The sequence below is a fragment of the Lucilia sericata genome, unplaced genomic scaffold (assembly GCF_015586225.1).
Source record: "Lucilia sericata isolate MDLA Ls3-8-SP2 unplaced genomic scaffold, ASM1558622v1 Contig000911F_arrow, whole genome shotgun sequence".
In the NCBI taxonomy this organism is placed as follows: Eukaryota; Metazoa; Arthropoda; class Insecta; order Diptera; family Calliphoridae; genus Lucilia; species Lucilia sericata.
The window spans coordinates 83783-155871 of record NW_023994898.1 but is presented as its reverse complement, the minus strand read 5'-3'; the positions used below and the strand labels follow the sequence as shown (position 1 = coordinate 155871).

At 33.6% G+C, this 72089-nt stretch overlaps 8 protein-coding genes across 8 annotated transcripts; 3 read left to right on the top strand and 5 right to left on the bottom strand.

Moving 5' to 3' along the window:
- Nucleotides 1-3134: 3134 nt before the first annotated feature.
- LOC119609008 (dormancy-associated protein 2-like) lies at nucleotides 3135-3500 on the bottom strand. The gene has a single exon (XM_037963668.1). The coding sequence runs from the start codon at nucleotides 3498-3500 to the stop codon at nucleotides 3135-3137; it is 366 nt and encodes a 121-aa protein (XP_037819596.1).
- A 21487-nt stretch (nucleotides 3501-24987) lies between these two features.
- On the top strand, nucleotides 24988-25398 carry LOC119609007 (neuropeptide-like protein 32). Its single transcript, XM_037963666.1, has one exon. The coding sequence runs from the start codon at nucleotides 24988-24990 to the stop codon at nucleotides 25396-25398; it is 411 nt and encodes a 136-aa protein (XP_037819594.1).
- Nucleotides 25399-53556: 28158 nt separating this feature from the next.
- LOC119609006 (neuropeptide-like protein 32) lies at nucleotides 53557-54002 on the top strand. Its single transcript, XM_037963665.1, has one exon. The coding sequence runs from the start codon at nucleotides 53607-53609 to the stop codon at nucleotides 54000-54002; it is 396 nt and encodes a 131-aa protein (XP_037819593.1). The 5' UTR covers nucleotides 53557-53606.
- Nucleotides 54003-55382: 1380 nt separating this feature from the next.
- Nucleotides 55383-55783, top strand: LOC119608995 (neuropeptide-like protein 32). Its single transcript, XM_037963653.1, has one exon. The coding sequence runs from the start codon at nucleotides 55433-55435 to the stop codon at nucleotides 55781-55783; it is 351 nt and encodes a 116-aa protein (XP_037819581.1). The 5' UTR covers nucleotides 55383-55432.
- Nucleotides 55784-58118: 2335 nt separating this feature from the next.
- On the bottom strand, nucleotides 58119-58509 carry LOC119609005 (cold shock protein 2-like). Its single transcript, XM_037963664.1, has one exon. It carries the CDS (start codon nucleotides 58446-58448, stop codon nucleotides 58119-58121), a length of 330 nt encoding a protein of 109 aa, XP_037819592.1. The 5' UTR covers nucleotides 58449-58509.
- Nucleotides 58510-60842: 2333 nt separating this feature from the next.
- LOC119609004 (heterogeneous nuclear ribonucleoprotein A1-like) lies at nucleotides 60843-61213 on the bottom strand. The gene has a single exon (XM_037963663.1). The coding sequence runs from the start codon at nucleotides 61161-61163 to the stop codon at nucleotides 60843-60845; it is 321 nt and encodes a 106-aa protein (XP_037819591.1). The 5' UTR covers nucleotides 61164-61213.
- Nucleotides 61214-63927: 2714 nt separating this feature from the next.
- Nucleotides 63928-64251, bottom strand: LOC119609003 (neuropeptide-like protein 32). The gene has a single exon (XM_037963662.1). The coding sequence runs from the start codon at nucleotides 64249-64251 to the stop codon at nucleotides 63928-63930; it is 324 nt and encodes a 107-aa protein (XP_037819590.1).
- Nucleotides 64252-68688: 4437 nt separating this feature from the next.
- On the bottom strand, nucleotides 68689-69426 carry LOC119609002 (multiple organellar RNA editing factor 8, chloroplastic/mitochondrial). The gene has a single exon (XM_037963661.1). The coding sequence runs from the start codon at nucleotides 69424-69426 to the stop codon at nucleotides 68689-68691; it is 738 nt and encodes a 245-aa protein (XP_037819589.1).
- Between the last annotated feature and the right edge of the window lie 2663 nt (nucleotides 69427-72089).

Sequence of the window (72089 nt, the reverse complement as noted above, 5' to 3'; positions counted from 1 at the left end):
TTCAATATGGGCCGATCTCCATTTGGCAGAGAGATTTAAGTTTACCTAAAACTTCTTTGCGTCGAATTTCGTTGCATTACTATCATTTTGAAGCAAGTTATAAGCGTTATAGTCATTTTCTGTGGGTGACCTTATACTTCGAATATCTGAAAAGTAGGGTTTATGCAAACAAACCAGAAACGCTTGAGCAACTCAAACAAAATATTCGTGATGAAATGAATGAAATACCGCGTGAAATGTAATGAAAAATGTGCTCAAAAGGGCTCGCATTTGTGAGGATGACAGAGGCGGACATTTATCTGATATGGTATTTCATACATAATTGCCAACATTAAATAAATCATTTATCAATATAATATCCATTCTCTTTCATTTAATCAAAAATTATAAGCAAACAAAGTAGTATACCTTCCCGGCGGACACCCTGTATAAGGGGTAGGGTCAATTATGGGCCGATCTCCATTTGGCAGAGAGATTTAAGTTCCCATAAAACTACTTTACACCGCATTTTATTGCATTACTATCATTTTCAAGCAAGTAATAAGCGTTAGAGTAATTTTCTGAAGGGGATCTTATTAGGGAGTCTATTATGGACCGATCAACATAAAATTTGGTAGAGAAATTTTGATTCCTCTAAAACTTGTTTATGTTGACTTACTTTGATATACTGGAATTTTAAAGTAAATTATGAGCTTTAAAGTAATTTTCTGAGAGGAACCGTGTATGGGGGTAGGGTTAATTATGGGCCGATCTTCATAAAATTTCACATTTCGTTGCTTTGCTATCATTTTGAAGCAAGTTATGAGCGTTATAGTCGTTTTCAGAGAAGGACCATAGGGGTAGGGTCAATTATGGACCGATCCTCATAAAATTTGGTAGGGAAGTTATGGGTCATATTAAACTTGTTTATGTGGAATTTCAGTCACATACTGATGTATTTAAACCAGCTATAACTGTTTACATTGTTTTCGATATGGCCCATTTTCAATACCAAAGAGTGCCTATCAATGAATAATATTTATGGGTCTATGATCAATATTTCGATATGTTACAAACGGAAGGACAAAAACAATATACCCCTGTAGTGTTTCACTACATGCTTTTATACCTTTTATAAACTTGTGTTATTTACTTTATATTACTATGCTTTCAAATCAAGTTTTATATTTTTTTATTTTCAAACTTGTCTTTATAATTTTTTCATAAAGAAATAAATTTTGTATAAAGAAGTTATGTTAATGTCGCCCAACCACACTACTATGGCTCTGTTGATTCGGCAACAGCACCTAGAGACGTAACCGGTGGACCGAAGCACGATCCATCAATAAGCCGTAGACATTGTTCTTACTCACAGTGACACGCTGTGGTAATTCTGATATAAACAGAGTATACTCTGAACATATCTGGACAAGGAAGGAAAATTAATCGGTATCACTTGTATATTATACCTTTCATCCATCATCATTCAACCCAACACACAACCCATTTATTCGACACACTCATAAGAGAAAAACATACGACACACTCATTTAGATATACGGGTGGGTGAGGCCCGTATCATATACAATTGACTCCAACCCATTTCCAACGCTTAGTCCCACAGTCACTCTTCTGTGGGGTATCTGTTGTTTTCGGCAACAGCACCGAACTTATCCCGAAATATTGACTATTATCATGCATCAGTCTTTTAACCGCAACTTACTCTTCCCGCGAATTTGGGTTTAAACCACAGCCACTACGTGAATCCCGAAGGAACCTCAACCAACTGACCAGGACATAGTCCTGCGGGCAACTGGCCACCCGTAGTACCAGATTATGCGGTGCTCTGGTCTGACCTCTGGCAATCTATGCAAGGACTAAGCCAGGCAGTAGACTGTAACCAATTTTTCAGTCCCGGTCAGACTGGAGGTATTGGCCACCTCTTTATACCCCGGGATTGCAATAACACCAAGGCGGAGGTCTCGCCAAGGTAACCTGCCCCGGGGGGAGGAGGAGCTAGACAGTTGAAATTTCGCATAAATATTATCTTTTGATAAGGTTTGTTTGGTATTGAAAATAGGCAATATCAGTCCATGTTTTCAGATAGCCACCAAAAAGCAGCTTTAACGTGCATAACTGTTTTAGGAAGTACGAGTATAGCGATGAAATTCGACATAAATAAGTTCATATGAGGCAATATCTCAACCAAATTTTTTGAGGATCGGCCCATAAATGACCCTACCCCCCATATGCCCCCTTCAGAAAACATAGGTTTTACGCGATCCAAAATCTCTTTACCAAATTTAATGAGGATCGGTCCATAATTGAACCTACCGCCCATACAAGGTCCCACTCAGAAAATTACTTAAACGGTCATTGCTAGCTTAAAAATACGAGTTATGAAATACGGTTATGAAATTCGACACAAGAAAAGTTTCTTATACGAACGTTAATCTTGCAATCGAATTTCATGCGGAAGGTTCGGTAACTCACCCTAACCCCCACAAGTTCTATACAAAACAAAGTCTATGTACAAAATTTTATGAGTATCGGTTCATAATTGACGCATATAAGGTCCTCTTCAGAAAATTACTGACATGCTCACGGTTTAAAAATTTAACAAAAATATTTTGTTTTTAAAAATTAATATTTTGTTACTTCAAAAGAGCTCGGTCCATAATTGACTTAAGCCATATTCCAAATATTTATGTTTATAGTGGAGCATTCCTTTTACGGCATAAGGTTTGATGGTGTGTATATGAGATTCGGCACAGCCGAATATAACACTCTCACTTATTGATTTTGGGCTCATTTTTCCTGGGGACATTTTTCGCAGCGCCTGGTTGATCACTTACAAATTCTTCACTATATACATACATATATACTGAAAACGTTTACTTTTTCATTTTATAAATTATGTAATTTGGCAAAATTATCGATTCTTTGTTATCGAAAACTTGAAGTCTCACTTTTGTTCTAAATGAAAAGTCTTGGAAAACCAAAACGGTTCAGTCAACATGAAAACATTTAAGAAACAAAACAAGAGAATTACAAATTCAATTTTTTTCTTGTCGATTTTTTTTATTTAGTTTATTGTTCTAATCAAAGGGAACAAAATTAAATATAAAAATATTATTTATTTCATATTGAATATATTAACCGTATAATGTGTATGTTGTGTATCCATAGCCATTACTAAGTCCACCATAACCTCCATATCCTCCATATCCACCATATCCTCGATATCCACCATATCCCCCATAACCGCCATATCCTCCATAACCACCATATCCTCCATAACCACCATATCCACCATAACTAGGTTGGCGTGCTATACGAATGTGTTCAGTATTATCGGCACCGATGTGGGCAGCGTTATTAGCAGGAATTTGTTCAATACTCTTATCACTGCGGACTAGGGCTTCAGCACCTAACAATGATTTTACATTTTTATCGTCGAGGGGATAACTGCAGCAAATGGCCAACGAGCACAGGAATAAAACTGCTACAATCAGTTTCATGACGATGATTTTAATTTAATTTTTACTTTTGCAACCGAATTACTTAAAGATGTTATTACTTCTAGTTAGAATTTACCACTATAGATTGTTTGCAAAAAATTGCAATGTTTTATAGGACTGTGATTTAAATTAAAAATAGATTTGTTCCTATGTATGTATGTATGTTTGTATATATCATTCTAAAAATACTTCCAACAAAATAAACAAAATCTTATTGTTGTAACAATACGTGTGTATCTCAAAACAAATGCAAATATTACAGTTTATGACCTGTCATTTTAATATTCGGCAATTTTTTAACCCTTTAACAACTAAGACCGTAAACAGAAAGTCATCAAGAAATGCTATTTATTGTAAAGTATGATTTATATTTCATTCTGAATAATATCAGAATATCAATAATATCAGATGAGTATCAGCAAATATGTTTGACTGAGATAACAGTTTCAATTTGCTGTCCTTTGTCTGACGAAAAATGAACTAATCAAGTTCAACAACTAGGGACCTCAGAATCTTCTCCAAAAGCAATGTAATTTTTCTTCAGGTTTACTTCGTCGGATTACACGATCTTTAATAGCCACCAGCTGTGTTCTTGTTATAATAAAGGGTCGAATATGGACCGATCCTCATAAAATTTGGTAGAGAGATTTTGGCTTATATAAAACTTAGTTAGTTAGTTAACTAACTATATAAAACTTACTTATGTCGAATTTTATCGCTGTACTCGTATTTTTAAGCCAGCAATGAGCGATGAAGTCGTTTTCTGAAGGGTACCTTATATGGGGGGTAGGGTCAATTATGGACCGATTTTGACGCATATAAAACTTACTTATGTCGAATTTTATCGCTGTACTCGTATGTTTAAGCCAGCAATGAGCGATGAAGTCGTTTTCTGAAGGGGACCTTATATGGGGGGTAGGGTCAATTATGCACCGATCCTCACAAAATTTGGTAGAGAGATTTTGACGGATATAAAACTTATCTATGTCGAAAGGATACTCGTATTTTTAAAATGGTTATGACTGTTAAAGCTGTTTTTCGGGGGGCCACTTGTATGGGGGCTATGCGAAATCGTGGACCGATATTGGCCATTTGCAATACCAAACAAACCTTACCTGTAAGGAATAATTGTGGAACGGGCATGGCCAGATCGTCTTAGAATTTAATAAGGACCCAGAATATATATACTTTTGGGGGTCTACGACCAATATTTCGATGTGTTACAAACGGAGTGACAAAATCGATATAGCCCCATCTTTTTTGATGGTATAATAAGTTATTTTTTAGAACTTGATGCCACTACATACTAAAAAAGGATAATATCCTGCATCCATTTTTCGTCAAGAATGATCAATACGTCAAAATGAAGTGCGTAGTGAAGTCATATCCACAAAAAAGTCCAGCGGTTTAGTTTTGTGTGTGAAAGGGTTAACTGACGTTTACTGCCTATTACGTTGCAATATGTACACGCAGCGACATAATTAAGAAAAAATTGAACTTCCAAGAAATTCCTATAAATCCTGAAACGTAAGATAGGAGACAGTGGGTAGCTCCTTAAAATTTGGTCACTTCGATTTTTGTTTGTATTTTAGATGAAAAAAAAATCAGCTGTCTTGATTTTATTTCATCGCTTTTCCGTATTCTGTATTTTTAAGCCAGTAATGATCCTTTAAGTAATTTTTTGAAGGACACCTTATATGGGGAGTAGGGTCAATTATGGACCGATCCACATAATGTCTGATAGAGAGATTTTGGCTTCATTGAAATTTATGTGTGTTGAATTTCATCACTATACTCGTAAAATCATTTTCTGAAGGGGACCTTATATAGGGGGTAGGGTCAATTATGGACCGATCAACATAAAATTTGGTAGAGAGGTTTTGGATCATAAGAGATTTACTTATGTCAAATTTCATTGTTATACTAGTATTTTTTAGCCAGTAATGAGTGTTAAACAAATTTTCTGAAGGGGGCCTTATATGGGGAGTAGGGTCAATTATGTACCGATCCTCATAAAATGTGGTAGGGAGATTTTGGATCATATGAAACTTATTTATGTCGAATTTCATCGCTATACTCGTACTTTTGAAACAGATATGCCCATTAAAGCTTTTTTTCGGGGGTCCACTTGTATGGGGGCTAACCGAAAACGTAGACCGATATTGCCCATTTTCAATACCAAATAAACCTTACCTATAGAGAATATTTGTGGAAAATTGCAATCCTCTATCTCGTTCGGACTCTATCGTGCTTTCAACAGACAGACGGACGGACACACGGACAGACATCGTCTTAAAATTTAATAAGGACCCTGAATATATATACATACTTTTGTGGGTCTATGACCAATATTTTGATGTGTTACAAAAGGAGTGACAAAATCAATATACCCCCATCTTTTTTGATGGTGGGTATAAAAATTACTTATAAGTATCTTTTCTTTACAAATCTTCTAGAGTTCGAAAAAGTTGGAACATGTAAAAAAGTCCTATTTTTACTTTTTGCCAAGAAGGTCCTAATGTTATTTATCTCGTTTATAGAACAAAATTTCCGGTTTATTTTAAGCAATTATGTTATTAGAATTTATCAATTTGCAGTACAAATTCTCGCTGTAAAATTGGTTTACAATTTTGCATCCAATAATTTTACATCATGTGGAACAAAATTGAACTCACCATATGAAATGCTGAAAATATGTATCTGCCAAAAGTTTTATTGACATTTTCCCACTGTATTGCTTCTGTGTGCAATTGTAAGTTCATTGTACATTTATTTTATAAGTGCATTGTATGCATTACTACGTATTTATACAATTTACGATATATTTTTTTTTTTAATTTTAATATACTTTGGTTTATTTTTGTCACAATACAAATAAAGTATTTTTCCGTTTAGTCTTGAATTAAGGAATGTTTCATGTAAATCATCTATAAGCGTTAAAAATGTCAAAAGATTTGGAAATTTTCTAATGAGTAAATGTATTTATATTTTTATAAGAATTTGGTACCAATGAACAGTTGGGAATTTAACTTCGGTAGATAATGAGTATATCAGACCTATTGTGTGCACATTATTAACATTAAAAGAACTCAAAAGTAATAATAAAGATATATGCAAACAAAAGTGGAATAAATTCTATCTTTGTGGAAAGTACTAATAAAAAGTGTACCATTTTCCACATTTTCGTTTAGGAATAGGCTTTTTCGAGAATTAAGTTTACAAAATATTCCGTGATTAAATCTATATATCACAGACAAAACTCAAACGATTCAAATCTGCATTCATTTGTTCCAGAAAAATTGTGCTTTTAAAAAGTACCAAACAATTTACCCGAATTTGGTCCTATATACACCTTAGTACCTGTATTCCAAAATAATATACCAATAGCTTATTTTGTGTGAGTAAATTAACTATTTTTTGATCAATTTTATAAAAATTGGCTCAAATTGTTTGAATAAACTAAATTTCCCGTTTTCCCCTTTTTGGTACTTTTTCCCCAGTGAAATAGCAAATATTTTGTTTCAATAAATATTACGTCAATAAGTCGAAAAAGTTTTCTTAATGTGCTAAAAAAAAAGTACCAAAAATACATTTTTCTCCTTTTACACCCAAAAAGGACTGAATTTTGATAAAGTACGAAACAGGTGTCTCATAATTTTGGATAATATATCCAAAATATTTACAACAATTTTATTATGTTTATTAGTTAAGATGTTATAAAGGGCCAAAAAAAGGTACCAAAATCACCTTTGTTACATTTTTCACCTCTTAAAAGTACGAATTTCAAAAAAGTACCAGACACCCATCTGCTCATTTTAAGAGTAGATACAGGTGCATTTAAAACTTTTCTTGTATCATTAATATTGTGTAAGATAATTAAGAAAACCTGTTTTACCCGTTTTTCCCCTTTTTTACCCCTAAATGTACAAATTTCCAAAAATCCTTCATTGGTGGATCTACATAACCAAAAACACATCTACTGTCAAAATTCCTTGATTCTAGGTTCAGCCGTTTAGGCTGTGCCATGATGAATCAGTCAGTCAGTAACACTACTCTTTTATATATATAGATTATGGACTGAAGAATGATTTGTATATACTCAAAATATACTCATGTGAATTTTATAGCGAAATCTTTTTTGTCGATGAAGTATTTATGTGGAAGTGGACCTCATATGGGATGTGTTTCCAATTATGGAACGCTACGGAAAAAATTTCGCAGGGTGGTTTATATGTACTTTAAACACATTCATGACAAATTTTATCCCGATATGTTTATTTATTAATGAAATATGTACGTTTACGTGGTTATCGGAAGTGGGCCTTATATGAGAGCTATAAACAATTATGGACTGATCCGAGAAATATTTAGTGGAGTGATATACAAACATATGCATACACAAAACGTATTTTTATCGAATATTATACCGATATCTCTATTACTTAATTAGTTATGTGCATTTAATTGATTTTCGGAAGCCTTGTATGGGACCTATGACCAATTGTGGACCGATGTAGATCTACGTTGGTAATATGATTTCTTTTTATACAATATATGTACATATCTGTAAAATTGTTGAGTGATACCGATATTTTTGAGGAAGTCATTAACGATAAATCCATTTCCGGGAATAGGTACATTTGTATGGGTGCTAGAGAGATTATGGAACGATTGTTGAGATTTTTGGACACAATTGATCCGTAGGCGAAAAAATTAATTATTAATTATCTTATTATCTTAGGTAGTTTCTAAGAAATCTCAAGAAATAGGGAAAAACGTAATTTTTCAAGGTAGTGTGAAATTTTTACTCATGACTTTTACGTTGTGAACCGATTTTGCTGATTTTCAATACCAAACTGCTTAGAACAACAATGAATAGTTTTGATGAATTTGGTTTATTTCTTTTGCTTAGTTTTAACGTGAGCGTGTTTTAGGCAGACAAATAATTGGAACGCCAATTTTCAACTTCAGTTCGTGGGGTGGAAAGCCTGGTAAATCAAGTGTATTCAAAAATTCTACAGGATAATAGACGACATCATCATTATTTTGTCACCTAAAACGCAAACGGCCCTATCAAACATTTTTAAAATTTTACAGGAGAAACAAACAACTTTTTAAATAGAAAAGTTTGTTTCTATCAACGCGATTTATTTGTACTTAGTTAATAAACAAATTGTTTAATAGATAAACCTATCGCTTGTTATGATAGTAGACAGTGGCGTGCATAAAAATGGATAAATTGGACTTTTTACCTTTAATATCTAAATGTTTTTGTAGATAGGGCCTTTGTTTTTTGTCCATAAAATCGATAATTTTGGTCGGAAGAGGTCAATTTTTGCTGTGGACATTTGTTTTGATGCAATACATTAGAATAAAATATAAAATGAATTTTTGATTAGTTAGGGCCGTTTGCATTTCAGGTGACGATTTGTAAAAGTATCGATGGATTTATATGTTTTTAAAATACCATCGATTCTATTCAAAATAATATTATTGATACAATTAACGTCAATGTTTTTGTGTGACAGTAAAGCACGCTCACATAGCCACTGCCTATTTATATCCTACACCACTTTAGTGGGGATGGTTTATTGGGTTTGTGCTGATGTTTGTAACGCACAATAATATTTGTCCTATACCCACCTTAAAGTATACCAATCGGCTTAGAATCATTTTCTGAGTCGATTTAGCTATGTCCGTCCGTCCATGTAAACCTTGTAATCAAACTACAGGTCGCAATTTTGAAGACCATGATCTTCTATTGTACATGATCTTATATTGTCCAAGGACGAAGCCTATTGAAAATGGTTACGATCGGTCCATTATTTCACCAGCCCTGAATAGGGCTTGTAAACCTTGTAATCAAACTACAGGTCGCAATTTTTAAGATAATTCAATGAAATTTGGCACACGATCTTTTATGGTACCGGAGACGAAAATGGTTAACATCGGTCCATTATTTCACCTAGCCCCTATACAACTGAACCGTACTAATAGGGCTTTTAAGTTCATAATTATGTTTAATATACCCGTATCTCGACAAAAAGCTGCAAAACCAAGTTCTATACTAGCCTTGATGACCCTCATGAATTTTTTAATTACAGGGTCTGATTTGACTATAGCCCCTATTCAAAGCCCCCTTTAAAATTCAACTTAAATGTCCACAATTTTATTCAACAATAAATGGCTTAAGTATATCTGAGGCAAGGTAATGTTGCCAGAGATATTATGATTTCAGGCAAGCATTGAGTTCATCAGCCGATGTTGAAACAGGTATCACAGGAAGTGTCTGGCGAAAATCACCCGCTAAAACAATTAATGCACCTCCAAATAAATTAGAATTACTTCTCATGTCCTTTAAAGTGCGATCAAGCGCTTTTAAGGATTTTTTGTGGTTCATGGTGCATTCATCCCACACTATTATTTTACATGTTTGCTGGATTTTACCCATTGAAGAATTTTTCTTGACATTTTATTTAGAAAATTGAGTTTTCAATGGTAATTTGAGTGCAGAATGCGCAGTTCTGCCTCCATCTAAAAGTGTTGCTGCAAATACCTGATGACGCAATGGCTAAAGTAATATTCTTTTGTGATCGAATTTTAGCTAAATTCAATGAGATGAGAAAGGTTTTTCCGGTTCCTCCTGGCGCATCACTGAAATAAAATCCTCCTTGTTGGTTTGTAATTGCTGACATTATTGTATTGTATGCCATTCTCTGCTCTGGTTGTAGATGCGGTAAATTTTCTGCCACCAAATTGTCTAAATCTTGTGGATTGTAACCCATTTCACGTTGCAGATCTTGGTCATTTGCTCTAAATAATAATATGAATACTTACAACAGTGACTTCCACAAAATTTGAGACTCCAGCTGTCAGAGTTCTACGTGTTTTAGTTTCAAAGGTGTGCTTTGCTATCCTAAAGTTATAATAATTAAAAAACTTCCTTTACGATTTTTGAAGATTCTAGCTCTTACAGTTTCTGAGATAAGCGACTCTTAATACTTATTTTGTAAATGGGAGTGGCACGCCGCCAACTTGAAATCTTCAAGTAAAAGTAGCATATAGTTCATTCTAGACGTACAGGAAGACACTATGAAAATTTCTGAAAAATCGCTCCAGCCGCTTAGCTGTCTATAAAGTTCAAACAACGATCAACGAATTTTAATATAAAACTCATAAGGGAGGTACCACGCCCCCTTTTCCTAGTCCGCCCATTTTTTGTTCTAAACATTCAATTTGATACTAAAGTTCCTCCGAAAAAAAATGAGGACTCTACTTGTTATATTTTCTCAGATATACTAATTTAAGATTTTCTTTATATGGGGAGGTGCCACGTTTAACATACAAAATTTGAGGACTGTAGCTCTTGGAGTTTCTGAGATATGCGACTTTTAATACTTATTTTGTATGTGGGCGTGGCACGTAGCCCACTTAAAATATTGAAGTAAAAAGTAGCCTATAGTTCCTTTGAGACATACAGGAAGAGACTGTGAAAATTTCAGAAAAATCGGTTCAGCCGTTTAGCTGTCCAAACAAACGAACAATAAACATACAACACACATTAATTTTTATACCCTCCACCACCATCAGTGCTGATAGAGGGTAAATAAAAGTTTGTCGTTCCGTGTGTAACACCAAGAAATATTCATTTAAGACCCAACAAAGTATATATATTCTGGGTCCTTATGAAATTCTGAGTCGATTTAGCTATGTCCGTCTGTCTGTCTGTCTGTCTGTCTGCCTAAACACGCTCACGTTAAAACTAAGCAAAGGAAATCCACCAAATTCACCCAAAATATTTATTATTATCCTAAGCAGTTTGGTATTGAAAATCAGCAAAATCGGTTCACAACGTAATAACTTATGAGTAAAAATTTCAGACTACCTCGAAAAAAATTACTTTTTTTCCTAATTCTTTTAAAGTTTTCTCAGAAACTACCAAAGATATTGCGATGAATTTTGTCACACATTATTTTTCCAAGGCTGTGATTAATTATGTTCAAAATCTTTACAATCGATCTAATATTTCCCATAGCCCCCATACAAAGGTATATATTCCCGGAAATTAGTTTATCGTTAATAACTCCCTCAAATATATCGGTATCAACACAAAATTTTGTAAATGAAATACAATGTAAACAGAAATCATAATGTCAACGTAGATCTCAGTCGGTCCACAATTTGTCATAGCTCCCATATAAGGTCCACTTCCGAAAATCACTTAAACGCATATATTTCATTGAATTCGAAAGCTATAGGGATAAAATTCGATACAAATATGTTTTGTGTACATACAAATTTTTTACGGATCGGTCCATTATTAGTTATAGCTCCCATATAAGGCCCATTTCCGAAAATCACTTAAAGGCACATATTTCATTGTCAAATAAAGCTATCTTGATAAAATTCGACACAAATATGTTTTGCCTAAATATGAATCACTCTACGAAATTTTTTGTGGATAGGCCCATAATTGGTCATTGGTCCACTTCTCAAAATCACTTAAACGCATATATTTCATAAAATTCTAAAGCTATAAGGATAAAATTCGACTTGAATATGTTTTGTGTACATATAAATCATTCTACCACTTTTTTCCCGGATCGGTAAATTATTGGTCATAGATCCCATATAAGTCCCATTTCCGAAAATTACTTAAAAGCACATATTTCATTGTCAAATAAAGTTATCATGAAAAAATTTGACACAAATATGTTTTGTCTTTATATGAATCACTCTACGATAGGCTCCCATATAAGGTCCACTTACGAAAATCACTTAAATGCATATATTTCTTTCGTTATATTAAAATGTTTTCGAACTGGCCTATTAATATAAATTTTTCTGGACTTAATTAAAATTAGATTGACATATGCATATCAATACGGAAACAATAATTTTGCCAAGTTATCTAAAAATTAGATAGTTAAATGGGTTTTAATTAAAAATAGCTTGCTGGTGGAGGGTATTTAAGATTCGGCACAGCCGAATATAGCACTCTAACTTGTTATATATATAGATATGTATATGAATTAGGGTTCTATAGTTGAAACGAAAAGTCGACTTTTCGACTTTTTGCATTTAGTTAAAGTCGACTTTTCGACTTTTTCCATTTTATGAAAAGTCGATTTTTCGACTTTTCGACCTTTTCATTTATTTAAAAGTCGACTTTTAGACTTTTCGACTTTTCGACTTTTAGTATTTTATAAATGGTCGACTTTTCGACCTTTCGACTTTTTCCGACTTTTCGACTTTTTTCGACTTTTCGACTTTTTCCGACTTTTTCCGACTTTTTCGACTTTTCGACTTTTCCGACTTATTTCGACTTTTTTTCGACTATTTTTTTACTTTTTTCGAGTTTTTCCGACTATTTTAGAGTTTTTGACCTCTTTTCCACTTTTTTAAAATTTTCGACTATTTTCGACTTTTTTTAACTTTTCGACTTTTTCCGACTTTTCGACTTTTTCCGACTTTTCGACTTTTTCCGACTTTTTGACTTTTTTCGACTTTTCGACTTTTTTCGACTTTCTTCGACTTTTTTCGACTTATCGACTTTTCGACTTTTTTCGACTTTTCGACTTTTTTCGACTTTCCGACTTTTTTCGACTTTTATTTACAAAGTCGACTTTTCGACTTTTTTCATAGACGATAGTCGAGTTATCGACTTTTTTGGAACAAAATAGTCGACTTCGACTTTTCGACTTTTTTCGACAAAAAGTCGATTGTTCGATTATTCGAAAGTCGATTTATAGAACCCTAATATGAGTATTACTATTTACTAATTTTGAATATGATTTTAACGACAATTATACACATACTACGAATGACTAGAGCAGTACAAAATACACACTAAGTAGTAGTTTTGTTAAAAACTTGGTTTAAAAAATCAAGTTTTGCAAGACAAAAATGTTAATATTAATAGTATTAATAACTTAATAGCAAACAAGTAAGAGTTCTATATTCGACTTTGCCGAATCTAATATACCCTTCAACGTAGTTTGTTAAAAAATGTTTGGTTTTAAAAAATTAATTTTTTTGTTGATGAAATATTCAAAGGTTGTCTCTCGATTTTAATTAAGAGCCACATTGTTATTTCACTATTTTATTTACAACTGAACTTTCCCGTAAAAAAAACTCTATATTTTTTGGCAATTGTACTGTCCGTTTATTGGAAGACTATTTATAGTAATTTTGAAGATAAAACGAAGTTTGGTACATATGCCCTTTTATAACAGAAATTAATACAACAAGAAACAAGTAAGAAATTATAGTCGGGCCAGGCCGACCATATAATACCCTACACCTGTTACAAAAATAAAATGTGATTTATGCTATACGCACAATTGGGACGAACGACGAATTTTTCGGAACGAATTTTCGTCGTCAGATATAGAACACACTAAACTATATGAAAATACGCACAATCAATGCGTATGACGAAATTCGTCTTACGTAACGAACTGTGCGATAGGTTTATTTCTATTTCATACGCAGACGAACGACGAATAAATTTGTGTAGGGTGACCCTTTTATATTTTGGTTTTAGAACTTTTTTGTAAATTAAGTTATTTTTTATTTTAAGTAGTGGCTTCTTTTATGTTTATGGTATATAAATTAAGTTAACACGATTTTTTATTAATATAATTTTCTTTTAATATGAAAATAAAAAAATATTGAGAAAATTTTCAAATAAAACATTTTTTGTTTTAGATATATGGTCACACCAATCAGTATGTAAATAAAAAAAGATTTGAAAATTCATAAATTTTTATTAATTTCGTGTAGTTTGTTTAAAAATGTGTTGAAAATATTATTTGTTGTGATTTTATATTACGGGAAGTGCCGCGAAAATTGAGAAAAAATAAGAAATTTTAAAGCAATTCGCCATACGGAAGGATTTATTGTGTTTCAATCGACGAATATACGCAACGAATCATTGTCAAGCAATTCGTTGTGTTGGACGAAATTGGTCGTTCGTCCCAATTGTGCGTATACCATAAATTATCTGTAGGAAATTTAGAAAACAACCCAGTAGGATTTTGAGTTAACTTAAAACTAACTTATGGTTAACCACAAATGAATCAGAGGTGACTCAAAAGCTAACCATTTTGCTTATAAAATACTATTCAGTTTTTCAATGTGATGTCATAGGAACGAGTCAGTACTCACTCACTATACATCAGTTTCAGTTAACCAGAAGTTACCTCAAGATGAGTTAGCTTCTAGTGCATAAATAAAAGATCAGCTGTGAGTTACCTGTGCAATTTTCTTATATTTTTATACTATTTTTAACAAATTGTTAGTAATTATAAATGCGTTCAATATGCAGCAACATTTCCTTCCTATATACACCATTATCTATTTCTTATATTCCTGAAAATGTTAATTTAATAATAATAAATTCATTTTTCATTGCTGAAACAAATTTTAATTTTCATAATTTAATTTTTTCAATACAAATTGTTTGACAAATTTGATACGAGTTTCTATTTTATTTTTTATTTAAAATTTTATTGAAATGTTTGTTCATTTCCTCGATCATTTTTGAGTTACTTTGAAGCTAGTCATAAGAAGTTATCAAAAAGTTAACTTGATTTTTAGTTAACTCACAAAATCCTACAGGGAATTTGTGTACAACAATACAAACAAATTCACATACAAACAAATTATTTATTATCGCTAAAGCATATTTTAGGGCGCTATAGAAATATAAATGAAAATGGTGTTTGTAATGTTCAATAAATTTTGCATTTATAGCAAGATTTAAGCTATTTAAATCTTGGGGTTTTCTATTAAAACACACGATAAAACTTATTTCTACAAATATATGATCAATTAAAAAGTATTAATAAAAATGTAGCTGGTGGAGGGTATTTACGATTCGGCTCAGCCAAATATAGCACTCTAACATAATGTGTGACAAAATTCATTAATATATGTACCTTTGATAGTTTCTAAGAAAACTTCAAAAGAATTAGGAAAAAACGTAATTTTTTTCGAGGTAGTCTGAAATTTTTACTCATAACTTTTTATGTTATGAACCGGTTTTGCTGATTTTCAATACCAAACTGCTTAGGATAATAATAAATATTTTGGGTGAATTTAGTTGATTTCCTTTGCTTAGTTTTAACGTGAGCGTGTTTTACACAGACAGACAGACGGACAGACGGACATAGCTAAATCAACTCAGAATTTGATAAGGACCCAGAATATATATCGTTTGTTGGGTCTTAAATGAATATTTCTTGGTGTTACACACGGAACGACAAACTTATATATACCCTCTATCACCACTGATGGTAGTGGAGTTTATAAAAAGGCCAGAAAAGGCTTAAAAAATAAGGCTAGAAAAAGGCTAAATTTTTATAACTTAAAGCAATGATTTTCGAAAGGCTTAGAATGGCAATAGATCCAGAAAAATCAAGTCTCACAGAATTTAATAGAATACTTTTATGTATTTATACCCTTAACCACTTTAGTGAGGAGGCTAAAAAATATTTCTCATATATTCACACAACAGAAAAAATATCGATTGGAGATCGGTTATAATAATAAATAATTATTAACTGGGGAAAAATATCAGTTGTAGTCATTAACAATCTGTAAATTGAATATATTTTTTATACCCTTCACCACCATCAGTGGTGATAGAGGGTATACATATAAGTTTGTCATTCCTTGTCTAACACCAAGAAATATTCATCTGAGACACAACAAATTTAGCTCTGTCCGTCTGTATGTCTGCCTCAAACACGCTCACATTACATCTAAGCAAAATGAATCAGCCATATTCACTATTGTCCTAAGCAGTTTAGTATTGAAAATCAACCAATTTGGTCCACAACGTTAAAACTTATGAGTAAAAATTTCAGACTACCTCGAAAAAAATTAAGTTTTTTCCTAATTCTTGAGTAATATTCTCAGATACTACCAAAGATAATTGGACGAATTTTGTCACACGTTATTTTTTTAGCCCAGACTTCAATTATGTTCAAACTCAAAACAATTGATTCAAAATTTCCCATAGCCCCCATACAAAGGTACATATTCTCGGAAATAGATTTATCGTTAATAACTTGTCAGATATATTGGTATCAGCACAAAATTTTGCATATATGTATATAATATGAACAGAAATCATATTAGCAACGTGGATCTGTATAGGTCCATAAATGGTCATAGCTCTCATATAAGGTCCACTTTCGAAAAACACTTAAATGCACATAACTAATTATGAAATAAAGATGTTGGAATAATATTCAACATATATCACTCTGCACAATATTTTTCGGATCGTTCCATAATTGGGCATAGCTTAGCCCAGACTTCAATTATGTTCAAACTCAAAACAATTGATTCAAAATTTCCCATAGCCCCCATACAAAGGTACATATTCTCGGAAATAGATTTATCGTTAATAACTTGTCAGATATATTGGTATCAGCACAAAATTTTGCATATATGTATATAATATGAACAGAAATCATATTAGCAACGTGGATCTGTATAGGTCCATAAATGGTCATAGCTCTCATATAAGGTCCACTTTCGAAAAACACTTAAATGCACATAACTAATTATGAAATAAAGATGTTGGAATAATATTCAACATATATCACTCTGCACAATATTTTTCGGATCGTTCCATAATTGGGCATAGCTTCCATATAAGGCCAATTCCCGATAACCACGTAAACGCACATATTTCATACTGAATGATGATATCGGTATAAAATTCACCACGAATGTGTTTTTAAGGTACATATAAACCAAGCTGCGAAATTTTTTCCGAATCGGTCCATAATTGGTCATAGCTCCCATATAAGGACCACTTCCGAAAATCACTTTAATGATTTCGGATTGGTCAATAAGTTGCTATTTCTCCAGAAAAGGTCCATAAATTAGTTATGACAATTACTAAATGATATATAAAGCAATTACTTAATGATTTCTAAATGATAGCACCCTCATCATGGAAGCAAAATTTAAACTTTCACAATTTATTAAATACGTTTCTAAAATTTTTTTTTACTTTTGATAAAAAGTAGCTTAAATTTGGAGGATATTTAAGATTCAGCATAACACAAATATAGAACTCTGACTTGTTTTTTATCACCATGGTGGTGGAGGGTATAAAAATACATAGTTTTATAAAACAATCATAATAAGATCTTTAAAAATTCTGTTAATTTCTATCAGACTTTTAGGAAAAACAGTTAATCCAAAACTAAAAAAAAAAACTATTTAAAACGGCCGATTTACCAATAAGCAAAAAACTGTTTAACTGGTTTCGGTTTTTGAATACTATCATGAAAGTGGTTTGGGAAACAAATCATATTTGATTCATACTATTATACCCACCATCAAAAGCGATGGGGGTATATTGATTTTGTCATTCCGTTTGTAACACATCGAAATATTGGTCATAGACCCACAAAAGTATATATATTCTGGGTCCTTATTATTAATTCTAAGACGATCTAGCCATGTCTGTCCGTCCGTCCTTCTGTCTGTCTGTTGAAAGCCTGATAGAGCCCGAACGGAACGAGACAGAGGAAATTTTCCACAAATATTCTAAGGTTTGTTTGGTATTGAAAATGGGCAATATCGGTCCATGTTTTCTGATAAACCCCATACAAGTGGACCCACGAAAAACAGCTTTAAAATACGAGTATAGTGATGAAATTCGACACACATAAGTTTCAATGAAGCCAAAATTTCTCTATCAAACTTTATGTGGATCGGTCCATAATTAACTCTACTCCCCATATAAGGTGCCCTTCAAAAACTTACTTAAACGATCGTTACTGGCTTAAAAATACAGAATACAGAAAAGCGGTGAAATTCAACACACATAGTTTTTATACGAGTTAAAACCTCTCTACCAAATGTATTGAGGATCGGTCCATAACAAAATTACTTTAACGATCTTTGCTGACATAAAAATACGTGAATAGTTATGAAATTTGATATAAGAAACATTTATAGGAACGTAAATCTTCCTACCGAATTTCATGCGGAAAGTGTCGGGAAGTGATATTCGATGTTAGGATGTTTTGTATGAATTGGTCTAAAAAAATTTTATGAAAAACGGTCAATTATTAACCCTATCACTCGTATAAGGTGCTCTTCAATTAATTTGATGTGTAATATCATCCTGATATTTATAGGAGAGTATTCCTTTTGATGGTGGGTATATGAGATTCGGCACAGCCGAATATAACACTCTCACTTGTTTATTGCAAAAATTCATTACAGTTACATATTTTTTTTTTTTCAGTAAAAAAATCAAGTAAGAAAGTATAGTCGGGCTTGGCCGACTATATGATACCCTACACCAGTTATGAATATTTAATGTGATTTATTTTTATACCACCATCAAAAAAGATGGGGGTATATTGTTTTTGTCATTCCGTTTGTAACACATCGAAATATTCATCATAAAAGTATATATATTCTGAATCCTTATTAAATTCTAAGACGATCTAGCTATGTCCGTCCGCCTGTCCGGTTCATAATTGATCCTACCCCCATATAAGGTCCCCTTCAGAAAATGGCTTTGACGCTCATTACTGCCTAAACTAAAATCGTTCTAGAAAATTTGACGAGGATCGGTCCATAATTGACCAAAAAAAAGCAATTTATTGACGAAAAACTTCTAAAAAAGGCTTTATATGGGGGATAGGAGCAAATGTGGACCGATCCCGATAAAATGGGTTGGATAGATTTGTATTTATATAATATTTATATAATATATATAATATTTGACTGTGCCAAATTTCATTGCAATAACAGTGCTAATAAATGAATTGCGGATATTCAAGTCACTTTCTGAAGGGGGCTTTGTGTGGGGGCTAGGGTCAAAGTCCGATCATTTCGAAATTTGGCAAGGTCGTCAAGGCTTGTATAAAACTTAGTTGTGCGAACTTTCATCGAGATACATTTATATTATACATAATTATGAGCTCAAAAGCCCTTTTCGGGGGGTTCAGTTGTATGGAGGCTAGGTGAAATAATGGACCGATTTTAACCATTTGGTCGCCCTTGGTCCTTGTGATTCTGATTCTATCGGTATACTTTAAGGTGGGTATAGTACTAATATTTTAATGCGTTACAAACATCAGCACAAACGCATAATACCCTTCCCACTGTAGTGGTGTAGGGTATAATGATTTTGCGTCGATTTGAATACTATATTTAAATGAATGTCTTCTTAATATATGTAAATGCATACTTTTGTTATTTTTAATTAAGAATATAATTTGAAAATTAATGGAAAAATACGGTTTTTAGGTTAACTGGTTTTTAAAATATTTCAAAAATATATGAGGTATATTGAGTTTGTCATTTGTAACACATCTGAATATAGGTCGTAGACCCACAAAAACAAGTAAAATATGTACATACCAGGGTAGGTAAAAATATCGCTCGCGATCGCTATTTTATTTATATCGCTCGTTTTAAAATTCAAAATCGCGAGTTTTATTTTTCAACACGCGAGCACAATTTTAATTAGAGTTTTATGTGTTTTGCATTCGCTTCGTAAGCGATATTTACATGTCCGTCCGTCTGTCCGTCCGTCCGTCTGTCCGTCTGTCTGTCTGTCTGTTGAAAACACGATAGAGTCCAAACGGAAGTAGCTAGAGAGCTGAAATTTTGCATAAATACTTTTAGTTAATGCAGTTCGTTTGGTATTGAAAATGGGCAATATCGGTCCACGATTTCGCCTAGCCCCCATATAAGGTCTCCTTCAGAAAATGACTTTAACGCTCATAACTGACTAAAAGAAGCTCCTATAGCGATGAAATTCGACATAAACATATTTTATAGGAACCTTAAAATCTTTGTAGAATTTTATAAGGATCGGTCCATAATTGACCCTATCCCCCATATAAGGTCCCCTTCAGAAAATGGCTTTAACGCTCATAACTGTCTAAAAGAAGCATCTATAGCGATGAAATTCGACATGAACATATTCTATAGAAACCTAAATCGCTTCGTAAAATTTTATAAGGATCGGTTCATAATTGACCCTAGCCGCCCTATAAGGTCCCCTTCAGAAAATGACTTTAAAGCTCATAACTGTCCAAAAGAAGCATCTATAGCGATGAAATTAGACATGAACATATTTCATAGGAACCTTAATATCATTGTAAAATTTAATAAGGATCGGTCCATAATTGACCCTATCCCCCATATAAGCTCCCATTCAGAAAATGACTTTAACGCTTATAACTGACCAAAAGAAGCATCTATAGCGATGAAATTAGACATGAACCTATTTTATAGAAACGTTAGTCGCTTTGTAAAATTTTATAAGGTTCGGGCCATAATTGACCCTACCCCCCATATAAGATCCCCTTCAGAAAATGACTTTAACGCTCATAACTGTCCAAAAAAAGCATCAATAGCGATGAAATTTGGCATGAACATATTTTATAGGAACCTTCATATCATTGTAAAATTTTATAAGGATCGGTCCATAATTGACCCTATCCCCCATATAAGTTCCCCTTCAGAAAATGACTTTAACGCTCATAACTCTCTAAAAGAAGCATCTATAGCAATGAAATTCGACATGAACCTATTTTATAGAAACCTAAATCGCTTTGTAAATTTTTATAAGGATCGGTTCATAATTGACCCTATCCCCCATATAAGGTCCCCTTCGGAAAATTACTTTAAAGCTCATAACAGCCTTAAAGAAACATCCATACCGATGAAATTTGACATGAACATATTTTATAGGAACCTTAATATCATAGCAAAATTTTATAAGGATCGATCCATAATTCACCCTATCCCCCATATAAGGTCCCCTTCAGTCCATAATTGATCCTATCGATATACATAATATGTATGATGGTAAAATTATACATATACATATGTAATGAATGAGAAAATTGTTTTGATAATAACAAAAGCATCGATTCCTAAATATCAAAGTTTATTTATAAGCAAGCACTCCTTTTCGGCTTGCTTATAATGGTGGGTATACAAGATTCGGCACAGCCGAATATAACACTCTTACTTGTTGTTTTTTCAACTCGCTTACGAGCGAGTGGAAAACGAGTTGAATTCGAGTTAAATTCGAGCCGAAAATCAGCAAAATGTGTGTGCAAGAAACAGGTTCTGTTGTGGTAGTAAAAAAGAACCAATAATATGGGAAATAATTATGTATGTGTGATTGTGTAGCCGTAGGTTTTATGACGGTCTGACAAAGCAAAAGTGGGAAAGTATAAGAAATATATTGTCTACCTTTTTATACCCACCATCAAAAAAGATGGGGGGTATATTGATTTTGTCATTCCGTTTGTAACACATCGAAATATTGGTCATAGACCCATAAAAGTATATATATTCCGGGTCCTTATTAAATTCTAAGACGATCTAGCCATGTCCGTCCGTCTGTCCGTCTGTCTGTTGAAATCACGATAGGGACCACACGAGAGGAGCTAGACAGTTGAAATTTTGCATAAATATTTTCTATTGTTAAGGTTTGTTTGGTATTGAAAATGGGCAATATCGGTCCACTTTTTCGGATAGCCCCCATACAAGTGGACCTCCAAAAAACAGCTTTAACGGGCATAACTGCTTTAGAAGTACAAGTATAGCGATAAAATTCGACATAAATAAGTTTCATATGAGCCAAAATCTTTATACCAAATTTTTTGAGGATCGGCCCATAAATGACCCTACCCCCCATATAAGGTCCCCTTCTGAAAATTACTTTAACACTCATTACTGGTCCCAAAATGCAAGTATAGCGATGAAATTCGGTATAAGTATGTTTCTTACGAACCAAAATCTCTCTACCAATTTTTTTTAGGATCGGCCCATAAATGACCCTACCCCCCATATAAGGTTCTCTTTAGAAAATGACTTTAACACTCATTACTAGCCTAAAAATTCGAGTATAGCGATGAAATTCAGTATAAGTAAGTTTCTTACGAACCAAAACCTTTTAACCAATTTTTTTTAGGATCGGCCCATAAATAACCCTACCCCCCATATAAGGTCCCCTCCTGAAAATGACTTTAACACTCATTACTAGCCCCAAAATGCAAGTATAGCGATGAAATTCGACATAAATAAGTTTCATGTGAGCCAAAAGCTTTCTACCAAATTTTTTGAGGATCGGTCCATAATTGACCCTACCCCCATATAAGGTTTCCTTTAGAAAATTACTTTAACGCTCATTACTGGTCCAAAAATGCGAGTATAGCGATGAAATGCTACATACGTAAGTTTCTTACGAACCATAATCGCTCTACGAATTTTTTTTAAGATCGGCCCATAAATGGCCCTGTCCCCCATATAAGGTCCCCTTCTGGAAATGACTTTAACGCTCATTAATGGCTAAAAAATACGAATATAGCAATAAAATTTTACACAATAAAGTTCCTCGCGAGCCAAAATCTTTTTAATAACTTTTATGTTAATAGGTCCATAATTAGCCCTACTCCCCCTATTGGGTCCACTTCAGGAAATAGCTTTGGATCGGCTCAAAACTGACCCTTCCCCCATATAAGGTCCCCCTCTACAAATAACTACAATGCTCATTACTGGCTTAAAAATATGAATGTGACGAAAATTGACGCACATAAGTTTAATCTCTCCACCAAATTTAGGGAGGAACGGTATATAATTTACCCTACCGCCCATATAAGGTCCCCTTTAAAAAATTACTTAAACGATCATTACTGGCTTAAAAATATGAGTTATGAAATACGGTTATGAAATTCGCTCCGAATTTCATGCGGAATGTGTCGGTAATACACAAAAGGTTCCCTTCAGGAAAGAGTTTAGGCTAATAAACTACGAGTGTTCCTTATTTAAAATACGAGTATAGCCCTGAATGTACAAAATTTTATGAGTATCGGTTCATAATTGACGCTCACGGTTTAAGAATTAAAATAAAATATATATTTTTTTTAAATTAATATTTTGTTAGTTCAAAAGAGCTCGGACCATAATTGACTTAAGCCATATTCCAAATATAACGCTGATGTTTATAGGGGAGCATTCCTTTTACGGCATACGGTTTGATGGTGGGTATATGAGATTCGGCACAGCCGAATATAACACTCTTACTTGTTTTTATAATAAAGCATTTCAGTTGAAATGTACCTTGCTTTAGATATACTTAAGCCATTTATTGTTGAATAAAGTTGTGGACATTTAAGTCAAATTTTGAAGGGGGTCAAATGAGACCCTATAGTTATAAAATGCATGAGAGTCATCAAGGCTAGTAGATCACTTGGTTTTGCAGCATTTTGTTGAGATACGAGTATATTAAACATAATTATGAATTTAAAGGCCCTATTCGTCGGGTTGGGGGCTAGGTGTAATAATGGACCGATGTTAACCATTTTCAATAGGCTTTGTCTCCCTACCATAGAAGATCATGTGCCGAATTTCATTGAATTATCTTCAAAATTGCTACCTGTAGTTTGATTACAAGGTTTACAAGCCCTATTCAGTGGTTCAGTTGTATGGGGGCTAGGTAAAATAATGGACCGATGTTAACCATTTTCAATAAGCTTTGTCTCCGGTGCCATAGAATATCATGTGACAAATTTTATTGAATTATCATCAAAATTGCGACCTATAGTTTGATTACAACGTTTACAAGCCCTATTCAGGGGTTCAGTTGTATGGGGGCTAGGTGAAATAATGGACCGATCTTAACCATTTTCGTCCCTGGGACAATAGAAGATCATGTACCAAATTTCATTGAATTATCTTCAAAATTGCGACCTGTAGTTTGATTACAAGGTTTACATGGACGGACAGACGGACGGAAATAGCTAAATCGACTCGGAAAATGATTCTGAGCCGATTGGTGGGTATAGGACCAATATTATTGTGCGTTACAAACATCAGCACAAACCCAATATACCCTCCCCACTAAAGTGGTGTAGGGTATAAATACATATCGCACCCCCAAGTTTTTACAACTTCTGAAACATAAAGAAAGACGACGTTTTTTTGCCACAACAAAATACACTGACAATTTTATAGAGACAAGCAAGTATCTTGTGCATAGTTTAAGGCTTAGACTTAGGGCTTTAAGCATATGTATAACCGAAAATTTTAACAACTGCGAATTTTAACAAAATTATATACATATACATACTTAAATGTATATTTTTTTGATAACACATCGAACTTAAAAAAAAAAACATCATCAACACAAACACAAAACAATTTACTTTGAAATAATTTATTATTATTTATTAATTATTAATTTATTTATTATTAATTTATTTATTATTACTTTATTTATTATAATTAAATAATAAAAAAAGCAATCTAAAATAATTACGTTGCAATGTTGAAAATTTTGAACTTCAAACCTGCTAAAATTGAAAATGTATAAAAAGGAATGAAACCTTACTGCAGTATACAGTACAATTGTGTTATTCAACATAAGGACATATCACAAGCTGATAGATATACAGGAAAAACATTTATATTTTCGATAATGCGTCTTTTGTTGCTTCTGGCCCTGTTGGGCTTCGTCGTGGTGATAACGGCCATACCGGCTTCTTTGGAGTATTTGGAACGACCAACCACTTTATTAGACGTCGCCGATGCTGGAGACTTGCATTCAAATAATGATGATCGTGTTGCTCGTCATTATGGTGACGGCGGATGGGGAGTTCGCGGAGGTGGTGGATGGGGTGGTCGTGTTGGTGGTAGCTGGGGAGATCGTGTAGTTGGTGGTTGGGGAGGTCGTGGAGTTGGTAGTTGGGGTGGTCGTGGAGTTGGAGGTTGGGGTGGTCGCAGAGTTGTGGGTTGGGGAGGTCGCGGAGTTGGTGGCTGGGGAGGTCGCGGAGTTGGTGGTTGGGCAGGTCGTGGAGCTGGAGTTTGGGGAGGCGGTGTATGGGGCTAAACTTTATTCATTTTTATTATAGCCTCTTGTAATATACATAAATATTTTACATTTACCAATAATTTATTATTAGATTTGAATGTGTTAGATTTATATTAGTTTACTATTAATTCTAATATCGTAATTATCATCAATATATGTATGTATATAAAAATTAATTTGTGTTTGTATGTTTATTTGTGTGTTTGAAGTATATATAAGTCTACAGCTAGAGTCTTCAAATTCAGGCTAGGCGGGTAATGATTAATATAAGTAATTTATTGCATGGTCAATTACAATTACTTATAATGTCAATTGGTGTTTACCAATTACAATTACTTGTTATTGTAATTTAGGTATTACTAATTACAAATTACATGTAATTAAATGAAGAATAATTCGCAATTACGAGTAATTGGAAATTCTTCAATTACAATTAATTGTAACTTTCAAAACTTTAATTACAAGTCATTGTAATTGACAAAACTTCAATTACAATTACAAATTATTGTAATTGGTAAAACATCAATTACAAGTAATTGGTAAAGCTTCAAATTCAATTACTTCAAATGTTATTGTAATTGAAAATGTAGTCATTGCCACCAATTGTGGCATCCATATGAACATTTGGGAACAGAATGGGCGGACTGGACATAGTGGGCGTGGCACCTCCTATATAAAGAAAATATCAAATCAGTATATCTGATAAAATTTTCTCAGAGCCATTTAAGTAGTATTATGAATACACTGTCCGACAAAAAGAGAAAAAAATTCGTTAGACATGAACCGGATTATACGACTGAAACTATAAATTTAATGGAGAAAAAGTGCGTTTTTTTGTTTTTCATTTCGTGATCCTGTGTTCTTTTTAAAGGACTTCAAAGTTTTAAAGAAGTATTCAAATACTTCCACCGATCAAACAATGACAAATTTGATGTCGAAAGGACGAGAAGTGTTGGGAAATATTTTGTATTATTTTCATTTTATACTGTCAGAATAAAAAGATGTTAAAAATATATTTTAAAATTGTTATCCTTTAATATCTATTTAGATTTTCAATATTATTTTTTCAGAGAAATTTTTGAAGAGAATTTTTAAGATCTTTTGATTCTGACAGAATAAAATAAAAACAAGTTAGAGTGCTATATTCGGCTGAGCCGAATCTTAAATACCCTCCACCAGCTACTTTTATATAAATACTTTTTTTAATTGATCAAATATTTGTAGAAAAAAGTTTTCTCATGTCTTAAATAGAAAAACCCCAAGATTTAAACAGCTTAAATCTGTTACAATTCCAAGATTTGTTGAACATTACAAACCCCATTTTCTTTTATATTTTTATAGCGCCCTTAGATATGCTTTAACGATATTTAATAATATGCATGTATGCATGTGTGTGAAAGATTGTATCTATATCGTAATTTAGTAATAAGTAATCGTGACAAAATCTTGAAATAGAATTTTTGTATACCAAACTAATATTTGTGCCAAATTTTGTATCAATAGCTTTATTTGGTAATGAGTAAAGTGCGTTTAAGAGATTTTCGTAAAAGGACCTTGTATGGGAGCTATGACCAATTATGAATATAAAGACAAAATTTCAATATTCTTTATCTATATTATTATTTGGCAATGAATATTGTGCATTTAAGTGATTTTCTGGAGGGGACGTAGTATGAGAGCTATGACCAAATATGGACCGATTGCAAAACAATTTTATAGTGTAATTTATGTATATAAGAGCAATATTTGTGCTAAATGCAGGGATATCAACATTTTGTAATGACTTATGTGCGTTTAAGTGATTTTCGGGAGGGGACCTTGTATGGGAGTTATGACCAAATATGTACCGATCGGAAAAAAAAATTCATAGTAATATTTCTGTATATGAGAGAAATAATTATACCAACTAGAGTTCGCCAAGCGGTCGAAATTCGACCAGAACCAATGCTGGAAAAATTGCATAAATAAGCTAAAATAAAACCCTATTTTTGTAGTTCAAATCTGTGGTAAAAAATTAACTTTATTGATATTATCAAAGTGTATAATTTGCTTTGAATAATGTTTTCTTTTAGAAAATGTGATGGGTTTTAGTAAAACTTCCATCAGAAGTTTAAAGCCTCAATTGTCAAAATTAGTTATACAACTTGTTTTACAAAAGTATTTCAACTATTTTAAAAATAATAAAAAATAACGAACATTTCTTCTATCGACTTATTATCCCCTACATATTTACGCATCGCTCACAATGCTGGAGTACTCTACTGTACAGTGTACACACCAGTAAAGAAATGTTAGCTGTTCAAAATACAGAGTTGAAATGTTCTAAATAATTTGTGAAAACAGTAAAAATATTTAAAATAAATAATGTCTTATCTAATTATAAATAAATTTTATTTGGATGTCATTAGTAGTCCATCCAACAGGTATATGCTGTATAAATTTTTCCTTACAACACTCGACAAAGACTTCAGCAGACATACATTTATTCAATTTTAATGTCTTCTAATAGAATTTAATAGTAGATATTCTATGAGGCCTTCTAATGGGCCTTTTATTAGCCTTCATATAGAACCGCATAACGATATGCATTGGCTTCCAATTACACACTGATTTTGTATATGCATAATAAGGCCTTAATTTCTCAAGTACTGTTTTTAGTACTGTTTGAAAGAAATCATTAATAAACTATAAATTTCAGTCTTTTGTTAATATATGCAAGTTTAATAGCAAGTAAATGAATAATAAACGATAAATTGCTAAGTACGGTTAAACACTCTTCATCCCAAAAGACATGATTTATATTTAGCAGTTTCAACTTGTATCTATTTTTATATAACAAATAACCATCACATATTCAACTTACAGTTTTCACTTTACACTACTATTTCCTAATTGGTTAGAATAGCCCAAAAAAAGAAGAATATCATCAAGTCCTCGCTGTGCTAAACCTGCATATAAGCGATATACATATCCATTTATTGCGGTGTATCATATACCGCCATGACCAACTAAACTTTACTTATATTTTTTACAGGCTATTTTTATTTCTTACTGACACTGAATCAATTCGTTAATCCATCATTTAAATCTTCCAAATCAATCAAAACTAATAATTATGTACCGCAATTCAGTATTTTTTTTTAACTACAACATTTTGTCGTTATGTGGTATGTATTCTGAACTTCATTTCACTGATTTTTTTCGTTAAACATAATCGAAAAAGTAAAAAATAAATTAAAACTTCACGTTAATAATTTTATATTTTAAAAATATTTCAATACATAACTTTTGACATTCTAATATTTTTCCGATATTTGTCTTTAAAATATTCTACGGTTGTTAAAAAGTTAGGGAAATTCGTTAATGTAACTGATATTTGTCATTACTTTTAGATATCAATACTTAAAATTAAAAAAAAATTACTGAATTCCGGTACTGATGTCCTACCAATAATTTTCCAGTTCAAACACCAATATCAGTACATTGTATGGCATTTCTTTAGGTGTCCCCAAGCATTATTTACGCAGTTCGTTGTTTCCTCGGGAATGTCCTTCAATTTAACTATTTTGAAAAGTTTAAATAACGAAAAACTTCCAATCGAAAACTCTGAATATAAAACTGAAGTCCTACTACTTATAAAAATATTCCTTTCGATTTGGTAACAATCGTAACGATATTATAACAAAAATACAAAAATCAAACAGCAACAGAGAAGTTAAACGTTTCTGCACTCTCCTCTCTTTTTTCAAAAAGCCGTGTTGTTTACTTTTTTTGTTTTGTTTCTTGCTTTGTTTGTTTTTAATTTCAAGAATACGTACGTGTGACTATTGTTTCTATGTATTAGTAACAACTTTAAACTCTTATATCTCTTAAATTTCTGAACCGATCTCATTAATATATATATTGTGCACATCTGCGAACAAATACCTTTAAAATGATATAATTTTTGCCAAGATCTGATGTATACTGTAAGAGTAAAAGGGGTCACAAAAAATCGTCTTGCCTATTAATTATATAGATATGGATATCTTCATTTATTAATGAGTTATGTGCGTTTAAGTGATTTTCGGGAAGGATCCTTGTATGGGAGCTATGACCAATTATGGACCGATCGGAAAAACTTTCACAGTAATATTTCTATGCATATGAGCAATACATATTCAAAATTTTATATGGATATCTTAATTTAGTAATGAGTTATGCGCGTTTAAGTGATTTTCGGGAGGGGACCTTGTATGGAAGCTATGTCCAATTATGGACCGATCCAGAAAATTTTTTCTCTCAAAGAATTAAATTTTTTCTCTCAAAGAATTCAATTGACATAAGATTTTAATTTGTAAAATTTTGTGAAGATATCAACATTCTGACGGAAGTTATTAACAAAAAACTCATTTTCCGGGAATATGTACTTTTGTATGGGAGGTATATGAAATTATTCTGGCTTACGTTAAAACGAAGCAATATAATTTAACCAAATTCACCCAAAATATTCATTATTATCCGGTACAGTTTGGTATTGAAAATAAGCAAAATCGGTTCACACCGGGAAAAAGTAATGAATCAAAATTTGAAACAACCTCGAAAAAATAAGCATTTTTTACACATTCTGATGTAATTGTCTCGAAAACTATGCAAGATAATTCCATGAAAATCACCATACATTCGTTTCTACACAAGAGCTTGACTCCTGCTGAAAATTGTCAGAATCGGTCAACAATTTCATATACCTCCCATACAAAAGTACATATTCCCGGAAAATGGGTTTTTTGTTAATAACTTCCGTCACAATGTCGAAATCTTTACAAAATTTTACAAATTAAAATCTTCCCTGGACGGCGCTAGGCTGGGACTGGCAAAGAAGAGCGAGCTTCCGGTGCTCCTAAAGTCCACTGTCTACATAAAAGGATGGGGCAGTAAACTGGCTAATGAACGTATACTGGAAATTCTTGGAGGTCAAAATACAGGAAAGAAGAACCTGAGGGAACTTTATTTGTAATAGGTATCGACCAGAAATCCATGGCTAGTCTTGCCAAGAATAAAGGTAGGGCTTACTTCGCCTCTAAATCTGTCATATTCAAAATTGGGAAGGTGCCGATTGGAAGGGCTGTTACAACAAGCCTCGAAAAGGACACTAAAAAACCTAAGACCACAGCATCAGTATCCACTACTGATAACGTTGAGAAGTCAAATCCTAAAATCGAGGAATTTACCATTAACTCGCCAGAAGAAAGTGTAGTTGCGCTTTCCAAAATTGGGAAGGCGCCGATTGAAAGGGCTGTCAAAACCGGACCCGACAAGGACACTAAAACACCTAAGACAGTACCCAAAGCATCATTAGCAAGTACTAGCAATGTTGAGGAGTCAAATCCTAAAAGCGAGGAGGAAATCACTCACCCGCCAGAAGACAGAACAGCAATGCTCTCCAGAATTGGGAATGTGTCTATTAAAAATACTGCTATTCCTATGCCTGATAAGGACACCGCAGTGCCATCAACAGTACTCACTGCATTAATAGCCACTTCAGGCTATCCGGAGGAGTCAAATCCAAAGAGCGAGGAGGTGACCACCAACTCGCTGGAAGACAGTTTAATGGATGACCATGATTGAGGTTATCCAAATAAACCTCCATCGGAGCGAGACAGCTACCAACGCTCTGATGGCTAAAATCAACAGAGGTAAAATACATATAGCTTTAATCCAGGAACCTTGGACGATTCGCAACAAGGTTTCTGGATTAAATCACGTAAATTTCCAACTTTTCTACGCTGATACAGGATCTCGCCCGAGAACATGTATCTTATGTCACAAGAACTTATGTTTTCTCCTCTCAACAGGATTATCAACATCGGATGCAACGGTGCTGAAGCAAGGTCGTGGCAACATATTCCTTGCATCTATTTACCTGCCTTTCGATTCTCCGACACTACCACCAACGTCGGATCTGATGAAACTGGTTGAAGAGGCACAAAGGAAAAATAAGAAAATTGTAATAGGTTGTGATGCCAACTCGCATCATGTAGCTTGGGGTAGTACAAACACCAATCGCAGGGGACAAGCCCTCATGGATTTCTTTAATACTAAAGACTTGATAACAGTGAACTTAGGTAATAAAGCTACCTTCGTCAATAGAATCAGAGAAGAAGTATTAGATATAACTATATGTTCAGAAGAGCTTATAAACGAAATTCAGGATTGGAGAGTTTCGGACGGGCACTCCTTTTCTGATCATCGGTACATAAGATTCAAAATACTAAGGCCACCACCAAAGCCGATAAAGTTTCGGAATAAGTCTAAAACTAATTGGACAATGTTCGGGACCTTACTAAAGAACCGTTTAGGTCAGGACACTTTTCAATGTCGAAATAAAGAGGATATAGATGCCAAAGTGGAAACGTTCACAAGTGCCCTGGTTGAATCGTTCGAGGACAGCTGCCCTCTGCGAGAGCGGAGATCTGCCCAGGAAAAACCCTGGGTAACTGGGGAGATCCGGAACCTTGGGAAGACTCTTCGCAAACTATTTAACCGGGCACGGCGTAAAAAGACCGCAGTATACTGGGATGAGTATCGTAATAAACTTGGTGAATATAAGAAAATCGTTCGAAAAGCCAAACGAGACTCCTGGAAACTTTTCTGTGAACAGGTAGATAGCGTAAATGACGTATCGAAGATAAAACAAGTAAGAGTGTTATATTCGGCCATGCCGAATCTTATATACCCACCATCAAATCATCCTTATAAATAAACTTTGATATTATCGATCTATGTTGAATCATATGTCGATATTAATATGAACATCAGGGAAATATTTGGTAGAGGGAATTTAATAAGGGCTTAAGCATGGACCGTGCTCTTCCGAATTAAAAATAATAATTTTGTTTGATCCAATATTTATAACCATAAACTGTTTTTTTGTAAGAGTGGTTATATGGAGGGTAGAGTCAATTATGGACATATCTTTGTCGGTTTATACAATAATTATTTGTATCTAATGTAGCTGTACTTGTATCTTTAATTCAGTCATGAGGTTTAAAATAATTATCTGAAGGGAACCGAAAATGGGTGTTTGATTAGTTATCCTCATCAAATTCAGTTGAAAACTTCCAGTTCCTATAACACTACCGTAATTTGGAAGAACTTTTGAGCCATACATGAGCGTTAAAGCGATTCTCTGGAGTGAATCGTTAAAGGCGCCCCTATACGCCCACCCCCGTATAAGTCAATTATGGATCTATACTTCAAAAAATTAAAACGATTGTATCGCATTTTTGAGTCAGTAATGAGCGTTAAAGTCATTATCTGAAGGGGACCTTATAGGGGGGTAGGATTAATTACAGACTGATCCTCAAAAATTTAGTGGGAGATTTTAGCTTATACGAAAATTGTTTATGTCGAAATTCATCGATGTACTCGCAGTTTTAAGCTAGTAATGAGCTTTAAAGTCATTTTCTGAAGGGGCCTTCACAAGTAGGATAGGGTTAATTAAGGATCGATCCTAATAAAATTTGATAAAGAACTTTTGGCTTGGACAAAACTTGTTTATGTAGAATTTTACTGCTGTACTCACATTTTTGAGTCAGTAATGAACCGATCCTTATAAAATTTTACGAAGAGATTTAAATTCTTATAAAACATGTTTGTCATTTCACCTCTATTGATGCTTCCCTTAGCCAGTTATGTGCGATAAAGTCATTTTCTGGCGTGGACTTTATATGGGCGGTAAGGTCAATTATGGACCTATCCTTATAAAATTTTACAAAGAGATTTAGGTTCCCATAAAACTTGTTTGTGCCGAACTTCACCGCTATTGATGGTTCTCTTAGCCAGTTATGGGCCATAAAGTCATTTTCTGAAGGGGACTTTATATTGGGGGTAGGGTCAATTATGGGCCTATCTTATAAAATTTTACAAATAGATTTAGGTTCTCATAGAACATGTTTGTGCCGAATTTCACCGCAATTGATGCTTCTCTTAGCCAGTTATGGGCGATAAAGTCATTTTCTGAAGGGGACTTTATATGGGGGGTAGGGTCAATTATGGACCGATTCTTGTAAAATTTTACAAAGAGATTTAAGTTCTCATTAAACATGTTTGTGCCAAATTTCACTTTTCTTAGCCAGTTATGGGCGATAAAGTCATTTTCTGAAGGGGACTTTATATGGGGGGTAGGGTCAATAATGGGCCTATCCTTATAAAATTTTACAAAGTGATTTATGTTCCCATAAAATATGTTTGTGCCGAATTTCACCGCAATTGATGCTTCTCTTAGCCAGTTATGGGCGATAAATTCATTTTCTGAAGGGGACTTTATATTGGGGGTAGGGTCAATTATGGACCGATTCTTATAAAATTCTACGAAGAGATTTATGTTCCCATAAAACATGTTTGTGCCGAATTTCACAGCTATTGATGCTTCTCTTAGCCAGTTATGGGTGATAAAGTCTTTTTCTGAGGGGGACTTTATATGGGGGGTAGGGTCAATTATGGACCGATTCTTATAAAATTTTACAAACAGATTTAGGTTCCCATAAAACATATTTGTGCCGAATTTCACCGCAATTGATGCTTCTCTTAGCCAGTTATGGGCGATAAAGTCATTTTCTAAAGGGGACTTTATATGGGGGGTAGGGTCAATTATGGACCGATTCTTATAAAATTTTACAAAGAGATTTATGTTCCCATAAAACATGTTTGTGCCGAATTTCACCGCTATTGATGCTTCTCTTATCCAGTTATGGGCGATAAAGTCGTTTTCTGAAGGGGACTTTATATGGGGGGTAGGGTCAATTATGGGCCTATCCCTATAAAATTTTACAAAGAGATTTTTGTTCCCATAAAACATGTTTGTGCCGAATTTCACCGCTATTGATGCTTCCCTTAGCAAGTTATGAGCGATAAAGTCATTTTCTGAAGGGGGCCTTATATGGGGGCTAGGCGAAATCGTGGACCGATATTGCCCATTTTCAATACCAAACAAACTGCATCAACTAGAAGTATCCGTGCAAAATTTCAGCTCGCTAGCTACTTCCGTTTGGACTCTATCGTGTTTTCAACAGACAGACAGACGGACAGACGAACAGACGGACAGACGGACGGACATGGCTAGATCGTCTTAGAATCTAATAAGGACCCAGAATATATATACTTTTATGGGTCTTAGACGAATATTTCAATGTGTTACAAACGGAATGACAAAAACAATATACCCCCCATCTTTTTTGATGGTGGGTATAAAAATTCCTATCCAAAACTCATGTCCAACCGGAATCTATGATCGATGACACGGGCAGGAGGCTTGAGGATATGGAGGAGACAATGAAACTCCTAATGGATTCTCATTTCCCACCCGGTATATCGAATAACATAGATGAACCGATATTGGAGGAAGGGGAGGGTAACACGGAAATAGTTATTACAACTGACATGGTTAAAGGGGCAATCAAGAGCTTTGCTCCCTATAAAGCTGCAGGGCCGGATGGAATTTTTCCGGCACTTTTGCAGATGGAGGCGGGACTGGTTTCCGTACATCTGTCACAGATATTCACTGCATGCTTAAAATTGGCATATACCCCAGTTAAATGGCAGGATGCAAGGGTAATATTTATACCCAAACCAGGGAAACCTAGCTATGCGACACCTAGTCCTATCGACCGATAAGTCTTACGCCCTTCCTACTTAAAACCTTGGAACGGATAGTCGATAGCATGGTTAAAAGCAGCATACCATACAATGACCTTAAATATAAGCAGCATGCTTATGTAAAGGAACGATCGGTGGAAACCGCTTTAAATGAAGTTGTCCACTACATAGGTGAATCTTTCGATAGTAAACTGTATACACTGGCAGTATGCATTGACATCGAAGGCGCTTTCAATAACGTGCACACTGATACCCTTATCCAATCCCTAGACCAGTTTTATGTTGACCGGGTGCTCCGTAACTGGATCAACTACATGCTAAGGAACAGATGGATAAGCTGCGAGATGTACGATATAACTATCAGGAAAAAGGTATTTCGCGGTATACCACAGGGTGGCATTTTGTCACCTTTACTCTGGGTCACCACGATTAATAGCCTCCTAAGGACCCTAACCGAGAAAGGACTTAGACCTGTCTGCTATGCAGACGATGTCGTAATACTTTTAAAGGGAAAGGATCCAAATTACTTGTGTAGAAGAGCTGAGGAGGCTCTGAATACGGCCTTGAGCTGGGCTCAACCGAGAGGCCTCAATGTTAACCCGGCGAAGACGGAAATCTGTCTTTTCACAAGAAAGACAAAAATTTCTACATATACTGAACCTTGCTTCTTGGGCAAGAAGATACCGGTGACAGACAAAGTTAAGTACTTAGGTGTAATACTTGACCGGAAATTAAAATGGAGACACCACATAGAGGATAGGATCAACAAGGCACATCGGTGCTGGGCGATATGTAGGAGAACCATAGGCATGAAATGGGGTCTTAGTCCTACTATGACAAATTGGCTTTATAAAAGTGTAATTAGACCAATTCTAGCTTATGCTTCAATAATCTGGTGGACTGCTTTGGACAAAAAGTGTAATATCAAACTACTACAGGGAGTTCAGCGTACATGCTGCTTGGGTATAAGTGGTGCCATGTGTACTACTTCAACCAAGGCTCTGGAAACGTTGCTAGATATTCCACCCATTGAAACATATATAAGATATGAGGCGGCGCTTACAGCCGAACGGCTCTTTACTTTAGGCGAACTGGCCAAAAACGGTTATAGGACACGTCATCAATGTATACTGGACACATTGGAAGGTTATACACATTCATCGGACGTGCCTGATCGCATACCAGACACTGAATATGTCGGAAACTTTGAAACGCTAATCCCAGATAGAATGTCTTGGTCAAGCGGAACATTAGAGCAAATACCAGTAGGAATCCGTTGCTACACGGATGGCTCTAAATTAGGGGACAAAGTGGGTCTGGGGTTCTATATTGAAGACCCAGAAACAGAAATATACCACCGTTTACCTAATCATAACACAAGTTTCCAGGCAGAAGTACGAGCAATAACGGAATGTGTAAATTGGATTAGAATAAATATGGCGCCCACAGGGCTTAATATATTTACCGACAGCCAGAAGGCAATTTGTGCGATATCAGGTGATAGAATTAAATCTAAGACCGTATTGGAATGTAAGAAACCTTTAACTGAATACTCTCCCAGAGGTAAGGTTCACATCATATGGGTACCAGGCCACTCGGGAGTAATCGGCAACGAAAGGGCGAATGTAATAGCTTTAAAGGGAAGGGAGCTCGATGTAGTTAACCTGGCAAACGCAAAACCATTCGACGCAACAAAAGCTGAATTAAAAATATGGATGAGAGAATCCCATAAGGCCTCTTGGAATAATGAAACGGTGGGTAGAACCACAAAGATTGTATGGGGTGACCCTGATGAGAGCAAGACGAGAAGTCTTCTCAAAATGAGCAAGTCTGAGGTTAGTATGATGGTACGTATTCTCAGTGGACACACAGGATTACGAGCACATCTATACAAAATTGGACGTGCGAATTCAGACGAATGTAGAGCATGTGGAGAGGACAGTGAAACTCTGGAGCACTTTCTTTGCCATTGTCAGGCATTCGTCGAAGTTAGATCCAAGTATCTTGGAAGTGATGTTATTCCGGAAATAACATTCTTAACCAACACCGATTGGAAGATTCTTAGGAATTACGTCCAGGAAACTGAGTTTCTGAACATGGAAAAATAATACATTCAGTGAACAATTTTTTTTTTTTTTCTTGAATTGGAGCGCACAACAGGCCCGATAGTGGCCTAGGTGTATTTCTTCGGATTTGATGTAGTATACATCCTCCTATCAACCTAACCTAACCTAACCATTGCTCTCACATACAGAAATATTACTGTGAAATTTTTGTTCCATCGATCCATAATTGGTCATAGCTCCGATACAAGGTCCCCTCCCGAAAATCACTTAAACGCGCATAACTCATTACTAAATTAAGATATCCATATAAAATTTGGTATAAGTATTGCTCATACGCAAGGAAATTTTACTGTGAAATTTTTCTCCGATCGGTCCATAATTGGTCATAGCCAGAGACTTGCGCCGATTCGGCTTAAGCCGACTAAGCCTAGCCGCCGAACAAAATATCAAAGCCGCCGCCGCCGAAAATTTTTCAGCTTAATACGGCTTGAAAATTTCGCCATATTTTGTACAATTTACAGAATACTTTCACTAAATTTGTGGAATTTTACAATATAAAATTAATTTGTTTTCATTTAAGCAAGTTTTCTTTTATCTAATAATAAGCTAAGCCGCTCATTGAAATTTGGCCGGTGTAGAACTTTGCTCAACGTTCGATGTATATGTTTCGCCTGAGATATTTTCGTGTTTTCGCGCCTAATTCGAGTCGCTGCTTTGACTTCAAACCAGCTTCGTTGACGTCAACGGAGCTACACCTTTTTACATTGCTGGTATGTCATACTAGGGTTCTATAGTTGAAACGAAAAGTCGACTTTTCGACTTTTCGACTTTTTGCATTTAGTTAAAAGTCGACTTTTCGACCTTTCGACTTTTTCCATTTTATGAAAAGTCGATTTTTCGATTTTTCGACTTTTCGACCTTTTTCATTTATTTAAAAGTCGACTTTTAGACTTTTCGACTTTTAGTATTTTATAAATGGTCGACTTTTCGACCTTTCGACTTTTTCCGAAAGGTCGAAAAGTCGAAAGACTTTTTCCGACTTTTTTCGACTTTTCGACTTTTTCCGACTTTTTTCGACTTTTCGACTTTTTCCGACTTTTTTCGACTTTTCGACTTTTTTCGACTTTTCGACTTTTTTCGACTTTTCGACTTTTTTCGACTTTTTCCGACTTTTTTCGACTTTTCGACTTTTTCCGACTTTTCGACTTTTCGATTTTTTACGACTTTTTGAAAATTTTCGACTTATTTCGACTTTTTTTTCGACTTTTTTCGACTATTTTTTTTTACTTTTTTCGAGTTTTTCCGACTATTTTAGAGTTTTTGACCTCTTTTCCACTTTTTTAAAATTTTCGACTATTTTCGACTTTTCGATTTTTTCGACTTTTCGACTTTTTCCGACTTTTCGACTTTTTCCGACTTTTCGACTTTTTTCGACTTTTCGACTTTTTTTCGACTTTTTTCGACTTATCGACTTTTTTCGACTTTTCGACTTTTTTCGACTTTTCGACTTTTTTCGACTTTTTTCGACTTTCCGACTTTTCGACTTTTCGACCTTTTTCGACTTTTATTTACAAAGTCGACTTTTCGACTTTTTTCATAGACGATAGTCGAGTTATCGACTTTTTTGGAACAAAATAGTCGACTTCGACTTTTCGACTTTTTTCGACAAAAAGTCGATTGTTCGATTATTCGAAAGTCGATTTATAGAACCCTATGTCATACCGTAAAGGGCTAGGGTATCGAACATGTGTATTTCAAATGGGAAGTGCAGTTGATGTCAATTCTGCCGACTGCGAAAAGAAATTCTGCTAGAATTTTTCGCGCCAAGCAGTTTTCTGCATTTTTTATTTGCCACAAAAAATCTGTTGTTGTGTGTGTGCGAAAATCTAAAATGACAGAAATGATATTCTTTAAATAAAACATTTTTTTTTACTAAAAATTGAAATTAATAAGATCGTATGCTATACTACTATACCGAGGGTCATTGTACAAAGAAACAGCAAGTGTTGGATTGAATTTAGTTAAATTGTTAATAATTATGATGAAATTTTTTAAGGCGGGGTTTGTTTTCGTTTAATACCCAAAAGTGTTTATCGAAATCTATATTTTGCATATTTGTGAGATCTAGAAGATTAAAAAATGTAAGTAATGGTGTTAATTAATTATTTGTCTATAAAGAACGTCTTTCTTTTCAAGATATTCGGACGTTTAAGGGGTGAAAATTGTACATATTTTTGATACTTTTTTATAAAACATTGTTTTTGGTTTATTAACACCCAATTTACACGATGATTTTTTTTCGTCTGTTTTCATGTTTGTCGATGATTGGTGGTGAGCGGGGTAGAGAAGAATGGGGGGTAAGAAAACAAACATGAATTGGGATTTTCATGATTGTTTTTGACATTCCTCTTTAAACTCATTCGTACTGTTAATATTATGCTCATGTAAAAAAATAATTATGTCTTTTTTTTACATGAAAACATTAAAATTTGCATTAAAAAAGTACTATAGCGTGTAATTAAATTTTTTTAAATCAAATTAAATGGTTTTTATGTTAAAAATTTCATTTTATTTTTATTACGAATAAGTAATTAAAAAGGATTATACAATTAAACATCCAAAAAAGACATGCATAGTTGCATGTAAAAAATCACCGTATAAATGTTCATGATTTTTTGGAAGATTCTCAAAAGAGAATTGGAAAAAACAGACGTCTGAAAAGTCTTCATGTAAATTGCGCCTAACTTATACATATGAATACATAATAACGGGCTCCCAATACGATGTTGCAACTGGTACTTTTTTGACTTAGAACTTAGAACTTAGACTTAGAAACATGTAATTAAGCACTTGAGAATCTATAAAAGTGGACTTTTTGGTACTTTTTCGTTCTTCAAAAGGTACTTTTTGAGTTTTCTATTTTTCGTTCTTCGACTGGTACTTTTTGAATTTTTTATAATATTGAACTTAGAAACATGAATTCAGGAATGTACAGCCCGGATTAAGTAATAACTAGGGTTCTATAAATCGACTTTCGAATAATCGAACAATCGACTTTTTGTCGAAAAAAGTCGAAAAGTCGAAGTCGACTATTTTGTTCCAAAAAAGTCGATAACTCGACTATCGTCTATGAAAAAAGTCGAAAAGTCGACTTTGTAAATAAAAGTCGATAAGTCGAAAAAAGTCGAAAAAAGTCGAAAAGTGGAAAAAAGTCGAAAAGTCGGAAAAAGTCGAAAAGTCGGAAAAAGTCGAAAAGTCGAAAAAAGTCGAAAATAGTCGAAAATTTTAAAAAAGTGGAAAAGAGGTCAAAAACTCTAAAATAGTCGGAAAAACTCGAAAAAAGTAAAAAAATAATCGAAAAAAGTCGAAAAAAGTCGAAATAAGTCGAAAATAGTCAAAAAGTCGTAAAAAATCGTAAAGTCGAAAAGTCGGAAAAAGTCGAAAAGTCGAAAAAAGTCGGAAAAAGTCGAAAGAGTCGAAAAAAGTCGAAAAAAGTCGGAAAAAGTCGAAAAGTCGAAAAAAGTCGGAAAAAGTCGAAAAGTCGGAAAAAGTCGAAAGGTCGAAAAGTCGACCATTTATAAAATACTAAAAGTCGAAAAGTCTAAAAGTCGACTTTTAAATAAATGAAAAAGGTCGAAAAGTCGAAAAATCGACTTTTCATAAAATGGAAAAAGTCGAAAGGTCGAAAAGTCGACTTTTAACTAAATGCAAAAAGTCTAAAAGTCGAAAAGTAGACTTTTCGTTTCAACTATAGAACCCTAGTAATAACATATAAAAGGGAACTTTTTGGTACCTTTTCGTTCTTCAAAAGGTATTTTTTGAATTTTCTATAATATTGAACATGGAGTAAGTGAGAACATATAAAACGGGACTTTTTGGTACTTTTTCGTTCTTCAACTTGTACTATTTGGATTTTCTTTTATAATGAACCTAAAAACATAATACTAAGCAATCAGGGACTTGAGTGAATGAAAATTTAAACTGGAGTATTTCTGGTAATTTTTCGTTCTTTAACTGGTACTTTTTGAATTTTCTAAAATATTGAATATATAAACATAAAATTAAACACGCAGTATCCTAATTGAACGAAAATTTATCTCGCTTATGTCCATTTTGCAAAAAGGGCTCGATATCAATCGAAATCTCTATAGGCCATAGTTGACCCTGCGCCCTTCAATAATAAAACAATTTTTGTTGGAACGAAAATATGTAATGAAATCTTCTTCAGAAAATGACTTAAACGCACATAAATGGCTTTCAAATGTCGATGTCGACGAAATAAACATTTTTAGGAACCGAAACCCACATTTATGAAAAATAAAATTATGAGGATCGGTCCGCCAATATAACCCTCTTACAGAAAATCAGTTTATAGCTAATACATCATTCCAAAAGTTATCATTATGATAGAATTATGGTAGAATTAAAAAAAATACTTTAAATTATATATATTATTGATCCAATTCCACATTTAAGTCCCTAATCCGAAAATCACGGTGACGTTCTTATTAATCTAATGATCGGACCACTTCCGAAATTTGCTTTTTTACGACATATGATTTGCCGAATATAACTCTTACTTCTTACTTATTTTAATCATAAAATACCACTAAAATAGGAATAGTCTTCCTTTAGAGTTGCGAGTTTTCATACATTCTAATAATGTTTTCAAAGTGAAACTTTTGGAATATTTTTCAATCTCTTTGTGATCACTTTAAATTATGTTGTTCTGGAAGAACTTTAACATCCATGTAAACATTTTGGGTACCATTGAGGGGAGCAAAACCTCCCATATGAATTAAATACAAAAATTCGTTTATCTGGGAAACTAATATAACTAAATTCTTCAAATTTTGCACGAACAACTTTAATATTCATCTGAACATTTTGGAGAAAAAAGGGCGGACTTTCATCTGGGGGGCTTGGTGCTCCCATATTAATTAAATAGAAAAATTCGTATATCTGAGAGACTATTAGAGCTAGAATCTTCAAATTTTACTGAAGAAGATTTAGAGAATAACGGGCGGACTTTCAATGGGGGGCTTGGCACTTCCCATATGAATTAAATACAAAATTTTGTATATCTGGAAACTATTAGATTATTCAAATTTTTCATAGATTAAATTAAAATCTTAATTAACGTTCGGAATAATTGGCGAAATTGCAATAATTTGCGTGGAATCTCCCATATGTAACAAATTGTATATCTGGAAAACCATTGTAGTTAGAATCATCAAAATTGTTAAGTAGGATTCTTATTTATATTGCTTTTAGGGTAGCACGCACACTGGGTATAGCTAGTAAATAAACAAATAAAATATCTTTGTTTTTACGTTATTGATCATTTTCTTAATGCAAAATTTTTTAGAAACTGATTTTTTGCAAGATGTTTTATATGGAAGATAGGGTTAAATATCGGCAGATCCTAGTAAAACTTGGAGAAAGGATTTGTTTTTAATTTTTAAGAATTTTTTATTCATCCATGCATAATTTCTCATGCAACTAAAAAAAAACTAAACGTAGTTGAAAACTTAGCCGGCTTACAGTCGATTTTAAGCCGCCGCCGACATATTTAGTGTCAGTCGGCGCCGCCGTTAGTATTTGTCGGCGCAGGGCTCTGGTCATAGCTCGCATACAAGGTCCCCCGAAAATCACTTAAACGCACATAACTAATTACTATCACAAGCATTGCTCATAACAGACAAATATTACTGTGAATTTGTTTTCCTATCGGTCCATAATTGATCATAACTCCCAAGGTCCCATTCAGAAAAACACTTAAAGGCACATAACTCATTATCAAATAGAGATACCGATAAATCATTTGGCATAAATACTATTTTTGTACACAGAAGTGTTACTTGAACATTTTTTCATGATCGGTCCAACTTTGGTCATAGCTCCCATACAAGGTTCCCTCCCGAAAATCACTTAAACGCACATAACTCATTACAAAATATTGATATCCATACATTTAGCAAAAATATTGCTCTTATATACATAAATTAAACTATAAAATTGTTTTACGATCGGTCCATATTTGGTCATAGCTCTTATACTAGGTCCCCTCCAGAAAATCACTTAAATGCACAATATTCATTACCAAATAATGATATAGATACAGAATTTTGAAATTTTGTCTTTATATACATAATTGGTCATAGCTCCCATACAAGGTCCTTTTACGAAAATCTCTTAAACGCACATTACTCATTACCAAATAAAGCTATTGATAAAAAATTTGGCCCAAATATTAATTTTGTATACAAAAATTCTATTTCAAGATTTTTTCACGATCGGTTCATAACATGGGTGCGGTCGGTCCCATACAAGGTTCCCTTAAGAAAATCACAAAACTTGACTGAAATATAGCTTTTATGAACAGAAATTTTGCTTAAAGAATTTTTTACGATCGGTCTATAATTGGTCATATCTCCCATACTATGTCCTGCCCCTAAAAGCGCTTTAACCGTATTTAACTAGTTGCATTATCAATTTGTGTAGAACAAAATTATATATATTTATTTTGAAAATCCTTTAATCTTTTACACACATGCATACATGCAAAATACTAAATATCGTTAAGCGCCATAAAAATATAAAGAAAATGGTGTTTGTAGTGTTTAACAAATCATGGAATTTTAATAGATTTAATCTGTTTAAATCTTTGTATTTTTTCTATTCAAGACATGAGAAAATTTATTTCTAAAAATATTTGATCAATTAGAAAAGTATTAATATATGTATAAGTAGCTGGTGGAGGGTATTTAAAATTCGGCTCAGCCGAATATAGCACTCTGACTTGTTTTATAATATAGTTGTGTGTGGAAAAATTGCTAGAACTAAGTTCTAGCACAACTTGCAGATCGATAGATTTTTTTGATTTGACATACACTGGAAAAACCATATATTACCCTACACCGTTGACAAAAATATAATGTGATTTAGTTGCCATAATAAAGCATTTAAGTTGAATTGTACCTTGCCTTAGATATACATACTTAAGCCGTTTATTGTTGAATAAAGTTATGGACATTTAAGTGAAATTTTGATGGGGGCTTTTCATAGGGGCTAGGGTCATATGAGAACCTATTATTATGGAATTCGTGAGGGTCATCAAGTCTGGTATACAACTTGGTTTTTTCAGCTTTTTGTCGAGAAATGAGTATATTAAACATAATTATGAACTTAAAAGCCCTATTCGGGGGGTACAGTCGTATGGGGGCTAGGTGAAATAATGGACCGATGTAAACTATTTTCAACAGGCTTCGTCTACGGTACCATAATAGATCATGTGCCAAATTTCATTGAATTATCTCCAAAATTGCGTCCTGTAGTTTGATTACAAGGATTACAAGCCCTATTGGGGGGTTCAGTTGTATGGGGGCTAGGTGAAATAATGGACCGATCTTAACCATTTTCAATAGGCTTGATCCCTGCGACAATAGAAGATCATGCACCAAATTTCATTGAATTATCTTCAAAATTGCGACCTGTAGTTTGATTACAAGGTTTACATGGACGGACGGACATAGCTAAATCGACTCAGAAAATGACTCTGAGCCGATTGGTATACTTTAAGGTGGGTATAGGACCAGTATTATTGTGCGCTACAAACATCAGCACAAACCCAATATACCCTCCCACTAAAGTGGTGTAGGGTATAAAAACAAATAAGAGTGTTATATTCGGCTGTGTTGAATCTCATATATCCACCATCAAACCGTATGTCATAAAAGGAATGCTCCCCTAACATCATGATCACTCATCAATGGTCAGTTGAGACCATTTCTCATAAAATTTTTTAGACCGATTTTGGTTTATATAAACATGTTTACATCGAATAGCATCGCTGTACTCACATTTTTATGTCAGTAATTAACGCTAAAGAAATTTTCTGGAGGCAGGCTTATATGGGCGGGTAGGGTAAGTTACCGACACTTTCCGCATGAAATTCGGTAGGAAGATTTAAGTTTCTATAAAAGTTTTTTATATCAAATTTAATAACTGTTCACGTATTTTTAAGTCAGAATCGTTAAAGTAATTTTCTGAAGGGGACCTTATATGGGAGGTAAGGTCAATTGTGGACCGATCCGCACTAAGAGAGATTTTCCTTCGTATAAAACTTAAGTGTATCGAATTTCATCGCTTCACTCGCATTTTTAAGCCAATAATGAACTTTAATGTCATTTTCTGAAGGGGATCAATCATATGCCGATTCCCTTTAAAGTCAGTAGAGAGGTTTTGGCTCATAAGAAACTTACTCAATGCTCGTACTTTTTAGCCAGTAATGAGTGTTAGAGTAATTCTCTGAAAGGGTCCTTATAGGGGGGTAGGGTCAATTATAGACCGATCCACATAAAATTTGGTTATGAGATTTTGGCTCGCAAGGAACTTACTTCAGTCGAATTTCATCGCTATACTTGTATTTTGAATCCATTAATGAGCGTTACAGTAATTTTCTGAAGATGTTCTTATATGAGGTTAGGGTCAATTATGAACCGATCCACACAAAATTTAGTAGAGAGATTTTGGCTCGTAAAAGACTTATGTATTTTGTATTTTGAATCCAGTAATGAGCGTTAAAGTGGTTTTCTGAAGGCGACCTTTATGGGAGGTAGTGTCAATTATGGACCGATCAACATAAAATTCTGTGGAGAGGTATTGGTTCATAAGAGATTTGCTGATGTCAAATTTTATAGCTGTACTCGTATTTTTAAGCCAGTAATGAGCGTTAAAGAAAAAAAAATTCTCAGTAATATTTCTGTGCATATGAGTAATACTTGTACCAAATTTTATATGGATATCTTAATTTAGTAATGAGTTATGCGCGTTTAAGTGATTTTCGGGTGGGGACCTTGTATGGGAGCTATGACCAATTATGGACCGATCGGAAAAAAATTTCACAGTAATATTTCTGTGCATATGGGTAATATTTGTACCAAATTGTATATGGATATCTTAATTTAGTACTGAGTTATGCACGTTTAAGTGATTTTCGGGAGGGGACCTTGTATGGGAGCTTGTCCAATTATGGACCGACCCAGAAAATTTTTCCTCTGTATGAATTCTATTGACATAAGATTTTAATTTGTAAAATTTTGTGAAGATATCGACATTGTGACGGAAGTTATTAACAAAAAACCCATTTTCTGGGAATATGTACTTTTGTATGGGAGGTATATGAAATTGTGGACCGATTCAGAAAATTTTCAGCAGGGATCAAGCTCTTCTGTAGGAACGAATGTATGGTGATTTTCATGGAATTATCTTGCATAGTTTTCGAGAAAATTACATCAGAATGTGTAAAAAAATGCTTATTTTTTTTCAAGGTTGTTTTAAATTTTGATTCATAACTTTTCCCGGTGTGAACCAATTTTGCCCATTTTCAATACCAAACAACTTAGGAAAATGAAGAACATTTTGGGTGAATTTGGTTAAACTCTATTGCTTCGTTTTGTCGTGAGCGTGTTTTACACAGACAGACGGACATAGCTAAATCGACTCAGAATTTGTTAAGGACCCAGAATATATATACTTTGTTGGGTCTCAGATGAATATTTCTTGGTGTTACACACGGAATGACAAAGTTATATATACCCTCTATCACCACTGATGGTGGTGGAGGGTATAATAAATATTAAACATTAAGCTATTAGTTGTTATCATTAAAATCAGTAGAGTGATTTTAAAAATATAGCTTTTTATGTGAAACACTATTTTTTAAGATCAGCATTGGGCATACACATTCATACTTGTATCTGAATTTTAGAGAATTACAGTTTTTGTAAATGTATGGCTGCCTCAAGACGAAAGCAGATAAAACTGAGGTTAAACCTTTATTTAAAAGTTGACATATTGGACTTTCAGAAGACATATCAGGTTTTTTAAAATAAAAATGTGCTTTGTGCTGTTAAAATGTCTCACATATGGTCAAAAACGATTTTTCAAAGTTTAGGACTCGAGAACCCGATGTGATAAAGAAATTCGGACGCCAATATCATTATTGAAAACAAAATGTGGGCGGACTAGCATTAGGGGGCGTGGTACCTCCCATATAAATTAAATACAAAAATTCGTTTATCTTGGAAACTATTTCAGTTAGAATCTTAAAATTTTGCACGAATAAGAACTTAAATATTTATCTAAACATTTTGGAAGGAAAAAAGGGCGGACTTTCACCTGGGGGAGCTTGGAGTCCCCATATGAATTAAATTCGAAAATTCGTATACATATCTAAGAAACTATTGGAGCAAAAATCTTCAAATTTTACATGAAGAACTTTCACATTAATGTGAACATTTAGAGAATAACGGGCGGACTTTCAACTTGGCACCTCCCATATGAATTAAATACAAATCTCGCATATCTGGGAAACTATTAGATTATTCAAATTTTTCATAGATTACATTAAAATCATAATTAACGTTCGGAAAAATTGGCGAACTTGCAATAATTTGCGTGGCATCTCCCATATGTAAAAAATGTATATGTGGAAAACTATTGTAGTTAGAATCTTCAAAATCTTAAGTGGGATTTTTATTTATATTGCTTTTAGGGTAGCAAAGCACACTGGGTATAGCTAGTATTAATATATTTTTTTTTGTTTTTGGTCAGTAAACTTTTCACCTATGTTTTCCTAGAACTTTAAGATAATATGGAATTAAACTTTCCATAAAGATATGAAACTATTAAATCATTCAATTAGTATATTGAATTTTAATGATTTTAATGTTTTGTCCGCCACTGTATATTTACTGTATATTATTTATAAACTACTTTCTTATTAAAACCCATTTAAATAGTCGAACATTTATCGTGAAAAAAATTTGTCAGTATGACTTTTATAAATAAGGCAGTTACTACCTTATGAAAAAATGCGAATGAATTTGACAAATTATTTTTAAATGTGTTAAGATTTGTATCATAATTTAATATAATTTTTATGATAACCACGCCCACAAACAAACATTTCGCCCACTTTTCGCTATTATTTTTTAATTATTTGGTAAAACCGTTTAATGTATACAAATATTTAAAACTTTAATGATAACACCGTAATACAATTTTACATTTTTTGTTGGAATTGAACGACACTATACACATATGAAACCTGAGATCATATATAGTAGAACTGCGTTTTCAGTTTTTCATTTTTATTTCATTTCATAAAATGATAGAGAACACTTTCCAGAAATAGATACATTATATATAGATATATTATTACTTATCAGGACGAAAAGTTGTAAAAAATCTCCTTTAAAAAATGTATCCTTTTATATTCTTGAGAATTTCCAATATATTTTCCACATATGTGGACTTGTTCAACTTCAAAACTTTATTCGGAATTTTTACCAATAGCAAAATATGCTAGCCGATCCATCTCGTGCGTGACACAAATATTTCGCAAAGAAGTGCTGAAGTATTAGGTTCCCGATAACAACAGTGGAAATTGGTTTCTGAAGATTTCCGGGTAACATCAGTACGAAAGCGTTCAAAGGAGCAATCATTTGACGCATGTTTCAAAGTGGATGACCAAACTGGCATCACTTAGGCAGATGATGTTGAAAAACTTTTCGAAACTATTGGCCATTTCTATGACCCAAATGAATGGCGGCTCTTTATAGATGGATCAACGAAGAGCCTCAAAAGTGTGTTGCTTCACATAGGTAATGTGTATCCATTAGTGCCAATTATTTATAGTACAGTTAAAGAAAATAATGAAAATATAAGCGCTATTCTAAAATTAATAAATTATGACCGACATTGTTGCATGATTTGTTCTGACCTGAAAATAGTTGCAATTTTAATGGGTTTCAAAAAAGGGTTTGCCAAACACCAATGTTTTTTGTGTCTTTGGGAAGGTCGGCGCAAAGATTTTCATTACACCGAACACAAATGGCAGCCTCGTATTGTTCATCAGTTTGGACAGGATAGCATTGAGAATATTCCGCTCGTGCCGTCATCAAAAATAATACTTCCACCGCTACACATTAAATTGGGACTTATAAGAAATTTTGTTCATGCACTCGACGTTGACGGTGCAGCTATGGTGCATTTAAAAAAAATGTTTCCCAAATTAAGCGAAGCAAAGATTGACGCCGGTAGGTTCGATTGCTAAATACTTACATATATTATTGTATTACCCTAAGTAATCTTTTATACTTTAAGGTGTTTTTAATGGACCCCAACTAAAAAATTGTTTAATTGCAAGGAATTTCCTATTGAGAAAAATAGTTGGAGGAGTTTAGATGCCATAATAGAACTAGATTTTTCCCCGATAATTTCGGCCATTTTAGTGACGAACATGGGGAACGATTCCACCAGGACCTAGAAATTATTGAAAATCGCTTTAGAGGAAAGAGCACTTGTCGCATGCTCGCTAAATATTGTTTGTCGATATGTCGAGATTCACATACTTCATACAAGCGGCAGAGTAAACGTATTCATTTTTTTTTCATAATATATTTTTATATTTCTTCTTTCTTTTATATCTTTATTTAGTATTTAGTATAGCTTCAATATTTTTTTTTATTATTTAAATTTAATTTTTTTAATTGTTCCTGCTGGTACTAATTGGGAATTTTTTAGAATTATACTAAAATATGCAAGAATAAAATTTAAGTAACTCTTTTGTTTCATTTCCAATGATTGTCTTTTTTATTTGATACACATATTGACAAACATTTATAAAAATATTTATTTAATTTTTATAAATTTGTACATCCTTGAAACTTTGAAGTCCTTTAAAAAGAAAGAAAATTAAAAACTGAGAACGCAGATTTACGATATCCAGTTTCATGTGTATGTGGACTTGATCAAGTCCAAAAAGGCTATCTAATATTTTTGAAATCTTAATTGCTGTATCGATAAAAGTATTTTTTAATGAACTTAATAATGTGCTTTTTTCTGTTTAGGCTTAACTTATAAAGAAAGAGAATGGGTCTAACAATAGAGGCATGGTACCTCCCATATGAATTAAATTTTTATACCCACCATCAAAAAAGATGGGGGGTATATTGTTTTTGTCATTCCATTTGTAACACATTGAAATATTCGTCTAAGACCCATAAAAGTATATATATTCTGGATCCTTATTAGATTCTAAGACGATCTAGCCATGTCCGTCCGTCTGTCTGTCTGTCTGTTGAAAACACGATAGAGTCCTTTAAGCATGTGTTAAAGTATATGCATGGTTTAATGAATTAAATACAAAAATTCGTATATCTGGAAAGCCATTATAGCTAGAAATCCATGTGAGAATGGGTCTAACAATAGAGGCATGGTACCTCCCATATGAATTAAATTTTTATACCCACCATCAAAAAAGATGGGGGGTATATTGTTTTTGTCATTCCGTTTGTAACACATTGAAATATTCGTCTAAGACCCATAAAAGTATATATATTCTGGATCCTTATTAGATTCTAAGACGATCTAGCCATGCCCGTCCGTCTGTCTGTCTGTTGAAAACACGATAGAGTCCAAATGTAAGTAGCTAGCGAGCTGAAATTTTGCATAGATACTTCTAGTTGATGCAGTTTGTTTGGTATTGAAAATGGGCAATATCAGTCCACGATTTCGCCTAGCCCCCATATAAGGCCCCCTTCTGAAAATTACTTTATCACTCATAACTGGCTAACAAAAGCATCAATAACAATGAAATTCGGCACAAACATGTTTTATGGAAACCTAAATCTCCTTGTAAAATTTTATAGGCATCGGTCCATAATTGACCCTACCCCCCATACAAAGTCCCCTTCAGAAAATGACTTTATCGCCCATAATTGGCTAAGAGAAGCATCAATAGCGCTGAAATTCGGCACAAACATGTTCTATGTGAACCTCAATCTCTATGTAAAATTTTATAATGATAAGCCCATAATTGACCCTACCCCCTATACAAAGTCCCCTTCAGAAAATGACCTATGCCCCTACTAAGGTCCCCATTAGAAAATGACTTTAAAGTTATTACTGGCTCAAAAATGCGACATAAACATTATTTGTATGTACAAAAATTGTTCTAAATTTTAGAAGTATCGATCCATAATTGACTTATATGGAGGTGGGCGTATAGGGGCGCCTTTAACGCTCATTACTGGGCATAAAAATAAGAGTAGATATATGCAATACAACATAAACAAATATTATGGTAACTGAAATCTTCCTACCGATATTGATGAAGATGGATCGATAAATGGCCACTTCAGTAAAATTACTTTAACTCTCATTAATAGCTTAAAATTACGACTTACGAACATAATTTATGTACGAAAGTTGATAAAAATCGGTCTATAATTGACTCTTATATAAGATCCACTCCAGAAAATCACTTTAACGCTCATGTATTGCTCAAAAGTTCTTCAAAATTATGGTAGTTTTATAGGAATTGTAATTTTTCAACTGAATTTGAATCGGTCGATAACTAATCAAACACCCATTTTCGGTTTCCTTCAGATAACTACTTTATATCTCATAAATGAATTAAAGATACAAGTTCAGCGACATTAGATACAAAAATTTTTTGTATAAACCGACAAGGATAGGTCCATAATTGATTCTTCCCTCCATATAACTACTCTTACAAAAAAACAGTTTATGGTTATAAATATTAGATCAAACCAAATTAATATTTATAATTCGGAAGAGCACGGTCCATGCTTAAGACCTTATTAAAGGCCCTGTTCCAAATATTTCCCTGATGTTCATATTAATATCGACACATGATTCAACATAGATCGATAATATCAAAGTTTATTTATAATGATGATTTGATGGTGGGTATATAAGATTCGGCATGGCCGAATATAACACTCTTACTTGTTACATCTAAAAAATGTTGTAGGAGTTGTAGGGAGCATGGCACTTCCCATATGAGTTAAATACAAGAAATCTCACATTTTGCACAGGCAACATTGAAATCTATATGAACATTTGGTAAAAATGAGTAAACTATCAATAGCGGGCGTAGCATCTCCCATATTAATAAAACACATGTTCCCTCTTTATCAATTCTGCAACAGCTTCCACTACAAACCACTTTAGTTGGGGAGGGTATATTGGGTTTGTGCTGATGTTTGTAAGGCACAATAATATTGGTCCTATACCCATCTTAAAGTATACCAATCGGCATAGAATCATTTTCTGAGTCGATTTAGCTATGTCCGTCCGTCAGTCCATGTAAACCTTGTATTCAAACTACAGGTCGTAATTTTGGAGTTAATTCAATGAAATTTGGCACATGATCTTCTATAGTACCGGAGACGAAGCCTATTGAAAATGGTTAATATCGGTCGATTATTTTACCTAGCCCCCATACAACTGAAACCGACGAATATGGCTTTCAAGTTCATAATTATGTTTAATATACTCATATCTCGACAAAAAGCTACAAAACCAAGTTCTGTACTAGCCTTGATGACTCTTATGAATTTTATAATTATAGGGTCTCATTTGGTCATAGCCCCTATAGAAAGCTCTCTTCAAAATTTGACTTAAATGTCCACAATTTTATTCAACAATAAATGGCTTAAGTATATCTGAGGCAAGGTACAATTCAACTTAAATAATTTATTATGAAAACTAAATCACATTTTAATTTTGTAACAGGTGTAGGGTATTATATGGTTGGCCTTGCCCGATGATAATTTCTTACTTGTTTTTTTGTTGGCAATAAAACTAATGTTCACTATAATTTTGAAAACAGGTTCCTACTTTATCAATTCTATAACAGGTTCCACTACATAGAACCTTAGTTTTAATGTGTTTACTATGGCATTAAAATTATAGAATTCAGTGTTAACAAAACATTTGTCTGAAATTAATTTCTGAGCCACCGTTTGGCGACTTGACAATGGGGTTTTCTCGTAAAATGTAAATATGAAAAATCGTAAAGGGTTTTTATTTATATTATTTCCAGGATAGCGAAGCACACTGGTTATAGCTAGTTTTTTAAGATTTGTTTGGTATTGAAATTGAGCAATATCGGCTCACGATTTCGCCTAGCCCCCATACAAGTGGCCCCTCGAAATACTGTTTAAAGAGCCATAAATAAGTTAATTATACAGCAGTGGTGATAAAATTTTCCATAATTTAGTTTTATGCAACCAAAAAATATATTGTAATGTATGGTGGACATAGGACCATATTTGACCCTAACTTCCATATATCAGCTTATGCTCATTATACACAAAAACACTTTATTATTGTAACAAGTGGAAATTTTTACAAAACGTGTATTAATTTTTTTGTCAGTAAGGATTTTTTTTATTTTATTAATATATTTATTATATTATTTTATTTATACATATTATTTCAAAATAATTATTAAAATAATAAAATAAATAATAAATATCAATTACGTTGCAATTATGAAACTGTTTACATTTAGAACATTAACCCTGCTAAAATTGGAAACATATGTATAAAAGGCATAAATCTCCATCAAAGAAAGCAGTACAAGGTTGATATTCAACCTAAGAACAGAAGTAAAAAAGATAAATATTTTCAATTATTACGTATAACATGCGTGTTTTGTTGCTTTTGGCCCTGTTGGGCTTCGTCGTGGCGATAACGGCCATACCTGCTTCTTTGGAGTATTCTGAACGACCAACCACTTTATTAGATGTCGCCGATGCTGGAGACTTAAATTCTAATAGTGCCGATCGTTTTGCTCGACACTGGGGAGGTGGTGGATGGGGTGGTCGCGGAGGCAGCGGCTGGGGAGGTGGAGCATGGGGAGGAGGCGGCTGGGGTGGACGAGGAGGTGGCGGCTGGGGTGGACGAGGAGGTGGTGGGTGGGGTGGACGAGGAGTTGGTGGTTGGGGTGGACGAGGAATTGGCGGCTGGGGTGGTCATGGTGGTTGGGGAGGTGGCGGCTGGGGTGGTCGTGGTAGTTGGGGAGCTGGTCGTTGGGGTTAAAACATCATTCATTTGTATTATGGTCTCTCTTCTAATATAAATATTTTACTTTTACGAATATGATAAAATAAAAATTACAAATATGTTTGATTTCCTTATTAAAGTTGTATGTATTATCAATTAAATTGTATCTCGTTCACACGAATCAATAATTCGTCATTCACGCTTTCATTCGCCATTCAACCCAGAATTATGAATTGGATTACATGATTCGCTTTACAAAATTTCAGCTACGAATTACACAAACTGTACGTAGTTAAGTTTGGATTACCTACGAATTACGAATGAATTAGTGTCATATCTATCGGATTGATCATTATTTTCATCATCTTAAGCATTTAAAAATAGTTATCGAAATTACCATTTATATGGCAGATATAAACATTTTACAGAATGAATTTAAGTTTTCAATATGATTTTCAAATTGTCACAGAACTATCATATCTAAAGAAAAGCGTTGAGGGTTTTTATTGTAAACAAGCTATGCCGGATCTTATATACCCACTATCAAATCAAATAAAACGAAAAACAAGTAATTTTCTGAAGGGGACTTTGTATGGGAGCTAGGGTCAAAAGAGGCCCAATCTCTATGAAATTTGACAAGGCCATCAAGGCTTGTATAAAACTTAGTTGTGTCGCTTTTTATCAATATACAGGTGTATATAACATAATTATAAGCTCAGAAGCCCTTTTCGGGGGTTCTGTTGTAGGGGGCTAGGTAAAATAATGGACCGATTTTAATCATTTTCAATAGGCTTCGTCCTTGGACCGAAAAAAGAGTGTGTGCCAAATTTCATCCAATTATCTTGAAAATTGCGTCAATGTAAACCTTGCTCACAAGGTTTAGATGGACAGCCAGAAAGCCAGACGGACGGACAGACGGACATAGCTTAATCGAACCAGAAAATTCTAAGCCGATTGGTATACTTTAAGGTAGGTATAGGACGAATTTTTTGTATGTTACAAACATCAGCACAAACCCAATATACCCTCCCTACTAAAGTGGTGTAGGATATAAAAACAGAAAACGTCGCTCCACAGAAGAAAATTCAAAGCACAAAAAGGCTTGATTATAGTAACAACTGGGAATTTTAACAAAACGTGTATTAATTTTTTGTCAGAAAGGATTTTTTTTATTTTATTTAATAGATGTGCATATAATTTTAAAATAAAAAAAAATAACCATATCAAATCAAGCCACCTTACACAAAACAGATTACTTCAAAATAATTAAGAAAATTATTAAAAAAAAAAAATAAAAAAGCAATTACGTTGCAATTATGAAACTGTTTACATTTAGAACTTCAACCCTGCTAAAATTGGAAACATATAAAAGGCATAACTCTCCACCAAAGTATGCAGTACAAGTTTGCTATTCAACGTAAGAACACAAGTGAAAAAGATAAATATATTCAATAATTACGTATAACATGCGTCTTTTGTTGCTTTTGGCCCTGTTGGGCTTTGTCGTGGGTATAACGGCCATACCAGTTTCTTTGGAGTATTTGGAACAACCAACCACTTTATTCGATGTCGCCGATGCTGGAGATTTCTATTCAAATAGTGCCGATCGTTTTGCTCGACATTGGGGAGGTGGCGGATGGGGTGGTCGCGGAGGTGGAGGATGGGGAGGAGGCGGCTGGGGTGGACATGGAGGTGGTGGCTGGGGTGGACGAGGAGGTGGCGGTTGGGGTGGACATGGTGGTTGGGGAGGTGGCGGCTGGGGTGGTCGTGGTGGTTGGGGAGGTGGCGGTTGGGGTGGTCATGGTGGTTGGGGCTAAAAATTCAATCATTTTTATTCCCGTATCTCTTCTAATATAAATATTTTACTTTTACTAATATGATAAAATAAAAAATATATATAATATGTCTTAATTTGTTATTAAATTTGTATGTGTTATCAATTATATTATACCCCGTTCACACGAATCAATTATTCGTCATTCACGCTTTCATTCGTCATTCAACCCCCACTTACGAATTGGATTACATGATTCATAGCCCATTTACACTAGAACAAAATCTAGTACTTATGAGATTTCGAGTTGATTTAAAAATACGAGGAAAAACAAATCAAACAAAATGAGGTATTACAAAATTTCAGCTGCGTAATTAACTTTGAATTATCTAAGAATTACGAATTATCGTAATCAAATAAACGAATAGGAAATTAATTAATTTGTCAAAATAAAGTTCGAAACGTAAACAAAATATTGAGAGAAAAAAACCAACGTGGCAAAGAACTGTCAAAACGAATTAAAAATATGTTGTGAAAACGTATTAATTCAGAGGTCGAATAACGTAATTCCACTGTTCGTGTAAACATAGTATTAGTTTACTACGGTAGAAAAAATACTGACTGAAATTGTTATATAAATATTTATACCCTACACCACTTTAGTGGGGAGGGTATATTTGGGTTTGTGCTGATGTTTGTAACGCACAATAATATTGGTCCTATACCCACCTTAAAGTATACCAATCGATTTAGAATCATTTTCTGAGTCGATTTAGCTATGTCCGTCCGTTTGTCCGTCCATGTAAACCTTGTAATCAAACTACAGGTCGCAATTTTGGAGATAATTCCATGAAATTTGGCACATGATCTTCTATGATACCGGAGACGAATCCTATTGAAAATGGGTAACATCGGTCCGTTATTTCACCTAGCCCCCATACAACAGAACCCGCGAATAGGCCTTTTAAGTTCATAATTATGTTTAATGTACTCGTATCTCGACAAAATGCTGTAAAACCAAGTTCTATACCAGCCTTAATGACCCTCGTAAATTTTATAATTATAGGGCCTCATTTGACCCTAGCACTTATTTAAATTTTGACTTAAATGTCCACAATTTTATTCAACAATAAATGGCTTAAGTATATCTGAGGCAAGTTACAATTCAACTTAAATGCTTTATTATGAAAACTAAATCACATTTTATTTTTGTAACAGGTGTAGGTCGACATCGCCCGGCTATAATTTCTAATCTAAGATATAAAAGAATAAAAAATAAATTGTTGACTTTTTTGAAAGTTTACATCTGAATTTCGTTTTAAAGCGGGTTAAAGTTTCCCAACTCTGGCACATTCTTATTGTTAATCCGCATAAGGAACCATTTGATCCTTACATTTTAAGTATAAAATTTGTTCACCAAATTTTTTCCAATCCATTGATATGTAAAATATCTACCTTGTCCTTTTCATATCTCATGGTAAAATTCTTAATGAATGCGAAATTAACCCTAAGCTCTCTTTTATTGTGTCTTATTTCGGACTTTTTGGTTGAATTTTCCATATTGGTATATTCTAAGACTTATAGTAGAATTTCACGGAGAATATTTTTGCGGAACATTTTATTCCCCTAAATCCCGATTTTAATAGAGTTTTTGCCCTTTTATAAAGAAGGACAAAAAAGGCCCATTTTTTGAGGAGTTAGAAGATAAACATATTCTACAAATATATTCTCCATAATATTTTACATTATTTTGCTGAACACATGTTATACCTAAAATGGCAGGGTCTTATGGTTTCTTATGCCGATTAACAATAAGAATGTGCCAGAGTTGGGAAACTTTAACCCTTGGTCAAATTAAATTCAGATGTAACTTTCAAAACGCCCATACACGTGGCATTTGTTTATCTCTCCTCTATCAAAATTTATTGGCCGGACCTTGTAATTTTGAAAAAAAATTGATTTTGTTGTATAGTGTAATAGTGATGAATGCAAAAAATTCAAAATTACTTTTTATCAATTATAAATGAGTAAAATATGGTAAAAAAAAATCTGAAAGAAAATTAGAAGTCCTCAAAAAAAAAGTCCTCAATCAAACTTCTCACTAAAAATAGATTTTATAAAATCGAAAATATTTAAAATTTCTCACCAAAAATTACATAAGAGCCCCAAAACGACATTAGCCGTGATCACTCAGATAATCATTAACATGAGAGATGACGTGAGATCCAAAAAACATTTGGAAACAAAACAAGATGATTAACAAAATCACTTTCCTTGTTGATATAAACATATTAATTAAAAAACATAATAATACGATTTTATCAACAGATTTTTTTATTTAATTCACACAAAAAAAAATATTATTTTTAACTAATATCTTATCCGTAATATCCGCCGTATCCTCCATAGCCACCTCCTCCATAACCACCATAACCTCCTCCATAACCGCCATATCCACCATAGCCCCCATAGCCACCATAGCCCCCATAACCACCATATCCACCATAACCATGATGACGTGCTATACGAATGTGTTCAGTATTGTCAGCACCAACATGTTCAGGCTTGTCTGCTTGTATTTGTCCATTGTTATCATTATGAGCTGAGGCTTCAACACCTAACAAAGATTTCAGATTCTTATTGTCGATGGGCGAACCGAAGCAAACGGCCAACGAACACAGGACTAAAACTGCTACAAACAGTTTCATGACGAAGATATTAAATAACTTTGTAACCGAATTACTAAACGAGGTTGTTATTACTTCTAGCTAGAATTGAGCACTATTGATTGTTTACAAAAAATTACGATGTTTTATAGGACTGAGATTTAAAGTTAAAGTTAATATGTATGTAGTATATCATGCTAAAAGTACTTAACCAAAATCTAACAAAAAATTGTTATTGTTATAATACGTGTTTATTTTAAAACAAGTGCAAATAATACAGTTCATACACCTTTCATAAAATGTATAATTTTCGGCGGTTTTGTTAATTTAATAATTTGGAAATTGTTTAAGTGTTGTCTACAATATTGTTAAGTGTGTCATCATTTATGGATGATTAATTGATGGTAAAATTAAAGCAGGATATGGAAAATAGAATATTTCAATAATTTTCCGATCATCTTCATGTTTGGGTGGAACTATTTTGTTGATTTTTAGACATATTTTTATTATAATGGCAAACTGTCCACTCGGCAGTAGTCGGTAATAGCTTTAAAGGGAAGGGAGATCTAGGTATTTAACCTAATGAACGCAAAACTATTCGACGCATCAAAAGCTGAATTCAAAATATGGATGAGAGAATCCCATAAGGCCTCTTGGAATAATGAAACGGTGGGTAGAACCACAAAGATTCTATGGGGTGACCCTGATGAGAGCAAGACGAGAAATCTCCTCAAAATGAGCAAGTCTGAGGTTAGTATGATGGTACGTATTCTGAGTGGACACACAGGATTACGTGCACATCTATACAAAATTGGACGTGCGGATTCAGACGAATGTAGAGCATGTGGAGAGGACAGTAAAACTCTGGAGCACTTTCTTTGCCACTGTCAAGCATTCGTAGAAGTTAGATCAAAGTATTTTGGAAGTGATGTTATTCCGGAAATAACATTCCTGACAAACACTGATTGGAATATTCCAGGAAACTGAGTTTATGAACATTGAAAAATAAAACATTCAGTGATTTTTTTCATGAAAAGTAGCGCACAACAGGCCCGATAGTGGCCTAGGTGTATTTCTTCGGATTTGATGTACTATACATCCTCATATCAACCTAAGCTATAATTGTCATAACTGTTTCATCGAGAGTAAAATACCGAATCAACCCAAGAAAATAGTGGAAAACAGACATGGTCGACCATATGATAGCCTACACAATCATACTTATAGGCAAATTCGTTTCAAGGGTTAGTACTATTGCATAGTATGCCAGGCACAATCGGTCAAGAACTGCCGCACTTTGAGGGCGTTAAAGTTAAACATTTTGGTCATACAGGGTTTTATTCAAATGAGTGTAATTTTTCACCTATGGTTGAAACTCCAAAGGAGTTTAGATAGTTATTTCTTCACTGTTTCCAAAAAAATATCTTTTTTAATTTTTTTTTATAAAATGGGTTTTTTTCAGAAGAAATCTTATACAATTTCCTTTAAGTGTTTTATAATAGGATGCTAGTGGGATATATATCGAATAATAATAATAATTTTTTAACTCAAGAATAAATTTGTTCCCCTTTTTTTCAAAGGGTTAAGGGTTTTATAATGGGATGCTAGTGGGATATCTATCGAAAAATAATAATAATTTTTTAACTCAAGAATAAATTTTTTCCCTTTTTTTTCAAAATGGAAGTTTTTTGCTTTAGAAAGCTTAGACATCGATTTTAAAAGTTGACACAAAATTGCCCATGTACATTTTTTTAAACAAATGTATTAAAATAACTTCAAGATTGCGACCTGTACCTTGCGCACGAGGTTTACATGAACATTGGACTCAGAAATTGATTATGAGTCGATTGGTTATAAACATCAGCATAGACGCTGATGGTAGTGTAGGGTATAAAAATGCGAACTTTTGTCATTACATAGCTAAACATAATGAAACAACAACATCAGCTTTAACGACTGAAAACAACAACATACTGCATGCATTATTTATATCTATAAAATTTTGTAAAAATTCAGGTATTTTGAAGCGAGTCATTAATGACAAATCCTAACAAAAACATCAGTAATAACGACTGAAAACAACAACATATTTCATATGTTAATGTTGTTTTGTTTTTATTTATCCGGCACAAAAATGATTTATGAATGAAATTAGGATTCGAAAATGTATATGTACATATATTTAAGATTTGATGGATATTTTGGTATTTTGAAGGGATAAACGATAAATAAATTTCCGAAAATATGGACTTTTGTATAGGATCCATGAGAATATGACACTCTTACTTGTATTCTTTTAATAATTTATAAACAATGTAAATATTTTTTTTTTCAATATTTCTGCTTTTAATATATTTATCAATTTCAAATCTTTTTCATGTGTAAAGTATAAATAAAATAAGAATATTAACATGTATTTTGCCAGTAGCTGAGGTTTTATCCCCATCCACCACCCCATCCGCCATGTCCCCAGCCACCGTGACCCCATCCACCATGTCCCCATCCTCCGCCACCCCATCCTCCTCCTCCCCATCCACCACCCCATCCACCTCCCCATCCTCCACCACCCCAGCCGCCTCCCCATCCTCCGCCCCAATGACGAGCTAGACGTACGGCTTCATTGGAATGTAAATCTCCAGCATCGGCAACATCATACAGAGTTATTTGTTGTTGCTTATACTTATTCTCCGGAAAAGGTGGTATTGCCATTGTCACCACAACAAGGCCTATTAAGGCGAGTAGTAACAAAAGACGCATGATATTTCTTTTACGTATTCTTCACAAATTACACTTGATATGTTTGGACTTAGAATAACAAACTTGTACTGTATTTTGGGAAAATTACGATAGGCTTTTTATACGCTTCCAATTTTAGCAAATTTAAAATTCTAAAAGTAAACAATATTTTGGTAATTTACACTTTTGAATGAAAACTTGTTGGGAGCTCTTTACAATTTTGTTTTAAAACGCGTACAACAACTTCAGAAGTGCATATATAATTTTTTATGACCAAAAAAATATATTGAAAAATTCCGTTGAAAGGGGGTGTGTGCACGGTTGGGCATGCGCATGTAAATTTTAAGTAAGAGATTTTATCTAAAGATGTGATCCCTATTTGGCAATTTTTGTTAAAAAAAAAGATTTCAAGTGGTTTTTAAAACAAGTTCAAGTTTATTGCTCTTAAAAAAATAAATTATATAAAAGAAGTAACACTTTTTATTATTATGGATTTTACCTGTCACTTTAATTATTTAAAATATTATGACACTTTGTTTTGATTTGTGATGAGTTATTGATTGAAATATTAATTATTTAATTATACATTTTGAATGTGATCGATACGTGTTTAGCAAGTGATCTAATTTATTCTGTTATTACTGAAAATTCCTTTAGTTTTCTAATTTCAAACATCAAGATTCGGCGCCATGCTTTCTAGTATTCAAGAAATTTATAATTTTTTCATAATCTTTATGACAATAGGTTTTCGTTTGATCTCCTTGATAATTCAGTCTCAACAAAAAATTATATTGGGTTAAAAATGCGAAATTCGCACTGATATATCAATCAATACTGTCGATGAAATTTCATCTACAATTGGATAAAAAAAGCGACCAGACATGAAGTCGTGATTAGTGCTGTAACATTCTACTACTTTTAATTACTCAATACTTTTCGTTTGGGTACTCAATACTATTCGATACTTTAAACGCTTTTAATTTAATTTAAAACTGGGAATTTATCTGCTATTTCAGTAATGTTAGTCCAGACAACTCATTTTTAATACCCTTCACCTTCGTGAGAAGAATATATATAAATTTGTCATTCCGTTTGTATTTTCCAGAATATAGTTTTCTGACCCTATAAAATATATATGTATATTCTGAATCCTTATAGATTGCGGAGTCGTTTAAGCAATGTCCGTCTGTCTGTCCGTCTGTGTGTCTGTTTAAATCAGTTTTCTGAAGACCCCAGATAACTTCGGGATCCAAATCTTCAATAATTCTGTCAGGCATGCTTTCAAGAAGTTTCCATCAGCAAAATTCGTCCATAAATAACGGAGATATAAGCAAAAATCCGAGACAACAGATTTGATTGATGGGCGTAAGAATTTGCTTTAAAGTATCCCCTCCATTGGACGGCGCTAAAAGTGGTGCCATGAGTACTACGTCAACTAATGCTCTGGAAAAGTTACTAGACATTTCACCAATTGAAACATATATAACAACCCGCTCATAACCCGTTTCTACACGGATTTCTCTAAATTGTGGGACAAAGTAAGCTTAGGGTTCTACATTGAAGACCCAGAAACAGAAAAATATCTAATCACAACAATCCGATCAATAACGGAATGCGTAAATTGAATTCAAATAAATATGGCGCCAACGTCGGTTTAACATATTTACCGACAGCTACATAATTACCTTCTGGCGATGAGATGATAAAGTTAAATCTATTGGATTGTAGGAAAATCCTAACCGAATACTAAAGTTTACATCATATAGGTACCAGACCACTCGGGAGTAGTCGAAAGAAATGAAATAGCGAATATAATAGGACGAGGACAGAATTAAAAATTGAGTGACCCTAACGAGAGCAGAACGAGAAGCCTTCTCATAATGAGCAAGTCTGAGGTTCGTATGATGGTACGTATTCTGAGTGGACACACAGGATTATGGGTACAGCTAATCAAAATTGGACGTTCGGATTCAGACGAATGTTGAGCATATAGAGAGGACAGTGGAAATCTGGAGCTCTTTCTTTACCATAGTAAGGCTTTCGCCGAAATTACATTCAAATATCTTCGGAGTGATATTATTCAGGATATAACATTTCTCCCGATTAGAAAATTTTTAAGGGATTGTTAGGCTTTCGCCGCAATTAGATCAAAATATCTTGGGAGTGATATTATTCAGGATATAACATCCCACACGATTGGAAAATTTTTAGTAATTACGTCCAGTAAACTGAGTTTCTGAACATCTGACGACCTGATTTGATGTAGTAACATCCTCCTATCAACCTAACCTATCTAATTATTATCAATAAATCACATTTTAAATATACTTATAACTGATATAGGGTATCATATGTATTGCCATGTAGTCTGAATTTAGTAACTCAAAATTAGTTATCAAAATTGCTAAATTTTTAGTGCTTTTCATAAAAATCACAATATGAAATTTCCGTCCAAAACACCTTATTTGTTGAAGTTGAATAGTTGGAGTCAATTTCAAAAGTAAACATGAAATGATAAAATTAACAATTAAAACTTTAATGAATAAAATCGAGTTAAAAATAATTAATAAAATATTTTTTTGAGAATATTCTTAAAATTTCGGTCAATGCGAGAGCAATTTCCCCTTGCCTCCCTTATGATAAGAATTAAATGCCAATAAATAATAAAACACACAATCAAATATTTTTAAAAAATACCAACACATTTATTTGTTACAAAAAATATTTACAAATGTAAAAGGCACAAGTCAGAAGTTAAACACAAGTTGTTATTTTTACTATGGTTTTATCCCCAACCACCTCCCCATCCACCCCAGCCTCCTCCCCATCTGCGACCACCCCAGCCTCCCCATCCGCCACCTCCCCATCCACCCCAGCGACCACCCCAACCGCCGCCCCATCCACCCCAGCGACCACCCCAACCACCGCCCCAGCCTCCCCATCCGCCTCCCCAATGACGGGCTTCACGAACGCCATCATTGGAATGTAAGTCTCCAGCATCAGCGACTTCTAACAAATTCGTTCCCTTTTCCGCATTCCCGGTAGAAGTTGGTAATGCCGTTATTACACCGACTACAACCAATATGATAAATAGTAAGAAATAACGCATGTTGTTTCCTCGTTACACAACCGTTTTGAAAATATTATTCTCTGAGTCCAAACGATGTATTTTTGTTTCGAATATCAAACTTTTACTGCATTCTGCGCAACAAATGTAGGCTTTTTATAGGCATCCAATTTTTACGGGGCTTTTTAATTCATAATGTAAACAAAATCTTTGTAGTTCACACCTCGGCTTACGATATAAATGAACACAATTTGGGATTTTTTGTTCTCTAAACGTGTACAGCAAATTAATACTACTTTATGTCATGTTCTTTTATGACCTTACTTTGTTAATTATGAAATGTGCCTTAGTGATTTGAAAAATTCAGTTTAAAGGGGGTGTGTGTAAAGATATTAAGGTGCATTTTTTATTTAAAATATTTCCATAAGGCTAAGAATAGGTTAACGAGAACAGGATACACGCAGAGAAAAAACATGGTTGTGGTAACCATGTTCTAAGAGCAACATATTATGGTTAACATTATGATTGTAGTCTAAACATATTATAGTTATTGTAACAATTTTAAAATATCATATTATGATTATATACCGTGGAAATATTTTATCATAATATTTTTCTATTTATCATAATATTGTTATACTTGATCATATTACGATCCAATGTGATCAAAATTTCGTTTAAATATGTATCGAAATCAAAATAAATTTTACTGAATTAGTAAAATTACAGTTTCTAAAAAAAAAGTAAAATATATATATAAATAAATATAACTTACAATACTTAACACAGTTCGCAAATTTCAATTTGCTTCACAAAAACATAACTACATTATTTTATACAAACTGAAAAACTTATACGTTTAATGTTATAAACCAAATGAGAATTATTTCAACTCATTTTATTGTCGCGTAAAAAAAAACACACACGAAAAAGTAATCTGTATGAGTAAATGTGTGTGGCAAAAGTTGTTTTGTTGTTGTATTCATTTGTTGTTGTATCAGCAGACATATAACAACATAACATATAATGGTTATTTATAACAACATAACATACAATGGTTATAAATTGTTGTAAATAACATAATATGTTTTCATTGTTATCATTATTTAGTTGTTGTAAAAATAATTATTTTTCAGTGAATCATACTCAAATTTATAATTGCCTTGAACATACAAAGGTTTACAGTAACTAAAATATTGTTAAAATCTAATTAAAATAACAATTACATGTTTTTGAAAACAATATATTGTTACAGTAAACATGGCGTAGTTATAGTAACCATGTCGAACCATGTTTTTTTTCTGCGTGTAGAAGCTTCACCATATTGATGATATATGAACACACAGGTGTATGTAGTGCATACGGAGAGGACAATGAAACTCTGGCGCATTTTGGAACATTGGACGATAATTTCTTTCATAGCTCGCTATATAAGGTTTTCCACTTGGCTTCGGTTTTGTATTATAGTGTTAACTTAGGAAAATTAAAAAAAAAATACACCCTAATGAATATGCAGGTACCTGCGAATTTTTAGTACGAGTTTTGTCACTTTCATGTGGTTCCGACTTAACTACTTTTTTATTAAACAAAAATATATATGTGATTTTTAAAAACAAGTACAAGTTCATTGATTTTTCAAAATAAATTATGAAAATAATGTAATGAATAAATAATGAAAATATTTTTCGTTTGTATTTAAACTCTGCCATTAGTCATCATAATTAATATATTTTAAGCAAAATTTAATTTTTCTATGAAAAATTAATATTTATTTATTTATTGTTTCTTATATTTGACAGAACAATATTTTTACTCTATGACAGATTTAACCTATATATCTACAATAGTTTCCGTGAAAATTAAATTTTTCTAAACATTAGTTCATAACATTTTACGCAGCACAGTGGTATAGTATCCATAATTGTTTAAAGATTCGATCAGGATAAAATTTGATATGAGCGTAGCTTAGCAGTATTCGAGTTTAAGTTTTAAAAGTGAACCCCATATATGCTTTGAGAGCGGTCTGATAAAGGCTTAAAGTAAAGCCCTTGAGCTGGACTCAACAGAGAAGCCTCAATGTTAACCCACCGAATGCGGAAATCTGTCTTTTTACAAGAAAGACAGACATTTTTACATATACTGAACCTTAAGAAAATGCCAGTGACAGACAAAGTTAAGTACTTAGGTGTAATTCTCGATCGGAAATTAAAATGGAGACACCACACAGAGGATAGGATCAAGAAGACACATCGGGGCTGGGCGATATGTAGAAGAACTATAGGCATGAAAGTATAACTTGACCAATTCTAGCTTATGCTTCTATAATCTGTTGGACTACTTTGGACAAAAAGTGTAATATCAAACTATCACAGGGAGTTCAGCGCACATGCTGCTTGGGTATAAATGGTGCCATGTGTACTACTTTAACCTAAACTCTGGAAACGTTGCTAGATATTCCACCCCTTGAAACATATTTAAGATATTAGACGGCGCTTACAGCCGAACAGCTGTTTACTTTAGGCGCCAAAAGCGGTTATAGGACACGTCATCAATGTATTCTGGACACATTGGAAGGTTATACACAATCATCGGACGTGCCTGATCGTATACCAGACACAGAATATGTCGGAAAATTTGAAACGCAGATCCAAGATAGAATATCTTGGTCAAGCGGAACATTAGAGCGAATACCAGTAGGAATCCATTGTTATACGGATGAATCAAAATTAGGGGATAAAGTGGGCCTGGGGTTCTATATTGAAGACCCAGAAACAGAAATATACCACCGTTTACCTAATCATAACACAAGCTTCCAGGCAGAAGTCCGAGCAATAACGGAATGTGTAAATTGTATTGGATTGTAAGAAAGCTTTAACTGAATACTCTCCTTGAGGTAAGGTTTACATCATATGGGTACCAGGACACTCGGGAGTAGTTGGCAACGAAAGTGCGAATGTAAAAGTTTTAAAGGGAAGGCAGCTCGAGGTAGTTAACCTGACGAACGCAAAACCATTAAAAATATGGGTGAGAGAATCACATAAGGCCTTTTGGAATAATGAAACGAACAAGACGAGAAATCTCCTCAAAATGAGCAAGTCTGAAGTTAGTGTGGACACACAGGATTACGAGCACATCTATACAAAATTGGCCGTACGGATTCGGACGAATGTAGAGTGGAGAGGACAATGAAACTCTGGAGCACTTTCTTTGCCACTGTCAGGCATTCGTCGAAGTATCTTGGAAATGATGTTATTCCGGAAATAACATTCCTGACTAACACTGATTGGAAAATTCTTAAGAATTACGTCCAGAAAACTAAGTTTCTGAACATTGAAAAATAATATACTCAGTGAACAATTTTTTTTCATGAAAAAGCGCCCACAACAGGCCCATTAGTGGCCTGGGTGTATTTCTTCGGATTTGATGTACTATACATACTCCTATCAACCTATCTTCCACGCCCACTATTTATGTTCTGCCCATTTTTATTTGAATTAGATATTCTAGTTATAAAATAACTCATAAAAAGCAATTTACATACTGTAACGGTAATACTTAAGTCATACAAATATATAATGTAAACACTTAAATATTTTATTCAACAGTAGCATGACATTTCAAAAAAATCACTTTTCACTTTTACAAGTTGAAGTAATTAATTGTCACCAAGTTGTTAAAAAATATATTTAATGCAAATTTAAAATAGAATATATTTTAATCTATAAGTGTTTCTAGTTCTAGTTAAACATATGGGAAATTTTGTGTCAAGTGACCCAACTCAAAAAGTAGAAATGGATGAAATTTGCACCAAGGTTAGTGCTAATGTTAGATAGTACAGACACAAATTTTCAGTTCTATCAGTCAAGAACTGACGCAAATACATGGGGTCAAATTTGGACATTTGGGTCATACAAGGTTTTTTGAAATACATATGTGTAACTTGTGACCTATTGGTCTTATCAAATATGTATTTGTGCTGATGTTTGTTAGACACAAATTTTCAGTTCTATCAGTCAAATACTGCCGTAATTACATGGGGTCAAATTTGGACATTTTGGTCTTACAAGTTTTTTTGAAATACTTATGTGTATTTTGCGACCTATTGGTCCTATCAAATATTTGTGCTGATGTTTGTTAGACCCAAAAATATTGGTGTCCTCAAAGTATGTATGCTCAAAAACACTTTCTGAGTCGATTAAGCTATGTCCGTCTATGTGTCCATGTAAACCATGTGACCCAGTTAAGTTCAGGTGCCCTTCAGAAAGTGAAATTTTACATAAATGTATCTACCAGATTTTGTGAATATTGGTTCACTATTCTTCTGCAGGAAGTAGGATAATTACATAACAAGCATATTTTTCTTTTAATACTTTTTTTGTATAAAAATACTTTATTAACAATCGCATTAAAACTATGTAAAAAAAAACTTAACAATAGATTAACAGTCATTTCAAAAACTTAACTAAACGCTTAAACTAATTAACCTAAATAAGTACGGTTTCTATAACGTCTTTCTTGCAAACTACTAGGAGCAACACCAGGAACATCGTGAGCTGGAGAAGCAGCACCTTGATTTAAAAGTGGACGCAATTGTTGACCTAATAGTTGACCCAACAAGTTGGCTACTTGAGCTGCTTGAGGATTTGCAGTAGCACTGCCAGACATTGGCGTGGTAACAGCTGGACTCGTAGGTGACAGACCAGATTGTTGTCCCACATTGGGGCGTTGAGCTATAGGACTAGGTCTTGAGTTGCTGTAAAGAGGACGTTGAGCGCCGTAACCATTGTAGGGGGGATAGCCGCCATAGTTTCCTGGATAAACTTGAGGTCTATAACCACCAAAGAAAGGCAGAGGATAACCACCAAAAGGTCGGTATGCAGGATAGCCGCCGAAATAATTATAACCTCCATAATAGTTGGGAGTATAACCACCATAGCCGCCATAATAGGGATCGGATTGTGCTGCTCCAGATGAAGCAGCTGGTGCAATAGGTGCATCAAAACCAAACGGTGTAAATGGTCTAGCAATAGTACTTAGACCAAGACCCAATAGTGGACGTATAAGACCCAAAGTTCTACCTTGTTCAGTGGGATCATTGTTGCCACGATTACGGTTAGAGGATCCATTACGATTACGATAACGATTTTGAGCCGATGTTAACACAACTAGAGAACTAAGCAACACCATATAGAATACCAATATCAATTTTGTTTTCATTTTGTTTTTATTTCTTCGTTTCTAATTTCGTTTTTAATTCAAATTCTATTTAATTTTATGCCGTTAGGTGCAATTTAAAAGTTGTTGTTAATCCACTTAAAAATAAAACTAAACTAATTTTAAAATAAAGTTTTGCTTAAAGTTTTATTAAAATTTACAGTTTGTTAGATTTGGTTTGAATGTGTCTTTGTGTGTGATAAAGTTATTTTTAAGAAACCGACTACAAGAAAATATTAGTTTTTCAAAATTTCCAAAAATTAAATTTAAATTTTATATCTTGTAGACCTTCATGCTGGCTGAGTAAATGTGTATTCTGCCGGTATTTATTTCTGCAGGTGAACGGAAATCTAAGTCAACTATATGTTTAGTTCTCAGCAACAATCGCAAAAAAATATATAAATAAAATAATCTTCTAAACAACTCCGTCATTAACTTGTTCTATGTTAAAATAATTTTGTTTTCTTTTTTTCTATTGTGCAAAATTTTCGTTTGATTTGTGGTTTATTATACTTTTAACGTTTTTTTTTTTTTTTTTGCATGACGCCCACCTCTTATGTTTATGTTTTTATACCCTACACGACTTTAGTGAGGAGGGTATATTGAGTTTGTGCTGAAGTTTGTAACGCACAATAATATTGGTCCTATACCCACCTTAAAGTGTACTAATCGGCTCAGAATCTGAGTCGATTTAGCTATGTCCGTCCAACTGTCCGTCCGTCCATGTAAACCTTGTAATCAAACTACAGGTCGCAATTCTGGAGATAATTCAATAAAATTTGGCACATGATCTTTTATGGTATCGTAGACGAAGCCTATTGAAAATGGTTTACATCGGTCCATTATTTCACCTAGCCCCCATACAACTGAACCCCTCGAATAGGGCTTTTAAAACTTGTAATCAAACTAGAGGTCGCAATTTTGGAGATAATTCAATGAAATTTGGCACATGATCTTTTATGGTATCGTAGATGAAGCCTGTTGAAAATGGTTTACATCGGTCCATTATTTCACCTAACCCCCATACAACTGAACCCGCCGAATAGGGCTTTTAAGTTCATAATTATGTTTAATATACTCATATCTCTACAAAAATGTGCAAAAACCAAGTTGTATACAAGACTTGATGACTCCCACGAATTCCATAATAATAGGTTCTCATATGACCCTAGCCCCTATGAAAAGCCCCCATCAAAATTTCACTTAAATGTCCACAATTTTATTCAACAATAAACGGCTTAATTATGTATATCTAAGGTAAGGTACAATTCAACTTAAATGCTCTATTATGGCAACTAAATCACATTATATTTTTGTCAAAGGTGTAGGGTATTATATGATCGGCCTCGCCCGACTATAGTTTCTTACTTGTTTATATTTATTGTTAAATTTGTCATCAAGCGGTATAAAATTTTCAATCTCATAACTGACATTGAAAATTTCATTAACATTTTTGTTTTGTTTGTTTTATTTATTTAGCTGTTTCAATTTTGGCCAAAATTTTTTGGCAACACAAACGACTTGATGAATTTTTCATTTCTGTGGCGTGCGAACTTTTAAATCACTTCCGTATACTCTTTAAATGGCGTTTGGTTATTAAACATCTGTTAAGTTTGTTATTAAATCTTTATTAGTTAAAATTTTATAAATTTGGAGCACCTATCTTTTTGTGAATGAGTAACAAAGCACATGGTGAATTTAACCCGTATGGGTATTCATAATAAAATTTTTCGGCTATGCGAATTATATACTTATATTCGGCGCTGCCGAATCTTATATACCCTTCACCAAGATGTGTTAAAGAAAAGTCAGTGCGAGTTTTATTACAAAAAAACTTTAAAAATTCCAGTTCTAAAATGAAAATGTACCAGCAAGTCTCATTTTATAGATCTTCTATCAATCAGGGTCCCGGTCATAGAACAAAATAATACCAAAAATCCTTTCCTGCAGATTTTCACTAACTTAGGGCCTATATCTCAACCTCCGGTTATCGTTTAGCGGTTAGATATACTGCCGTATACGATAAAACATAATCAGACATTGAGAAAATTGGGCTTAATGTTTAGTGTTATGTTTCTAGATTCAATATTATAAAAAATTCTAAAGGTACTCTTTGAAGATGGAAAAAGCAGTTAAAAGTCCCCTTTCATATATTCTCGCTCACTTAATTTCATGTTTCTATGTTCAATATGGTAAAAAATTCAAAAAGTACCTTTTGAAGAACGAAAAAGTACATTTTATGGGTTCTCACTTAATTCGTGCTCTACATACTTTATTTCAAAATTCAAAAAGTATCTTTTGTAGAACGAAAAAGTACGAAAAAGTTCCCTTTTTAGGTTCTCACCTAATCCGTGCTCTACATACTTAGTTTCATGTTCCTAGGTTCAATATCATAGAAAAAACAAATAAGAAAGTATAGTCAGGCGTGGCCGACCATATGATACCCTACATCAGTTATGAATATTAAATGTGATTTATTTTATCTTCAATATTACCTTGTTCCGATACATTTAATGAGAAACTAATTTTCTGAAAGAGGCTTTATATGGGGGCTAGAAAACGATTCTGATACGATTGGTAGGACGAATATTTTTGTACGTTACAAACATCAGCACAAACCCAAAATACCCTTCCCACTAAAGTGGTGTAGGGTATAAAAACAAGTT

What these genes read in the sequence shown, in the direction of transcription:
- LOC119609008 (XM_037963668.1), bottom strand. Translation starts at nt 3,500, where the DNA reads ATGAAACTGATTGTAGCAGTTTTATTCCTGTGCTCGTTGGCCATTTGC.
- LOC119609007 (XM_037963666.1), top strand. Translation starts at nt 24,988, where the DNA reads ATGCGTCTTTTGTTGCTTCTGGCCCTGTTGGGCTTCGTCGTGGTGATA.
- LOC119609006 (XM_037963665.1), top strand. Translation starts at nt 53,607, where the DNA reads ATGCGTGTTTTGTTGCTTTTGGCCCTGTTGGGCTTCGTCGTGGCGATA.
- LOC119608995 (XM_037963653.1), top strand. Translation starts at nt 55,433, where the DNA reads ATGCGTCTTTTGTTGCTTTTGGCCCTGTTGGGCTTTGTCGTGGGTATA.
- LOC119609005 (XM_037963664.1), bottom strand. Translation starts at nt 58,448, where the DNA reads ATGAAACTGTTTGTAGCAGTTTTAGTCCTGTGTTCGTTGGCCGTTTGC.
- LOC119609004 (XM_037963663.1), bottom strand. Translation starts at nt 61,163, where the DNA reads ATGCGTCTTTTGTTACTACTCGCCTTAATAGGCCTTGTTGTGGTGACA.
- LOC119609003 (XM_037963662.1), bottom strand. Translation starts at nt 64,251, where the DNA reads ATGCGTTATTTCTTACTATTTATCATATTGGTTGTAGTCGGTGTAATA.
- LOC119609002 (XM_037963661.1), bottom strand. Translation starts at nt 69,426, where the DNA reads ATGAAAACAAAATTGATATTGGTATTCTATATGGTGTTGCTTAGTTCT.